Consider the following 68,045-nt stretch of genomic DNA (forward strand, 5'->3'; position numbering starts at 1 on the left):
ATTGGAACAGGTATACATTTTTTAATTTTAGGAGTTATATATGTAGTGAATATAAGAAAATGAAAACTGTGATTTTTGTGATGGTTGCTTTGGATGAGGCTAAAATAATTATTAAATAAAAAAACAATGAGAATGTTTAGAGTCAACGTGGTAGTCCAGTTGTAGGAGGATATGCCTATGCTCGTGGGAGAGATCATGATTGTTGGCACCTCCATGGTTCCCCTCTCCTTCCCGTGCACACCCCAACTCTTCCTTGTGGCCCAAATGTACTTCTTTGAAACTACATCACACCTTGAAATTACACAATTTTTTTTTTTTTTGCGGTACGCGGGCCTCTCACTGCTGTGGCCTCTCCCATTGCGGAGCACAGGCTCCGGACACGCAGGCCCAACGGCCATGGCTCACAGGCCCAACCGCTCCGCGGCATGTGGGATACTCCCGGACCAGGGCACGGACCCGCGTCCCCTGCATCGGCAGGCGGACTCCCAACCACTGCGCCACCAGGGAAGCCTGAAATTACACAATTTTTAAGATTTAATGTCTGTTTGCTCCCCCTCACCCCTAACTCCATGAGAAAGGACCACTGTATTCCTGGAGCTCTTATAGGACTTGGTACATAACAAGTCCTCAATGAGTGGCTGATGGAGCATAAAGGAAGATGGCAGAGGGGCCTGTGTGTGATGCAGGATCCAAATGAGGGGCAGGAGGACCCCTGAGAGACCTGAAAAGGCTTTCAGTGAGGCTGGGCTGGGGGTTGCTGAAGTGGGTATTGGGGGTTTATGTAACAGAAATGGGGTCCCCGAGAGGCAGGGATGAAGGTCTGTGGGAAGAGGAAATGGAGGCTCCTAAAGGGTGGAAATGGGGGGTTACCTAACAGCCAAGAGGAATCTCTGAGATGATGGGGGATTAAGACCAGGCAGAGATGGGAGTCATGTGAGGAGAGGCTGGTGGCTCCCAATAGGGAGAGATGGTGGTCACTGTGGGAGGGGGAATGAGAAGTTTATGACAAGCGATGGGAATCCATGCTGCACAGCTGGGGCAGGAGTCCTGTATCTGCTGGAGATGGCGGTCCTTGCGAACGAGTTGGGTGGTCCAGGTGAGATGGGAATGGGGGTTGGTGTTGCAAAGGCGGGGGTACTGTTGTTACCGAATCCAAGCTCGGTCTGCTCGCCGCACGACAGGCCAATGATCGGGAGACGAGGTGTTGAGGCAAGGAATAGCGACTTTATTCAGAAAGCTGGGTATCCAAGAAGATGGCGGACTAACTGTGGTGCGCTCCAAGGACAAAGAACAAGATAAATTAAAAGGGCCAATAGTGCCAGAACGGAGAGTTACAGGACTCCTATCACTCTGTCACAATGCGACCATTGCAATGTCCCAGAGCTCACCCAAGCCGCATGCCCTGTCCCTTTCCCATCCCATATAAAATGCCTCGTTTTTCTCCCGCTCAGCACACTGAAAGTATACATACTCTGTCCAGTCAGCAGATGACTTGCAGGTTCCCTGGCTATAAAAACAGACAGGCAACCCATGCTCATTGTCGACTTTCCCTGGCTACCAGGAAGTCAGCCCGCTGTTCTTGCAGCGACCCTTCTCTTTAAGAAACTCTACCTTCCTCACATTCTGCCTTGGGTCTGGAAATTCTTTTCCAACCTGCGCTCGGACCATGACATTTTGGTGGCCCATACGGGGATATCTCTTGGGGGGATCTCCTCCTCCACCTCCTCTCCATTTCTTGGGACCCTCTGTGAACAGGCAAGTTGCCAGGGAAGCAACAGGGGAACTCTGGCCAGGGCCACACCCTGGTGTGTTCCGAAGACTCCCTTCACCCCAGTAACTGCCGCCCAGAAGGGGTGAGGGTCCCTCTGTCTTCCTTCTGGCTGAGGACTAGGCCAATTGATATTATGCGGGCGCAGATCAGGCATTTAAAAGCCATTAGGGCGCCTGCCACCTGAAGACTCCCGTGAAAGGATAAGAGGGTCACGGAGCAGATCAGGCTGTTAGAGCATCTGCTCCCAGCAAGACAACTTATGTGCACCGTGAGGCACATACTGGTTCAAGCAAAACACTGAGCTCCCTGCCCTTGGCCGCCACCTTCCCGGCAGAATTCCTCAGACTGTCTTCTCTGTTACTTTCACTTTTTTCTCAGTCCAGGTTGACTTAAAGGAGCCTAGGTGTTGCCTCCAAGGAGTGCCTTTTCACGTTTCAGGGAATCGCCAAACAGTGAGTCACCGGTGGGTCCCGGGAATCTCTCTCTCTCTCTCTTTCTTCCCCTGCCCGAGTCACACGGTGCCTCAGTCACACTGGTTTGTGCCTTAGTCGCATGCTCAGGGATCACCTCTCACGGTCGGACGCGATTGTTCGGACAGTCGGTCCATTTTGTGCATTAGTCGCATGGAGAGATCACTGGGACAAAGGGGACGCCTTTCTGTCAGCCGGTGACTCTCAGTACCCCCTTTCTACGGCATATAGGCTAAGAATGGGTTCTGGTACGTCTCGGGAGCCTCCCTCAGACTCATCCCTCGGCTGTATCCTCAGGAACTGGAAAAAATTTGACCCTGAAAATCTCAAAAAGAAGAGGCTCACTTCCTTTTGTAACATGGCTTGGCCCCAGTATAAACTGGGGGACCAAGAACAATGGCCCCTTAATGGCACACTAAATTATAACACGATCCTCCAACTTGATCTCTTTTGCCGGAAACAAGGAAAGGACTCAGAGGTTCCTTATGTCCAGACCTTTATGGCCCTTAGTCAGAATCCAGATCTGAGGGACTCATGCCGCATGTGTCTTTCTGTTGCCGCCTTATCCCCCCGACCCCCTCTGTCTCCCTCTCCAGCAGATCTCCTAGACGATCCTCTACTCGACCTTTCCTGTCCCCCACCCCATCAACCCCCTTTGCTTCAGCCCCCGCCCCCCACCTCAACCCACAGCTCCCCGACAGCCACCCCCTTATAAGGGCAAAAGCCCCCTCCCCCCTCCCCACACAAGATCAAGGACTGCCCAACGCCAGGAAACAGATTCTGATATGCTTCCCTTGAGGGAAGTAGCAAATGGAGACATGGGCACTATTAGAGTCCATGTTCCCTTTCCCATGTCTGACATTTCCCAAATTCAAAACAAGTTAGGTTCCTTCAGTCAGGATCCCACCACTTTTATTAAGGAATTTCAGGCTCTCACTATAGCCTTTGACCTGACCTGGCAAGACATTCATGTAATTCTGACCGCTTGTTGTACTCATGAAGAGAAAAACAGGATATGGACATTAGCCCAAGCTTGGGCAGACGAGGCAGAATTCTGTTTCCAAAGCCTGGACGGATGGTGACCCATTTTGGGCTGGCTAAATGACTCTCTTTGTAACTACACTCTCAATTTCAATCAGACTAGCCTGGAGTGGAATCCCTGGTCAGACGAAAATAAATATGATGTACATGAAGGTAGTTTCACTTTGTGCTGGGGAAATTCAAGGGAAAATGCGACTAAGAAGTATATTTATGAAGACCATATCCCCATAAACAGCTCAGCCCTGGGAACTAAATATGTGGGGATCGGTGTGACCACCGGACACTTACTTAGTTTAACCTCCCAGCAAGATCCTCCTCTAAAATATAACATAATTCAGCTAACATTCAGAAAGTTGTTATGCCAATCCCCCCGTCACACTCATAATCAGTCAGAGCCCGGATTCTCCCCTTTATGTATAGATGATTACTTCCTCGGAGTTTGGCCTTCCCAGTATAATCCTAGGCCATGGACCCCAGTTTATTTCTAGAGGAAAACTCCCAAAAGGTCTGGCTCTGGGGACCCACAATGGGGGTATCCTTGAAGGGCACCAGATTTTCATTTCTATGAGGTAACAGGGTCTATCTGGATCTTCCCACACTTTGAAGGGGCTCCTGCACAATTATTGCTGCGGTCCCAGAGATGACCATTATGACTATAAAGGATTTAGCTTCCTCAGGAGGTATTCCCAACCTTGGGTACTTCCTCGAGGAGGCCTTAAGACCTGTCCGGGAGAGACAAAAATGAACCACTGATTGGGGGCAACAAGCTTATGATAACCCAATTCTTTTTTTTTTTTTTTTAATTTTTTTTTTTTTTGGCTGCGTTGGGTCTTTGTTGCTGTGCACGGGCTTTCTCTAGTTGCAGCGAACAGGGGTTACTCTTTGTGGTGGTGCGCGGGCTTCTCATTGCAGTGGCTTCTCTTGCTGTGGAGCATGGGCTCGAGGCATGTGGGCTTCAGTAGTTGTGGCATGTGGGCTCAGTAGTTGTGGCTCGTGGGCTCTAGAGCACAGGCTCAGTAGCTGTGGTGCACAGGCTTAGTTGCTCTGCGGCATGTGGGATCTTCCTGGACCAGGGCTCGAACCCGTGTCCCCTGCATTGGCAGGTGGATTCTTAACCACTGCATCACCAGGGAAGTCCCTTTTTTTTTTTTTTTTAGATAACCCAATTCTTGATTGGCTCAAAATAATACATTGTGTCACCATCATGGTCCAGGAATCTTGGAAGGCTACAGTAGCAGCCATTGAGGAAGAGCAGTCAGCCCTAGGCTCTTTGGTTGAGGTGGTTTTACAAAATAGGAGGGCCCTTAATGTTATAACAGCTGAGGCAGGGGGTGTCTGTGCCCTATTAAATGAGACATGCTGCTTCTATATTAATACCTCTGTCCAGGTTGAAGAAGACCTTCAGATTCTAAAGAAAAACATCAAATTCATTGAAGGTTTAAAACAGAGAGCAGGACAGGGCCCCAGCTGGCTTTCCAGCCTCCTCTCCTCTATGGGGATCCAGATATGGACATTGTTGCCCTTGTTGGGACCATTAATCTTGAAGCCTTTGTTTTGTTGCTTGGCCCCTGCATTATTAACACATTATCTAAGTTCATCTCCTGACAGGTTCAAAAGATTCAATTCCAGATGGTGCTACAACAAGTGTACCAGCCAACTGGCACACGGACTACATTGGAACAAGCCGCCTTATCATTCCGTGGGCTCTCATCTCCCTCCGTAAATACACCCTGACAGAGAGCAGGCATCGGGAACCCAGGGCCCCTACAAAGCCCCCACCCAGCAGGAAGTAGCCAGAGAGATCGTCACCCCTTCTCCTTACTAAAAGGGTTCCCGATCGCCTGAGAAGGAGCTAGGCAGGTAGGTAGACATGAGCAGGATATCCAATAGGGCCAAAAAATTGGTCCTATAAATAAAGAGAGGGGGGAATGTGGTGTGCTCCAAGGACCAAGAACAAGATAAACTCAAAGGGCCAATATTGCCGGAACAACGAATTACAGGACTCCTATCACTGTGTCACAATGTGACCATTGCACTGTCCCAGAGCCCTCCCAAACAGCATGTCCCTTTCCCATCCCGTATAAGGAAAGACATTTGCCCCATTTTTCTCCCGCTCAGCACACTGAAGGTACACATACTCTGTCCAGTCAGCAGATGACTTGCAGGTTCCCTGGCTATAAAAACAGACAGGCAACCCATGCTCATTGTCGACTTTCCCTGGCTACCAGGAAGTCAGCCTGCTGTTCTTGTAGCAACCCTTCTCTTTAAGAAACTCTACCTTGCTTACATTCTGCCTTGTGTCTGGAAATTGTTTTCCAACCCGCACTGGGACCACCACACTAACGTCCCAGAATAGCATCTTATTGGGGTCTGTATGCCAGTTTCATTTATAGAACAGAGAGGGGGAGGAGGTGAGGAAGTAAGGTAAAAAGGCCATAAGTCTTGCAAACTATCTCATGGCTTGGCCAGAACTGGAGAGGGGATGTGTTAATTTCTTCTTTTCTGCAGCCATTCACAGATGGGTAGGGTCTGAATGTTTTCCTGTGAGCTGAACAAAGGCACTTTAACATTCAGGCAGAGGGTCAGGGTTCCCTGAGGTAAGCCATTATGTATGCTTACAGCTATAGACAGCATCCTCTCAGTGATGATAGTAACAAAAGCATCCAAAAGCAAAGATTAAAGTAAAAGAAACAGATCCAACGTGGAGTCAGATTTTGCTCTTCCCTGTTACTCTGCGTACAGTGGAAATATTCAGTCCCTGTTGCAGAGTTGGGGGTCTAGGCAATTGGACAGAGGTCTGTATCACAGAGTTGGAGTCAGGTCCAGTGTGGTGGGGCTGGAGGTCCAGAAAACAGGGTTGGGAGGTGCCTGTGTGCAACAGGGATGGGGTCAGTGCACAGAGTTAGGGGTTCAAATTGAGACAAGCTGGGACCTGGGACCCTTTGCTGCAATGCTGCAATGCTTGCACCTGGACACACATCTCCCTGAGCAACAAAATACAAAGAAACTATATGGGACTAAAAATAACTGTGTGCGTGCATGCACGGTTGGGGCAAATTCTGGACCCCAAAGATACAAAAAGACAAAAAAACCCAACTGCCATTTGTGAAGAACCAGGAACAAAAACTGGGTGTTGGGAGCAAAAGCAGGGTACTGCACATGTCCCCTTGCACACAATACCACCTAAGTGGTGGACAAAACACCTAAGCCACCCCTCCACCTAACCCCTGGACACACCCCTACCTTCACCCCATATAAGGAACAAGCTTGCCCTCCTTCAGCAAGCAAGCAAGGGAACCTGTCCTTTGCTCTCCCTCCCCGCTGCTGCAGCAAGGGCCCCAATAAAGCCTTGCCTGAATTTCTTATCTGGCCTCTAGTCAACTTCCATTCATTGGGGAAAGCCAAGAACCCTGGTTGGTATCAAAATGCTGCAGACATAGGGGTCCACGTGTCCAATAACTGGGTTATCCAGGTGGGGCTGGGAGAGCCCCGGGATGCTGGGGGTCCCGCGAGCCATTCCTGGTTTTCCGGGATGGTGGAGGAGCTCCGAGGAGGAAGGAGGGCGCCCCCTGGCGGCCCCGACGCCGCCGCCACCACGGCTCCCACAATGCTCGCGCAGCCCGGCTTCGGGCTCCAGCGGCGGCGGCTCCAAAATGGCGCAGACGATCTTCGAGGCCCTGGAGGGTGAGCGGCGGCGGGGACTGGGGAGGCGGCTGTTCCGCCTTGCGCCTCCTCCCGCCGCGAACTCGCAGCGCGGGGCCCAGGGCGCGTGGCGCCTGCGGGGCGGAGGGCGCCGGGCCGGAACAGCCAGCGGGGCGGGAGGGCCACGGATGGGAACAGCCGCGGGATCGGAGGTCGGCAGGGGTGGGGGAGCAGTGGGGCCTGAACAGAAGCGGAGTTGAGGCTCAGTGGTGGTTGTGGGGGCATCTCGGGACCGGAACAGCCGCGGGAGCCTAGGCCCGGCGGCGGCTGCGGCGGCGGGTGGGTGGGGGGGGTAGGGTGGTGCGTTCAACCGGACAAGCACAGCGGGAGAGAGAAGGCCCTGGGAGAGAGCACCGAGAGCGGAACAGCCGTAGACGGCTGGCGCAGCGGGAGGGGAGCCTCGGACCAGAACAGCTGCCGCCGCTAGGGCCCGGGCGGCGCGCGGTTGGGGCTGGGGGGCAGTTTCCTGGAGGGAACAGCCGGGGGATAGTGTGCAAGCCAGGACGGGAAACGCGAGGCGAGCATGGCTGCACCGCGGACGCGAGGGCTGGGGAGGGCTGCATCCAGGGGGACCGTGGTGCAGCAGCGGCTGCGGGGGGAGAGGGGCTGAGTGAGGGGTCCTGACCATTAAGAACTTGTATTGAGCGCCAACTGTGTGCCTCGCGCTCTGACATAGTGTCTTCAATTCAGACCAGGAAAGGATCGGCGCCACCTGTGTGCAAGGCCAGGCCTTGGACCGAAACCAGCAAAGACGGGGTGACTACTTTGTGCACCATTATGGGGTGCAGAGTATTATAAACCCAGACCAAGAAAGGATGGGTGCCAACGGTGTAGTTGGCCGGGACGCCAAGTTACCAGACCCAAACCAGCAAACACCGCACCGACTGGTTGTCCCATGCTCTGCGAGATCCTAGGATGTGAATGGTCCTCAGGCTCTGGGAATTGTGAGCTTTGGAGACAGGCAAACACTGAGAGCCTCCATGTGCACTTGCTAGGAGTTGGAAAGGAAGCCTCAGAGAATTCAGGGCCATGGCACAGAGTTGATGCTAGGGGGATACAGACCCAAGAATGCTCTTGGAGGGATGAGATGAGTATACACATAATTAGAGTGCAAACTGAAAGTAGGCTGGACTAGTGGTATGTGGCCGAGGCTTTGAGTCCTGCAACTCCCCAGGAGGTGTCAGCTGTGTCTCTTAACATCTTGGAGGATCAGCTCTCTCACCACGAAATGTGTAATCCTCCCCACATCTGGGAAGGTTAAGTTTCAGGAATACTCGTTGGTAAGGGATGTAGAAATTATAGAATTATAGAAAAGGTAAACAGTAAAGATAACCTCAGCTGGTGTTCAGTGCTGTGATGGGTGATGGATGTGGAAGGCCAGGGTCATTGGTGGCTCCCTCTGGGAGGCCAACAGGATGGTGTGAGGCCTGCTTTCTCTCTAGGTTCATGGACTTCCTCAGTGTTTGAGTTTTCACTACAAGAATGTGTTCCTGTATTGAGTGATGAAGAAGGTAAAGGAAAAATCAGTTCCCGGGACTGTGTGATGCGTGCTGGGCTAGGAGAAGGGCAGCAGAACTGTGGGGATCCAGAGGTGACCCAGGCAGTGGGGACTGCATTTGCAAAGCCCTGGTGGGGAGAGAGGTCTAGGATTCACAGAAGTTCATGTGAGCAGCTAGAGATGAGGCTTCTGAACTTTGTCTTGGCATCAGTGTGGAACTAAGAAAGGGTTTCCAGCAGGGGAGCTGCACAAGCTAACGTATGTTTATTATAAAGTTCACCCTGGCTGCTCTGAGAACAGACAGGAGGGGTCAGAGTGGCCGAGGGGAGGTGAGACCACTGCGGCTGTCCTGCGGGGAACTGATGGTGGCCTGGGCTCTGGGGACAGCTGTGGGGACGGAGGAAAAGTGGATCTGAGAGATATTTGGGAGACAGAGTAGGCTAGACTTGCTGAAGGACCGGAAATCAGGGTGTGAAGGGAGATAGGTTAAGGGAAGAATCCCTTAAGGTTAAGGGGTGCCCCAGGGGCTTTAGCTGGGTGGACAGTGGTGCCCTGTTCTTATTGATGAGGATTACTAGGAGAGGAACAAACTTAGGGGTGGGGAATGACACATTTGGTTTGAGTTTTACGTAGACAGTATTTTTTTCAAAGACAATTTCTTTAGAGCAGTTTTAGGTTTGCACAGTTGAGAGGAAGGTACAGAGACTTTCTGTATGCCTTTGATCCTACACATTCATGACCTCCCCTTTAATCAACATAACTCATCAGAGTGGTACATTTGTTACCAAGGATGAACCTGCATTGACACATCATAACCACCCGAAGTCCATAATTTATCTTGTTTCACTCTTGGTGGTGTACATTCTATGGGACAGTTGTATAATGACATATATCCATCATTGTAATATTATTGTACAGAGTATTTTCACTGCCCTAAAAATCCTCTGTGCTCTGCCTATTCATCCCTCCCCCCACCCCTGGCAACCACTAATCTTTTTATTGTCTCCATAGTTTTGACAGGCAGTATTTTTTATTTTATTAAAAGAAAAATAGTCATTGATTTATTTTGGCTGCACTGGGTTTTAGTTGCAGCATGCAGCATCTTAGTTGCAGCATGCATGTGGGATTTAGCTGCCCCGACCAGGGATTGAACCCGGGCCCCCCGCATTGGGAGCGTGGAGTCCTACCCAGGCTGGACCACCAGGGAAGTCCCAATATATTTTTTAAAATAAATTTATTTATTTTATTTATTTATTTTTGGCTGTGTTGGGTCTTCATTGCTGTGTGGGCTTTTTCTCCAGTTGCGGGGAGCGGGGGCTACTCTTCGTTGCGGTGCGCAGGCTTCTCATTGCGGTGGCTTCTCTTGTGGAGCATGAGCTCTAGGCACGCGGGCTTCAGTAGTTGGGGCTCGTGGGCTCTAGAGCGCAGGCTCAGTAGTCGTGGTGCACGGGCTTAGTCGCTCCGCAGCATGTGGGATCTTCTCGGACCAGGGCTCGAACCCGTGTCCCATGCATTGGCAGACGGATTCTTAACCACTGCGCCACCAGGGAAGCCCCCAATATTTTTTTTAAATTAAACTTTTTATTTTGAAATACTTTTTTTTCTGTAGATTCACGTGCAGTTGTAGAAATAATACAGAGAGATTCCATTTATCCTTTACTTAGTTTCCCACAATGTAACATCTTGTAAAACTATCCTATAGTCTTATAACCAGTCGACATACAGAACAGTTCTGTCACTACAAGATGTTGCCCTTTTATGGCCCCACCCACCTCCTTCTCCTGCTCCCCATCCCTGATGTCCGCCAACCACACTAATCTGTTCTCCATTTCTAAAATATTATCATTTCAAGAATGTCATGTAGGGCTTCCCTGGTGGCACAGTGGCTGAGAGTCTGCCTGCCAATGCAGGGGACACGGGTTCGAGCCCTGGTCTGGGAAGATCCCACATTAAACGGAGCAACTAGGCCCGTGAGCCACAACTACTGCGCCTGCGCGTCTGGAGCCTGTGCTCCGCAACAAGAGAGGCCGCGACAGTGAGAGGCCCCCGCTCGCCGCAACTAGAGAAAGCCCTCGCACAGAAACGAAGACCCAACACAGCCGAAAATAAATAAATAAATTCATAAAAAAGAATGTCATGTAATTGGAATCATAAAGTATGTAACCTTAGAGACTGGCTTTTTTCACTCATTGTAATTCCCTGGAGATCCGTCCAAGTTGTTGCTTGTATCAACAGGTTGCTCCTTTTTATTGCTGAGCAGCGCTCCGTGGTATGGATGCACTGCAGTTTGTTTAACTGTTCACCCACTGAAGGACATCTGACTTGTTTCCAGTTTTTTACTATTATGAATAAAACTGCTATGAACATTCATGTACAGATTTGCACACAAATGCTGACATACAGTTTTGCATTAGATGATAGAAGATTTACTGAAGCTCCTTCTGGAGGAGCATGAACCCCAGGTTTGAAACTCCAGATATTAGGGAGAACTAAATGAGGGCAAGTGAGGATTCTCAGGGAGAGTGTAAGAGGGAGAGGAGAGAGAGCCAGATGGAAGGAAGCCTTCAAAAATAGAAACATTTAGGGGATGGACAGGAGAAGAGAGTAAAGAAGGCTGGGAAAGAGCGAGCAGAGAGGTAGGGGAAGACCCAGGAAGGGTGGCGCCCTGGAGCCCGAGAAGGGAGTGTTTCAAGAAAGAATGTCTGATGCTGCCAGGTGGTCTTTGGTGATTCTGGTGGAATGATGGGGGCTTAAGCCCCACTGGAGTGGCTGAAGGAGGACTGGGAGGTGGGCAGAGGAGATGGAGGATGTAGCCAACTCTCATTGGATGCTTGATGTTGAAGGGAGGAGAGATGAGAACATGAGTTCGAGGGAGGCCATTCTAGAGAAACCTGAGTGTGTGTAGCCGCTGCTGGGAAAGAGTTGTGGGCACAGTGTGAGATGGGCCAGCTAGCGGAGAACGGCTTCTGAAGGAGCTGGAGGAGGTGGAGAGAAGGGCTGGCCTCAGGAGGCACACAACCTGCACTGTGACCAGGGAAAGTATGCATTCAGTTTGGCTGCAGGAGCTAATGGTTCTAGTTACCTTTCAGTTAGAAGCTGGGGCAGGTGTCCAGGTGAGAGGTTGGCTGTGAGGACAGAGAGAAGGAGGCGCCCTCTGGGTTATTGGGGAGGGAGGCAGTGTGCCTTGGTGGCCACTTAGATGTGAGGAGGCCTGTCTTCCAGCTGGTGACACGGCTGGACAGTGTACTACTGAGAACCTCCACAGTGACAACTGGTTGGAAAACGTGGACGTAGGCAGCTTCTCAAGAGTCCCCCCGACCACAATCCAGATTACGCTGTTTATTGAGGAACTGAAAAAACAAGCACACATTGGAAAACAAGAGAAGCCCAAGTGCAAACAGATATGTGGGATTTGTGGGGTGTGGATGGGGAAGACTTAGTAACATGATTTCCAGAGGGCTTGTTGCATTTCGGATTAGATTCAGCCATGAGTAAGAGAGAAGCCCAACCCAGCAGTGGCTTAAACAGGCTAGAAGTTTATTTCTCTCATGTGGGAGTCCAGAAAGAGGCAGTCTAGAGCTGTGACAGTGGCTGTGTTCTACAAGGTGCTCAGAGACCCAGAATCTTTCCAGTCTTTTGCCCTGTAGTGCCCTTGTCCTCATGATCTGGGATGGTGGCTAGAGTTCCCACCATCATCTTCTTGTTCTAGGAAGCAGGATGGAGGATCGGACAGAGAAGGGGGGTCACGTGCCAGGCAGCTTTTAAGAAAACTTCCCCAGAGCTCCCGTTGACCAGAACTTAGACATTCCTAGCTGCAACAGTGGCTGGGAGGTGTAATCTTTATTCTGGGGCCATGTTCCCAGCCAAAAATCTTGGGATCTATTGCAATAGAAGTTGGAGAGAAAGCATTTCAGTGCACAGACAGACATTTTTGCCGTGGGGGCCTTGCAATGGGTCTGGCTTGTAAGGCTGAAGTCAGGGCGGGATGCTGGGCCCACCTTCCAGAAAGCCTGCTTTTCTTTCTTCAGGAATGGACAATCAGACTGTCCTAGCTGTCCAGTCACTGTTGGATGGCCAAGGAGCAGTTTCTGATCCAACAGGCCAGAGCGTCAATGCACCCCCTGCTATCCAGCCACTGGGTGAGTATCTGCTCAGGTTCACCAGTGGGAAGGGTAAGTAGCTTCCTGTGAAAACAGGTGGGGCTGATGAGGGGGTGTGGGAGTGAACTGCCCACTGTGGTTCCCAGGTTGTCCTCTCACGTCTGAAGCCTCTCCCCTTCCTCCCAGCCTGGATCTTCAGGCTCAGACTTTTCTCTGCTTAGCTCTGAGGACAGTCTTTTTCAGTCACTTAGTGAATGTGGGGATCATGACAGAGAATGACTAGGAGCCCCGATGCTTAGCAATGCTTGTCCCTTTGACCCAAAGTCATTTCTCAGCTTCCCCTCTATGAGGCTAAGCATGAATCTGTCCAATTTACAGCCCAGGCCCTTGCGACACACAGAGGGCAACGAACTTCCTTTAGAGCCTGTGTGAGTCTAGGTGTTCATCCATTCATTCTACAAAGATTTTTGAGTACTTGGGAACCATGCTGGGGACAGAGAGACACACACCTGAGTTTGAATCCTTGTTCACATAGTTTGGCTCTGTGACCTTGGGCAAGTGAGTTAACCTCTCTGTGCCCTCAGTTTCCACATCTGTAAAATGGGGATAATAGTCCTACCTCATAGGAATCTTGTGAGGGTGCTTGGGATTCGGTTTTAGCTGTTATAAATAAGAAATGCAAGTTTCTTGTAGTTTGTACAAGATTAAAGTTTATTTCTTTGTTGCGTAAGTCCTGATGACTCAGACCCCTTCTTTCATATGGCTCTGCTGCTCTCATCATGCGGTCCAAGATGGCTGCTCCAACCTCCCACTTTCACTTCCACACTCCAGCCAACAGGAAGGGAAGAAAGAAGGAAGTAGAAGTCATACCCCTTCCTTTTAGGAGGAAGTTGTGTAGACAGTATACTTCTCTTCTCCTATTGGTCAGAATTCAGTCACATGACATGTCTAGCTGCAAAAAAGTCTGGGAAATATGGTCTTTAACTAGATGGCCGTGTTTCTCACTAAAATTTGTATTACATTTTAAGAAGGAAGAGTGAATATTGAATGACAATTAGACATTTCTGCCACAACATATCAAGAGCTTGGCACAGTGCATGACCTGTGGTGGGCCTTCAATAATGGATGGTGTTAACTGTAGCTGATCATTGATTTAGTTTCTCATGCATTCAGCAGACATCCACTGAAGGCCTCCTATGTGCCCAGAAAATATTTTAGTTATGGTGATAAATAAGAGATATTTCCTTCCCTTAGGAAATATGGTGGTGATGGGAAAAATGTGATAAGAGAGGCTTGCCCAGAGGAAGGAACTGTGAACACTGCTTGAGGAGGGCTTCCTGGAGGAAGTGACATCTGAGCTGAACCTTGCAGAATGAGTTGTTCTGAGAGAGGCAGCTTGGCAGGGAGGACAGGGGATGCAAGGGCACTGAGGAGTGTGATCATGCAGCCCATTTGGGGACTGGTGAATAAATTCAGGCAGGATAAAGATTCTGAATGTCTCAACTTTTGAAGCGAACCCACCTTACGATTTCCTGATTTCTAATTTTTTGATTCCTGGGCGAACCTGGCTGGATATTCCTTCAGGTGCCAGCATGGTTTGAAAGCTCGTAGGAAGCACAGAGTTGATGCTTGACCCTCATGCGTTGAGTCATGGAATGCCGTTACTTTGCCTTTCTCATGGTCCAGCCACGGGCCTCCCGTTTCTCTCTGTGATGCCCCCTCCTTTTTTCTTGCTTTTTTTCGTTATTTCCCTCCCTCTGCTGCTCTGTGGGCATGACCCCTAGATGATGAGGATGTCTTTCTCTGCGGGAAGTGTAAGAAGCAGTTCAACTCACTGCCGGCGTTTATGACCCACAAGCGGGAACAGTGCCAGGGGAGTGCCCCACCCCTGGCCACAGTCTCCCTGGCTACCAACAGCATCTACACACCTTCGGCAGCACCCACAGCAGTCCAGCAGGCCCCGCCTCCTGCCAATCGCCAGGTATTTATCCATTCGTTTGTTCATTTATCTAGTCAAGTCTTTTTTGAGCACCCACTGTGTGTCAGGCACTGTGTGGGCACTGGGGGTACAGGGGTGGACAAACAGACCAGGTCACTGCCTTCATGGCATTGAGTGAGATAGATAGTACCCAAACAGATGTGTAGAGATGTACTTTTCCCAGGATAAGTGCAGAGAGATAAGGGATGTCAAGACAGGGATGGGAGCTTTTGCCCTTTTGTATGTGGGGCTCTGGGACGAGCTCTGTGAAGAGGTGACATTTGTGCAGAGACCTAGGGAGGTGAGAAATAGTCATGAAGCTACTTTGGGGAAGAGTATTCCAGGGGGCCGGATCAGCAAGTGCAAAGGTCCTGAGGCGGAAGCGTGCTGGCTTTATTCCAGGAACAGCAAGGAGGTGAGAGTGGCTAGAGCTGAATGAGTGAGTGAGGAGGGTGAGAGGTGATAAGGTCAGAGAGGCAATAGGGGGATCCTGGCAAATCGTGTCGGTCTGTGGGCTTTTACTCTGCATGAGATGGGAACCATTGGAGGGTTTTGAGCAGAAGAGGGATATAGTCTGATTTACACTTTAACTAGGTCACTGTAGCTGCTGTAGGCAGTAGATTTTGATGGGAGTCAAGAGAGAAATCCAGGAGCCTGATTAGGGTGCTACTGTACAAATCCAGGCAGTGGGTAGTGGTGGCTTGACCAGGATAGTGGCAGTGGAGGTGGAGAGAAGGGGTGAGATTTTCAAAATATTTAGAAGGTGGAGCTGACAGAGCTTGTGGATGGATTGGATGTAGGGTGTGAGCTTAAGAGGAGTCAAGGATGACTAGAGTTGGAGTTGCCATTAACCGAAGTGGGGAAAACAACAAGGAGAAGGTTTGTGTGTGTGGGGGGGTATCAGGAGTTCAGCTGCTCATGTTGAATTTGAGATGCCCATTGGACCTTTAAGTGGAGGCAGTGAAGATGCAGACAGATACACAAGTCTGGAGGTCACAGGGCAGGCTGTGGGTATCTGGAGAAGCTTGCAGAGTTCTCAGTCAGGAACACAGTTCTGGAGCAAAGACACTGTGGGTGGGAGCTCAGAGGGATTAAAGACTCCTCTAGGGAGGGTGGGAGGGAGGGAGATGCAAGAGGGAAGAGATATGGGAACATATGTATATGTATAACTGATTCACTTTGTTATAAAGCAGAAACTAACACATCATTGTAAAGCAATTATACCCCAATAAAGATGTTTTTAAAAAAAAAAAATAGGGGGCTGGGCATGTCCCAGGATGCCAGGTCACGGGGTCAGGTTTCCCTCTGGCTTCCTCTTGTCTCCTTATTCCTCTAAAACATTATCTTCACCCATTGTATAGACATAATTCCTGCCATCAAGATAAAAGTGTTCACCTCCAGATCCATAGGACATGTACATTTTCAAGTTACCATAGACATCTTCTAACACAGAACAGTCGTTTTCTCACTCCTTGATTATGAGTTTTGTTAGTAGAAAATGTTCCTTCTCCCCCCACTCCCTTTTTTTTTTTTTTTTTTTTCAGTAGGAGAGAGGAAAATTCTTCCAGTCCTGGGCAAGGAAAAAACTTTAGAACACAATCCGTTGTTAATGGGCAGACACGAATCCCTCTGCCTAAGTGAGTTGGATGGACGTGAAAATGATTTCCCATTTTTTTTTTTTTTTTTTTGTGGTACGCGGGCCTCTCACCGTTGTGGCCTCTCCCGTTGCGGAGCACAGGCTCCGGAAGCGCAGGCTCAGCGGCCATGGCTCACGGGCCCAGCCGCTCCGCGGCATGTGGGATCTTCCCGGACCGGGGCACGAATCCGTGTCCCCTGCATCGGCAGGCGGACTCTCAACCACTGCGCCACCAGGGAAGCCCTGATTTCCCATTTTTTGTCTCAGCCTAATGCATGTGACATTGTAAAAATACATGTCACTGCCTTTCCTGGCCATGACATGGGGTGTGTCCCTAAACTGCCTGGGTTGTCCTTGCTTGGTTGAGGGCAAGGACATCCTGTTTGAGCAGGGACTCTGGGTTCAGGGGCCCAGTTGCTGCTGTCCCCAGGGATCCTCCAGACAGATGACTTAGGAAGATGCCAGGAAAGAAAGGCAACAAATAAACAAAGCAAAACACGCTTTACATCTGCTGACAGGAATAGTCACTGCATGTTTGACACCCTCTTGTAAGGTCTGCCTTTCATCCTTGCTGTTAACCTGAGAGCATATAATTATACTTTCACATACTTACTTAAGTACGCACAGGAATTACATAGTAGTATCGTTTTAGATTTTTAAAGATGAGGATATATAATGTACATGTTATTGTATAATTTGATTTTCCATGCAATACCTCTTACCTGCTCTCTGTAGTATTCTATCCATGACTATATTGTATTTTTTGATCTATTCTCCTACTGATGGACATCAAGGTTATTTCCAGTTTTTCACTATTAGAAACAAGGCTGTGCAGAGTACTCTTTTTCTGTGGACTCCCTGTGGACAGGTGTGAGTGTTTCTCTAGGACAGAGGCCCAGAAGGATTGTTGCTGGGTCACAGGGTATATGCCTTACATGGAGGTGTGACTTATTCTCCTCGTTTGATAGACGAGGGAATGGAGGTTGAGAGAGGTGGAGTGACTTTCCCAGGGTCACATGGCAGGGAGCAGTAGCAGAAGTGGAAATAGAATCCAGGTCTGTGGGACTCCAGAACCCAGATCTTTTGCATCATGCCATCTGCTTCCTTCCACAGTCTCAGGCGTGTTCTTTCTCTCCCTTCCTCTCCCTTCCTCTCTGTCTCTCTCTCTCTCTCTCTCTCACTGTCCAGATCTCCACGTACATTACCGTGCCCCCATCCCCACTGATCCAGACCCTGGTGCAGGGGAACATCTTGGTAAGCGATGACGTGCTCATGTCTGCCATGTCGGCCTTCACGTCCCTGGACCAGCCCATGCCCCAGGGCCCCCCGCCTGTGCAGGTAAGAAGGTGGCCAGTTTCTCACGGGATCTTGATTCTAGGCCTGCATGTTGACTCCTGCAGATTCAGAATCTTGTAGAGAGAAGGGGGCTTGGCCCCAACTCTCCCTCAAGCTAAGGAGGCCTGTCAGCTTCCCCTTGGCCAGCCCTGCTGTGGGTGGGGAAGCTGCCGCATTCAGCTGGGACCCAGAACATGACTTTGGGGTTTCATAGCCACACTCCAGTTGTTTTGACTCCTATTTTTATTCTTAACAGAAGTGTTCCATGTGCATTAGAAAAACACTAGAAAGTACACAATAGAAAAGTAAAAAAAAAAATTTTTTTTTTTTTAAATTATTCTCAACTGGAAAGTAGAGAGACATGGCAACTGACTGAATTTACAATTCTTGGCTGGATCCTGTATTGGGTGAGGTGTGGGGGAAGCGGTAAAGGCCTTATTGGGACACTTGGGGAGATTAGAATTTGGAGGAATCTGAATATTTTATTTTATTTATTAAAAAAATATTTATTTGGTTGTGCTGGGTCTTTAGTTGCGGCAGGTGGGCTCCTTAGTTGAGGCTCACCAGCTCCTTAGTTGAAGCTCATGGGCTCCTAAGTTGTGGCAGGAGGGCACCTTAGTTGTGGCATGTGAACTCTTAGTTGTGGCATGCATGTGGGATCTAGTTCCCTGACCAGGGATTGAACCCAGGCATCCTGCCCTGGGAGCACAGAGTCTTAACCACTGCGCCACCAGGGAAGTCCCGGAATCTGAATATTTTAGATAATAGTATTATATCAATATTCAATTTCCCGTGTATGATCATTGAATTGTGGTTATATAGGAGAATGCCCTTGTTCTTAGGAGATGCATCTGAGTACAGTTTTAAGGAATAAAGTGTCGTGATGTCTGTAACTAACTTTCAAGTGGCTTGACAAAGCACAAATATGTGTATGTGTGTGTACACACACACACACACAGACATTGCAGCTGTAGCAAAATGGTAGCAACTGATGAATTAGATGAAGTATAAAGACTGTTCATTGTATTCTTTTTGCAACCTTTCTGTAGGTTTGAAACTTTACAGAATTAAAATTGGGAAATCAGGGAATTCCTTGGTGGTCCAGTGGTTAGGACTCCACGTTTCTACTGCCAAGGGCCCGGGTTCAATCCCTGGTTGGGGAACTAAAGTCCCACAAGCCAGACGGTGCTGCCAAAAAAAAAAAAGAAAAAATTGGGAAATCAGTCAATCAGTCAATCACCCTTACTCTCTCTACCCAAAGAAAACACTGCCAAAATTTTGGTGTCTGGCTTTCCTGACCTTCGAATGCACATAGAGGGACTTCACTGGCGTTCCAGTGGATAAGACTCCACGCTCCCAATGTAGGGGGCCCAGGTTTGATTCCTGGTCAGGGAACTAGATCCCACATGCATGCTGCAACTAAGAGTTCGCATGTCGGGATTCTCTGGTGGTGCAGTGGTTAAGAATCCGCCTGCCAATGCAGGGGACGGGGGTATGAGCCCTGGTCTGGGAAGATCCCACATGCCTCGGAGCAACTAAGCCTGTGCACCACAACTCCTGAATCCCGTGCGCCCTAGAGCCAGTGCTCTGCAACAAGAGAAGCCACCCCAATGAGAAGCCTGTGCACCACAACGAAGAGTGACCCCCACTCGCCGCAACTAGAGAAAGCCCGCGTGCAGCAGTGAAGACCCAATGCAGTCAAGAATAAACAAACAAACAAATAAATAAATAAAAGTGTTCGCGTGCCACAGCTAAGGAGCCCATGTGCTGCAACTAAGGAGCTGGCAACCCACAACTAAGAAGCCCTCGAGCTGCAACTAAGAAACTTGCCTGCTGCAACTAAGGAGCCCGCCTGCCACAACTAAGACAGTGCAACCAAATAAATAAATATTTAAAAGAAAAGAAAAGAAAAGACTCAGATGTGTATGTTTTAAATATATTTATTTAAAAAGCTATTTCTGGGACTTCCCTGGTAGTGCAGGGGTTAAGAATCCGCCTGACAATGCAGGGGACATGGGTTCGAGCCCTGGTCCGGGAAGATCCCACATGCTGTGGAGCAACTAAACCCGTATGCCACAGCTACTGAGCCTGCTCTCTAGAGCCTGCAAGCTACAACTACTGAGCCCGTGTGCCACAACTACTGAAGCCTGTGCGCCTAGAGCCCATGCTCTGCAGCAAGAGAAGCCACTGCAATGAGAAGCCCGCGCACCACAATGAAGAGTAGCCCCTGCTCACCACAACTAGAGAAAGCCTGCGCGCAGCAACAAAGACCCAATGCAGCCAGAAAAAAAAAAAAAAGCTATTTCTGGGCTTCCCTGGTGGCGCAGTGGTTAAGGATCTGCCTAGCCAATGCAGGGGACACAGGTTTGAGCCCTGGTCCGGGAAGATTCCACATGCTGTGGATCAACTAAGCCCATGCGCCACAACTGCAGAGCCTGCGCCCTAGAGCCTGTGAGCCACAACTACTGAGCCCGTGTGCCACAGCTACTGAGCCCACGCACCTAGAGCCCATGCTCCACAACAAGAGAAGCCACTGCAATGAGAAGCCCGTGCACTGCAACGAAAAGCGGCCCCCACTTGCCGCAACTAGAGAAAGCCCGTGCACAGCAACAAAAGACCCAAACGAGGCCAAAAATAAAAATTAAATTTAAAAAAATACGTACATATCTATATATATACACACATCTATATAAATGGGTCAGGCTATATGCACTGTTGTGGAACTTGCTTTTCTTACTTTGCCTTTTGTATAACATCATTCTCTTTCTGTGCCTACAACCCTACATCAGTATTCCCAAAGTGTTCCTTAGAACAGTGGCTCCTTGGGATTTTCCAATAGAAAAAGGATCCCTGGTCAAAGCAGGCTGTGAGGGCGGCATTCTGCCTCTTCCCTTGCACTGTCCCTGGGTTCTTCCTGCAGTAAAGGAATACTTTTGATTTTGTCACCCCCAATTTTTCTCTAGACATATATGACTATGGAACCCAAGGAACAGCAATTAAGAGAGACACCCTTTAATGAAATATTGATCAGCACCATCACTTTTTTTTATTTTTATTTCTGTGGTATGCAGGCCTCTCACTGTTGTGGCCTCTCCCGTTGCAGAGCACAGGCTCCGGACGCGCAGGCTCAGTGGCCATGGCTCACGGGTGCAGCCGCTCTGCGGCATGTGGTATCCTCCCGGACCGGGGCACGAACCCATGTCCCCTGCATCGGTAGGCGGACTCTCAACCACTGCGCCACCAGGGAAGCCCAGCACCATCACTTTAACAACCACAAAGGATTCTGTTCCATTCCATGTGGATGGACCATCCTCTGTTTAGCCAGGCTTCCATGGAAGGACATTTAGGTCGTTGCCATTTTTTGCTGTTATAAAAACTACTGGAATACCATCCACGTATGGTTATCTTTGCCCACCTGCTTGGTTATTTTTGTAGAAAAAATAATTATTTTTGTAGAATCAATTTCTAGAAGTCATTGGCTGTGTTTCGGGGATCCATGCCACCAGCACATTTGGTGACTCTCTAGAAAGACTCCCAGAACTCAGGATGGTTGTGCTCATGGCTGTGGTTTATTAGGTAAAAGGATACACAGCAGGATCAGCAAGGGAAAAAGACCCAGCAGCTGAAGTCTGGAGAAAATTAACATTCTTCCAAGTCTCCAAAGTGTTCTCTCTCAGGGAAGTGGCGGGGCTGCATACAGCATGCATCTTCCTTCAGCAGAAAAGAGCAGCAACACGTGCACAGTGTTTCTGCCAGGGAAGCACACCTGCGACTCTAAGGCCAGGGCTTTCATTGGGGATCGGTCACGCAGGCACCCAGCCACAAACAAAAATTCCAGACCCCCATGTGGGAAGGAGGGGTTCATCATCAATCACACTGTTTGTGCGAACAGTCTAGCTGGGTTGTTGTAGGGTCAGTGCCCAGGTGGGCAAAATAGCCTTATCAACATAGGAAACCTTCTGCAAGGCACGTTCTCAAATGCCAGTTCAGAGTCAGTCTCTCAAGCAAGCCCTTCTAAAGACAACAACATTAGGCCTGCTCTGTGAGCTCATTTCTGCACAAGCTGGGCCATTTTTGCTGACTGTCATGGAGAAAAGGGATAGCAACGCCAGACTGATGGCTCCTCGAACTCTCCCATGACGTTGTTTCCATGCCCTCTCTCAGCCCCGTCCTCTGAGCTGCCTATGAGTGGCTGTTCTTTCCACATGGCTGGCTGAGGCAAATGTCCTTCCCCACTGATAAATCAGACAGCTGGTATCAAGAGGCTGTGACACTTTAATTTTCTCTTCTGATTTCAGAGTAGCCTGAACATGCATTCCGCGCCGAGCTACCTCACCCAGCCTCCACCTCCTCCTCCACCCCCTCCACCACTGCCTCCACCTCCACCCCCCCAGCCTCCACCACCCCCATCCCAGAGCCTGGGTCCCCCCGGGCGTCCCAACCCCGGCGGGAATGGCGTGGTGGAGGTGTATAGTGCCACAGCACCCCTGACTGGGAGTGGAACGGTGGAGATCCAGGCATTGGGAATGCAGCCCTACCCACCCTTGGAGGTGAGCAGACGCTGGGGCTTGGGGTGAAGGGGGAGAAACTGGTCATGGTCATCATGGGTAACCTGAACCTTTTCTGAACACCAGCTGTGTGCCAGACACTGCTAGAGATACCATGGAGGGCAAAACCAGATCGAGCCATTACACGTGTAAATGTAAAATGCAAACCACGAGAAACTGGAATGAAGTAGAGGTTGTAGCAGAAATACAAGCTGCCCTCAGGGAATGCTCAGGACAGTCAAGAGAATACCTGCCTTTTGGGGAAAGGATTCCAAAAAATTACATATGTGAGTGTCTCATATTTTTTAACAAGCTAGGTATATTGGTTAGCTATAGCCTTGTAAGAAATAGCCACCAAACCTCAGTGGTATATAGGAAAAAGTGTTTATTCTTCTCACGTCTGCGGTGCTCAGCTTGGCAACTGCTGATCTTGGCTGGGTTCTCCCACATGTCTGGAGTTTGGCTGGCATCCGCTGCTCTAGAACGGCCCGGTGTGGGATAAGTCTGGTGGGGTGACCCGGCTCTGCTGCATGCGTCTTTCATTCTCCAGCAGTTTAGCCAGGCCTGTCCTCGCCACAGTGGTGGACGTGCAGTAATGCAAGCAGAAATGCTCAAGACTTCTTGAGGATTAGGCTTGTAGGTGATACAGTGTCACTTACGTTGGTCAAAGCAGGTCACAAGGCCAGCTTAGATTTAAGAAGTAGGGAAATAGGTGCCACCTCTTGATGGGAAAAGCTGCAAGTCACACTGTAAAGGGCCTGGCTACTAGAAGAGGTAAAGAATTGAGGCCATTCAGTCAGTGTACAGGCATACCTTGTTTTATTGCACTTTGTAGATATTGTGCTTTTTTTTTTTACAAATTGAAGATCTGTGGCAACCCTGTGTCAAGCAAGTCTATCAGCGCCATTTTTCCAACAGCATTTGCTCACTCCATGTCTCTGTGTCACATTTTGGTAATCCTTGCAATATTTCAACCTTTTTCATTATTATTATATTTGTCATGGTGATCTGTGATCTTTGATGTTATTACTATGACTCGCTGAAGGCACGGGTGATGGTTAGCATTTTTTAGCAATAAAGTCAAAAAATTTTTTAAATTAAGGTATATATATATATATTTTTAGATATAATGCTGTTGCATACTTAACAGGTCACAGGATAGTGTAAGCATAACTTTTATATGCACTGGGAAATCAAAATTTTTGTGTGACTCGCTTTATTGCGATATTCGCTTTATTGCAGTGGTCTGGAACTGAACCCACGATGACTCCGAGGTGTGCCTGTTCCATATGTACCGTATTAATTCCCGGGTAAAGAGCTCTGAGCTGCAAGCAGTCTACTCTCAAGGCACTAAGAGCTCAGAACCATGCCAGACACCAGTGCTGGGGGGCATGGTTATGATAGGAAGAGACTATCTGCACTTGAGGTCACATTGTCTCAGACTCACTCTAGAATCCAGCCATATAGACATTCCATGTAAGGTAACATTTATATGGAAAGAGAACTAGACCAGTGGGGAAATTCCTCCACCAGCCATGTGATGTTGAGCCTGCAGGGGGATTTTCCCTAGCCTGGGAGAATAACGCAAAAGGACCTTGTTCAATTAAAAAAAAAAAATTAAGTCAGTGAGATGCTGAGAGGACGGTGGTGGTCTCATAGGCAGAGGGGGCCAGCATAGGGGTAGCTGCCATTGTTTATTTTCCATGTAGACGAGGGTGCTCTTTGAGGACAGAGCCTGAGTCTTTTTTTTTTTTTTTTTTGCGGTACGCGGGCCTCTCACTGTTGTGGCCTCTCCCGTTGCGGAGCACAGGCTCCGGACGCGCAGGCTCAGCAGCCATGGCTCACAGGCCCAGCCGCTCCACGGCATGTGGGATCTTCCTGGACCGGGGCACGAACCCGTGTCCCCCGCATCGGCAGGTGGACTGTCAACCACTGCGCCACCAGGGAAACCCCCTGAGTCATCTTTGATTTTGCATCCTTAGCACCTGGCAGAGTGCCTGGCCTGTGGTACCTACAGTAGGTATCTGAAATAGGGTCCTCTGACCTCAGTTTCCTTTCCTCTAGAATGGGAACTCCCCTTGCAGAGCTGCTAGGATAATGAGAACTAACCCAGTGGCAGTCATGTAATTGCTCAGTAATGACTTGAACGATGAGTGAATTCATTCACTGACAAATATTTATTGAGTTGCATATTGGTCAGGAAAATTGAAACCACTCTAGGTATTTCTGGCAAAGGGATTTAATACAGGAAATTGGGTGCTTACAAAGCTGATGAAGGGCTGGAGGAGCAAAAGTCAGGGTTGTTGAGCACCACTCATTTTCAGGGTCGCTGGTGTTCCTTGGCCCTTAGAACCAGGACACTGCTGCTGTACCCAGAGGTGAGGAAACTGTAGGATTCTGTTGCTGAGGTTCCAGCTGCGCTGCTGCCCTTGGGGCTAGTGGTCAGGAGGGGAATGTAGGATTCAGCCAGCCACTCCAAAACTCATGACTGCAAACCCACCTATCTCCCAGCACAGCTGCCGGAGGAGAATGGTTTCTACCTCCCTTCTGCCTTCCAAATCTCATGCAGATGCTTCTCATGGGCAGAACTTAATCTGTGTTCAGAACTGTGCTGGCAAGGATGCTTGGGAATGTGGTTCCCAGCTTCCCACCTTTACATTTCAGGAGAGAGCATGGGCAGGTGTAGGAATGGTTCCAAGGCCCGACAGACAAGACCCGGCAGAAGCACCTACTGGTGCCATGTTAGATGCCCAGTACGTACGTAAATGAATTCATTCATTCAACAAATATTTATTGAGTCCCCACCCTGTGCCAAGCATTTCTCTAGGCCTGGGAATAGAGGAAGAAACAAAAGCAAAGCAAAAGTCCCTGCTTTCACGAAACTAGGCAGACAATAGACAAGATAAGTAAGTAAAATGTACAATTTATTAGATAATGATATGTCTAAGGAGAAGAATAAAGCAGAGAAGGATAGGAAATGGAATTTTGGATAGGCTAGCCCAGGAAGACCAATGAATGCTGAATAGATGAGTGAGTAAATGAATTCTTCACACCCCAGTGTCATGATGTAAGCTTAGTGGTCACTGAGTTTGGGTGGCTCAGAATTCATTTGGTAATTTTCTTGTGGCTTCAGTGTCAATTCTTGGCCGAGGGATGTGTGCTGGTGTGGCATCAGGTGGAGTCGGTTAAGAAGTGGAGTTGCTGGTGAGGGCATAGACCCTTCTGACTTCCTAGTTCTCCTGTGCAAGCAAACTACTACTACTAATAATAATGGCAATCACAACAGCTAATGTTGATTGGGTGCTTACTATATGCCAGGCACTGTTTTAAGCTGTTTACTTGTTAACTCATTTAATCCTCAAAACCCCGTGAGAGGGGTGCTATGATTAGCCCCATTTTACAGATGTGGAAGCTGAGACAGAAGTTTAAAAGACTTGCCCAAGGTCAGTTAAATGTTAAGTGGCAGAGTCAGGATTTGAACCCAGGCAGCCTGGTTCCAAAGCTCCTTGTAGCCTGCTGGCATCATGAAGTTCTAAGGGGTCTTGGGAGTGACTGGGGTGACTGAGCAAGGTGGAAGATTTAGGATGGTGATGTAGATTGGGGGTGGCTAAGATAAGCCAGGGACACAGTGAGGGTCCCACTGGCTGGGGCAGGTCTTCCCCTCCCTTCCCAGGGCACTCTCCCTGACTGTTCTGTACTTATAGGTGCCAAACCAGTGTGTGGAGGCTCCAGTATACCCCACCCCCCAGGTGTACAGCCCCGGCAAACAAGGATTCAAACCGAAAGGACCAAACCCTGCTGCCCCCATGACCAGCGCCACCAGGGGCGCAGTGGCCACCTTTGACTCCCCACCATCGCTGAAGACCCGACGGACCAAAGGTTCCAGTGGACTCCCAGAAGGTGGGCCCACAGCCTGCCATGGCATCTTTCCTCAGCGTGGGCCTATCCACAGGCTGCTTAGTTCCAGTCTTCCCTTTTGTGATAGTTAGGATTAAGTTTGGTTGCATGTAATGGAAAATCCAAAATAAGAGTGACTTCAAAATGATACAATTTTGTTGTTCTGTGCGAACTAAGTCCAGAGGCAGGCAATCTGGAGATCGTGTGCCTATATAATTACCATGTACCCACATTTCTTCTATCTTTCTGCTCTGCCATCCCTAGAACAGGGTTTTGTTCTCAGGGTGCCTCATCATGTAAAATGGCTGCTGGAGATCCAGTCATCAATTTCATATTCCAGGAAGTAAGAAGGATAAAAGAGGCATCTCCCACTCCCAGACGTTCTGCATGATGCTTTTGCTTACATCTCATTGGTCAACACTTAGTCACTTGACCATATCTAGTTGCAAAGGAAGCTGGGAAATGTCTCTTTTGCTAGGAACATTGATGTTCCCATTATGTAGGGGATTTATGAAGAAAGAAGAAGGGGTGAGTGGTTAATAGGCAGACAAGCAGTGATGTCTGCCACCCCTTTGGAGATGGTAAGCATGGGGTTAGGGGCAATGTCAAAAAGTGGTGGTAGTGGGGAAAGGCAGAGGAATTCAGAATTTTTCAGGGGGTTTCAATCAACCTTCCTTCCTTTCACAAACGTGTTGAGCATCTGTGTGCTAGGCTTGGTGTCAAAAACTGGAAATCTAGGGACTTGCCTGGTGGTCCCGTGGCTAAGACTCCACACTCCCAATGCAGGGGGACTGGGTTCCACCCCTGCTCAGGGAACTAGATCCCACATGTCACAACTACGAGTTCGCATTCTGCACCTAAAGATCCCAAATGCCACAAAGAAGATCCCGCATGCCACACCTAAGACCTGGTGCAGCCAAGTAAATAAATAAATATTAAAACAAACAAACTGGAAATCTAGCATCTTGGGTCATGATTTCCTTACCCTTAATTATTCACAGTTTAATGGGAGAGACAGGGAATAAATAAATATTTATGGGTCACCCTAGGAAGGAGATTAACAGAGTACTATGAGAGTACTGGGGAGAGGCTGGAAAATGATGCTGCCTATATGTCTGGGATGAGAAGGAAACAGTCTTATGACTATCTGAGGGACAAGCATTTTAGGGAAGGGGGAACAGCAGGTGCAAAGGCCCTGAGGTGGGACCATGTTTAAAGTCTTTCAAGGTTAGCAAGGAGTCCGCTGCAGCTGGATGGTAAGAATGATGAGGTTGGAAGGAAGTAGAGGATGCAGAGCCCCATAGGCCACAGCAGAGAGGTTGAATTTTATCCTAGGGCAGAAGGGAGCCTTTGAGGGGTTTGCGCTACTCTCCCAGCCAGAGCGTGTCCTGGGCTTTTCTCCCCCAGGCACTGTGAGAGACTCACCTGTGCTTCTTCCCCTGCCTGTCCATGGGTGTAGACCTCCCAGGGTCTGAGCTGTCTGGCCCCAAGTCCAGGGGGTAGAGTGGCTGGAAGCTGCCCTTGGCACCTTCAGTTCTGTCCTCAGGCTCACCATCCCCTTCTTCCCTCTTTGTCTTTTTTTTTTTTGTCAGCTGCAGGGAAGCCAAAGGCTCAGAAACTCAAGTGCTCGTATTGTGACAAGTCATTCACCAAAAACTTCGACCTGCAGCAGCACATCCGAAGGTACCCAGGCACGGTGTGGCAGGCGTTTCCTGGGGGGAGATAGGCTGAGGGATTCACATGGAAGCGATGCTCCTTTCTCAGCCCCTTGGTCTGGGTGGTGACCAAGACCCCATCTGGTCTGTCATGGTTCTCAGACCTTCAGTCCAGCTCAGGATGATTTTTCCCTTTTCTTTCTCAGGAGCAGTGGGAAGGATCTGTGGGGCCTTCCTGCTGTGATGGGGAAGGTCCAAGTGGGCTGAGGTGGGGGAGGAATTTACTTGAATGGACAGGGGCTTTGTGGGTGGGAGGCGTGCCTCAGTCTCACTTCTGCAGAAAGGGCTGACCTCGAGGACAGCCATGCTGTGTGAATATGCCTCTACAAGCTCTCTGCTCACTAACCTTGACACCCCTTGTCCCAAGAACCTGCAAGGAGCCCCTCTGGGCCTCAGGTCTTCCATTGTGAAGTGGAGGGGTGGACTTGTTCAGTGTTTCCCACAGAGTGGCACATTGGGACATGAGATGATTTTAGGTGGTTTATGGATATTGGTGTTGAAAAGACTTGAAAGACATAGTGAGAAAATTATTTTTTCAATTTCTTTCAGGCAAAGGAGAAAGCCTCAGTTTGGTGTAGTCTGTCTTTAATGCCTCTCACGTACTTGTTCATCTTTTATAACAGAGAGAGAGAGAGAGAGCCTGAGATTCCAACCACGGCATGCAGCAGCTTCTCTCTAGACCAGGGTCTACCAGCCTACTGAGATGTTTTAGATCCCATCATGCTTTTCTCTGGGGGCTGCCTGGGGCTTGGTAGAATGTTTAGCAGCATCCCTGACCTCTAGCCATTAGATGCCAGTAGCACCCCTCACTCCTCAGCTGTGACAACCAAAAATGTCTCCAAACATTGCCAAATGTCCCCGGGAGAGCAAAGTCAATCTCTCTTGAAAACCACTGGTCTACACTAGTGTGTGTCAATAGAACTTTCTACAAAGAAGGAAAGGCCCCAATAACCACTGTCCATAGGGTAGCCAGTAAGCATATGGCTACTGAGTACTTGAAATGTAGCTAGTATGACTGAGAAACTGAGTTTTTAACTTTATTTTATTTTAATAAGTTTAAATAGTGCCGTGTGGTTTGTGTCTATCTTACTGGATGGTGCACCTATAGATCTTAATAATATTGTTTTATAAATAATTGCATTTTTTTGTTACTTTGTATTTATAAGTGGTTTTCCATATATAATAACAACAGGAAACTTCATTTTAAATTATTAAGTTTTTAAAAAGTACATTGATTTGAAGGAAAATGTTAAATAATGGTACAAGTGCTGTGCTGTGACAGCTAGGATGTCTTCTCCTTCAAAAACCAGAAATCCCTATTTAAACAATTAGGAAATGTTTTATCTCACAATGTGAGATGGCCACAGAGAAGGTCAGCTCCAGGGCTGGTTGATTCAGCAGCTCAGTAATGTCACCAAGAGCCCAGGGTCTGTCTGTCTCTCGTCTGCCTGCCTCAGCAAGAGGACTTGTCCTCATGGTGTCAGGATGGTGGCCAGCAGCACCTGGACGCTCTGCCTGGGCCTTCCTGGTGGCTGTGAGCTCCCGGGCTGAGGCCACAGTCCCGTTCCGACACGCGGGTGCTGACAAGCCTTGTGTCTGCAGCCACACTGGTGAGAAGCCCTTCCAGTGCATTGCATGTGGCCGTGCCTTTGCCCAGAAGTCTAATGTCAAGAAACACATGCAGACCCACAAGGTGTGGCCTCCAGGACGCAGCGGTGGCACCGTTTCTCGCAACTCTGTGACGGTACAGGTCATGGCCCTGAACCCCAGCAGGCAGGAGGATGAGGATAGCACAGGTGGGTAGAAGTGGCCATTGGGCTGTGTCTGGCTGGAGCCTCCCTATGCAGCCCTGGGGGTGGGCAGCGCCAGCCACAGGCAGCTAATGTGCAAGCAACATATGCCCACTTTTACGTGACCTGCCAGTTGGAACTACCCTACTGTGTTGTTTAGCCATTCTGTGTGTGCCCTCTGAGTTCTTGTGAGCTCTAGAGAAGAAACCATTTCTTTCAAAACTCCTACAGTGCCTGGCACCAGAGGGGCTACCATTGAGCAAACATTTGGAGGGAGGCCTACTGTGTGCCAGGCCACTGGGCCTACGGACATGAGGTCAGAGGCCCCCGTCCTCAGGGAGAGTGAGGGAAGGACAACTAAACAAATGCTTGTAATTGGAACAAGGAGCTGGGAGGCATTGTGAGTACAGCTGGGGGTGGCAGTCAGTGTTGTTAACAACCACGGAGAGGTCTAGAGTGTCCAAGGGGAAGGCCTGCGAGGGGAGACTTGAGGCATAGCTCTTCTGGAATGTAAGTATTCAGTACGTTGGCCCCTGGAATGGCTGTGTCTGTGTGCACTAGCTGCGTGTGAGTGCAGGGCCTCGGGTACAGCATCCAACCCCGAGCTCGTGGTAGGTGGCGGGGTGAATGCAGGGGAGCCCGCAGGAGGTGCCCTGGGAGTCCTTCCCGAGGGGCGTGGCTCTGTCCTGCCTCTCCCTCTGCCTTTCTCAGTGACTTCCCTCCCTGGCTTTCTCCGTAGGGTTGGGCCAGACCCTGTCGAGTGCCCCGCAGCCCCAGGCCTTGCCCACAGCAGGCGAGGAGGAGGGGGACAAGCTGGAGGCCAAGCAGGTGGTCCTCATCGATAGCTCCTACCTGTGCCAGTTCTGCCCCAGCAAGTTCAGTACCTACTTCCAGCTCAAGTCCCACATGACCCAGCATAAGAATGAGCAGGTAAGTGGGTGGCGGGGAGCAGGGGTCGGGGTGGGCGGGCAACACCGACTCTAGTCGTGAGCCTTGACTGGTGCTGCCTAGAAAGGGACAGGAGTGGGCCTCGGCTGCTCTGAGCTGCCATGTGACCATGATGGACCAAGCTTCCTCGTCCGTTCTGCCTGGGTGGGGCCAGCTTACTGGGCGGTTATGGTGCTTGCCCAGGGGAGGAAGCCCACCTCTCAAGGGTCGTATAATGAAGGGACCAGACACAGGAAGCATCCTTACTCCTCTGAGAAGATCTAGGGTCTAAAAACCTACCTATGGGGATTTAAGACTACAGCCTTTTTTTTTTTCCATTGAGGCATAATTCATACACCATAAAATTCACCCTTTTAAAGTGTACACTTTAATAGTTTTTAATCTATTCATAATGTTACGCAGCCATCACCACACTAATTCTAGAACATTTTTATCACCCTGGAAACTTTATACCTGCTAGTAGTCACACCCCCCTACTCCCAGCCCCAGGCAACCACTGATCCGTTTTCTGACTCTATGGATTTACCTGTTCTGGACATTTAATAATGGAATCATATAGTACGTGGTCTTTTGAGATAGTGTTTTCGTTTGTGTTGTAACATGTATCAGTACTTCATTCCTTTTTATTGCCGAATAATATTCTGTTGTATGGATATAGCGCATTTTGAATATCCTTTTATCAGTTGATAGACATTTAGGTTGTTTCTACTTTTTGGCTTTTATGACTAATACTTTTGTGGACATTTGTGTACAAGTTTTTGTATGAACATATGTTTTCAATTCTCTTGGGTATAAACCTAGGAGTGGAATTGCTGGGTTATATGGTAACTCTATTCCAGTCTTTATTTTTTTTAAATAATCTTTATTAGTTATTTTTCTCCTTATAAAAGTATCATATACCCAATGTAAGATTAGAAAATTCAGAAAAGTCTGAAGAATGTTTAGGTTAATATTTACTATTTATTATATGCTGGGTATTCTGCTAAGTGCCTTACATTCAATACTTTATTTACTTCTCATAACAACCTTAGAGATAGGCATTTTCAGTATATCCAGGTGAAGAAACTGAAGCACAGAGAGGTGAAGTGACCCATCCTAAGTCACACTGCCAGTAAGTGACGGAGTCAGGCTTTAAAGCCAGGTTGATTTGACTCCAAACCCCATGTCATTAACCACCTTGCAATGTGTCCTCCCATGAATGCAGCCCAAAATGCAGTATGTTTTGTAGATTTTCTTTTTTTTTTAAATTATAATTGGGATCTGTACACATATATAATTTTGAAGTATGCTTTTTTTCTGAGATAGCTTTTTAAAAGACTTTTTAAAGAATTGTAGGTTCTCAGGAAGTTGCAAAGATGGTATAGAGAGGTCCCTCATACCCTTCAGTCAGTTCCCCTCAATGGTTACTTCTTACATAACCAGAGCACAGTATCACACAAATAGGAAACTGACTTTGATATAAAGTGTATGTATAGTTCTATGTCATTTTATCACCTGTGTAGATTTGAGTAGTCACCACTGCAATCACGATACAGAAGGATTCCATCACCACAGAGACTCCCTTGTGCTGGGTTTTTGTAGTCACACCCACGCTCCTCATCAACATCCCTGGCCTCTGGAAACCACTAAAATTAATCTGTTCTCTGTCCTTATAAGTTCGGCATTTTGAGAATGTTGTATATGTGGAATCGTCAAGTATGTGGCCTTCTGAGACTGACTTTTTTCACTCGGTGTAAATTTTCTTGTGCTTTTTGTTTTTGAATCTAATTTTATATTCTGAGCATTTACTCGTGTCACTATTTTTAAAAAATATTTATTTATTTAATTAATTTTTGGCTGTGTCAGGTCTTAGTGGCGGCGCGTGGCTTCTCTCTAGTGGGCTTTTCTCTGTGGTGTGCGGGTTTTCTCTCTCTAGTTGTGGCGCTTGGGCTCCAGAGTGCGTGGGCTCTGTAGTTGCAGCACACAGGCTCTCTAGCTGTGGCTTGCATGCTCAGTAGTTGTAGTGCGCGGGCTTAGTTGCCCCGCCACGTGTGGGATGTTAGTTCCCTGACCAGGGATCAAACCTGTGTCCCCTGCATTGGAAGGCAGATTCTTAACCACTGGACCACCAGGGAAATCTCCATGTCACTATTTAAAAAAACAAAACAAAACATAATTTTTAACAGCTACATTTTTTTTTTTTTTGGCCATGCCATGTGGCACGAGGGATCTTAGTTCCCTGACCAAGGATCGAACCTGTACCCGCTGCAGTGGAAGCAGTGGAGTCCCAACCACTGGACCACCAGGGAATTCCCAATGGCTACATTTTTTAAAATTCCCTATTGTTGAACATTTAGGTTACTTCCTGAGTTTTGCTATTATAAACAAAACTGTTGTGAACATTGTTGTAATCAAATCTTTGTCCACATCTCTGACTTCTTCCTTATGATAGATTCTTTTTTTTTTTTTTCTTTTGGCTGCGTTGGGTCTTCGCTGCTGATCATGGGCTTTCTCTAGTTGCAGCGAGCAGGGGTTACTCTTCGTTGCGGTGCGTGGGCTTCTCACTGCGGTGGCTTCTCTTGTTGCGGAGCATGGGCTCTAGGGAGCGCAGGCTTCAGTAGTTGTGGTGCGCAGGCTCAGTAGTTGTGGCGCACAGGCTTAGTTGCTCTGTGGCATGTGGGATCTTCCCAGACCAGGGATCGAACCCGTGTCCCCTGCATTGGCAGGAGGATTCTTAACCACTGCATCACCAGGGAAGTCCCCTTATGATAGATTCTTAGCAGGGAGATTGATGGAGTTAAGTTAGGATATCTTTGGGGGAAAATCACAGAAAACTTTGACTCAAACTAGCTTAAACAATTAGGAAGTTTGTTGTCTCACATAACAAGGAAACCCAAGATAGGGCAGCTCTGGGCCTGAGACAGTCAGTTGACTCAACCCAGCATCAAGGACCCTGTGTCTTTCTAGCTCTTGTCTCCACTATCTCAGGGTGTGGCCTTGTCCCCTGCTGGTGGTTTGCCTGTGGTCCTGTGATGGTAGTCACTCTTCCTAGGCAGAAGATCAAACACAGTATTATCCGTGAGCATAAAGGGGTTGTATTTTCTGTGTCTTCTTTAGGAGCAAGGAAACCTTTCCCAGAAGCCTTCTGTAGACCTCTCATTGGTCAGAGCCAGTGCATATGCTCTGTCATTTAGGAGTGCATTGTCATGCTGCAAATAATAGATAACTGGCTTACTGGTTAGGGTTTTTTTCCTCTCACATCACAAGAGGTCCATAAGTAGGTAGAATTGGGCTTATATAGCAGGGTTCTCTTGGCTTTCTGCTCTGCCATCTTTAGCATGTGGCTTTCATCCTCAAGGTAGCAGGATGGCTGCTATACCTCCAGTCATCACATCTATATTCCAGTCAGGACAAATGCAAAAAACAGAGGGGACTTCTCCTAGGAAGCTTTTGCCTTTTTGTTCTGGGAGTGATTCCTTCCCCAAAGACTACTGCCTACTTATCATTGGCAAGAAAGGGGTCACATGGCTGACACTCGATGTAAGGGAGCCAGGGGATCAAATGTTTTAACTTGATTTGGCATCTTGCCACTCTGAACAAATCAGGGTTCACTTTGTTAGGAAGAAAGGGCATGTGGAATTGTATCTGAGTGTGTCATGCAGCCCTATGAGGAGTGTGTACTACTTGTCAAAGTATAATTTTCAAAATGTTAAGAAACATCATTCTCATACAAATAACATACTGAACATGAGTCAGAATTTTACTTAACTCATTAATGAGGGAACTGGGAGGATGACAAAGCCAGTCAAAAGAGGATATGAAACACTGATATCTATACCCTTATATAACTATGTCAGTGAAAAAAAGGAATCCTGAAATAAGATTACTAAGTTAGATACAAATCTGGTTAATGTCTTCAGGGCACCGAAACCTTTGGAGTTATCTTTTCTACATGAGAAAAATCATTTACATTGGATCAGTTTTCTACAAGTTGACATTTAACTTTAGAGTCTGGGTCCTAATCAGTAGTAAACAGTCAAAACAAGTCACATCACCCAGAGGGTGAGATGACCCTCAGTGGCTTAACTGCCTTTACCTAACTGCCTGCCAGACAGCAGTTCTCAAACTGAGGTCCCTGGCCCAGCAGCTTCAGCATCACCTGGGCACTTGGTAGGAATGCACATATTCAGGCCACCCAGACCTGCTGAATCGATTCGCTGGGAGTAGCATAATCTGTTATCGTGATGCAGGCTCAAGTTGGAGAGCCACTATTCTAGCATGACATTGGAAGGACGTCATGTCATCTTTTCACATCTTTTCAAGATGTTATCATTCCAGGTTTTGGATATTTTTTCTTAAGCATACCCAGACCACACAGAGCCTGCAGGGAGGGTAATGGGGCCATTGTGACTGGCTGAGAGGAGGGAACCCTCTAATCAAAATAAGACCAAGGCTGCAGCAGCAGGGGAGCAGGGAAACAGCGGTTGGGTCTTCCACAAGCAGTGTTCGAGGTGGATGCCACAGGGCAGGGGGCGGCAGTGGAGCAGCTCTCCTGCCTTTCCTCACTGACCCTGCCTCTTCCCTCAAGGTGTACAAGTGTGTGGTCAAAAGCTGCGCGCAGACATTCCCAAAGCTCGACACTTTTCTGGAGCACATCAAGAGCCACCAGGAGGAGCTGAGCTACCGTTGCCACCTCTGTGGCAAGGACTTCCCCTCGCTGTACGACCTGGGTGTGCATCAGTACTCACACAGCCTCCTGCCCCAGCACAGCCCCAAGAAGGACAGTGCCGTCTACAAGTACGTGCCCTCCCTTTTCCCTCTCCCTGCAGGGAGCCCAGGGGTCTGGTCCTTTGGTGGTTCTGACTGCTCAGGACCAGTGGGACATCTCAAAGGGGAATCTGAGGCTCCAGGGTCCAGCCTGGCAGAGAGGGTTCTGTGTCTTGGCACTGAAGGGGGCAAGAGATGCTGACCTGCCTTATATCATTCTTCAACTTGGCAGACAGTTATCCTAAAAAAAAAAAAAGAAAAAAAATCTTAAAAAAGGGAAGCCAATGTTCTTTCCTTGTTCATAATGGAAAAAAGATTTGTTTTTTTCCTAAAGTAAAATATTATGAAAATAGTATTCTGTCTGATAGTCTATACAATTTAGGTTACAGTTGGAATGGTACCCTGATTCTTAAATGAAAAAATGAACAAGTCTGAAAGCAAAATCTGAAAGCAAAAATCATAAAAATAAGATTCATTTGTTTTATAATCTGTAAAATTTAGGTTAAAGTTGAAGCTATATGCTGATTCTTAGAATGGACAAGGAATGAATCAAATGTAGATTTCATTGGGGGTAGTTTTCTGACAACCCTTTACATTGTTGTAGTTTTCTGTTTCAGTCATAAAGAAGGTCCCTTTGGCAGAAATGATGAAGGGCTCCCTCCGTTTTGCCTCATGCTTTTAGTCCTTAGATCTTCAGATCATCCTCTTTGGAGCCATTGATCCTGTGATCATCCTTGTAGAGTTTCTCTTCCTCCATTGCTTTCTGGTCCCTCTTCTAGACTCTCATATGCCGATGGTGTCATCCAGCATCACTTTCATGACTTGGTGGAACCCCTCATTTTTGCTCTGCATTCATTTCGCCGCGCATTTCCCTTATGTCTCTTGGGAGCCGCTGCCTCACAAAACCCAGCACATAGTGCGTGGGATAGTGAAAAAAAAATCGGAGTGTTTGTCTAGGGACTTCTTCTAGTCCACTAGTGAATATTTTCATGTTAGAATGGCTTTTGCTTCTCTGTACAAACTTGTATCTGCACAGACTTAGCTGATGACCTCTGTTAATGGGGCCCCCCTCTAACTCCTGGGTGAGGCTTCTGGGGTTCAAAAATAAGTAAATACAGACCTTGAGTTTAGAATGCATGGGCTGCTTAGGGAGACAGGAGTGTATATATTCTTAGGATATACTGTGATAAAATGCTATCATAGACATATTACGCAAAGTGGGAGGTAGGGCAGCAAAGGTGTCCCAGGAACAATGATATCTGAACTGGGTTTTGAAGGATGGGTAGGAGTTTGCCAGGTAGACAGTGGGTAGTGGGAAGTGCATTCCTAGCAGGAGGAACAGCAGGTGTAGCGATATAAAATAAAATAGCATGTGGTTTAGAATGACTGTTCTGTAGAATGGAAGGGGGAGGAGATGTTTAGATGGGGCCTGGGAGAGAAAGTGGGGCCAGGGCATGAGGACCTTTTAGAAGTCACAAGAGCTTTGAGAAGTTGGCAGGGGGACTGGGGCTTGAGAAATGGGATGTAGGGCAACTGACCCTGAGGGAGATTAGGAAATGGGGCCAAAGAGGCAGGAAAACCAGGTGAAGCTCTGACCAGCTAAGGGGTAGAGATTTCTGGATAATGATGAGTAATTCTCATTTGTTCCCAGAGGGCATTTTCTTTTGCTTTTGCCATTCCAATCTGTGGATATTCTGTAAGTCCCTGTAGCTGTGTGTCTCTCTAGAGTGAGATGCCAAGTAAAAGGAAGGGAGCAACTACTAGGTGCCTTGGCCTGACTTAGGGACATTGATCCCCGCAATCCTGGGAGGTAGGTTGTATCAGTCAGCTGAGGTGGCTATAACAAAATATTATAGACACATGAGAGAGAGAGGGCATCCTTTCTGTCTGGTCTTTTCTTATAAGGGCACTAACCTTACCTGGAGGATCCCACACTCATGATCTCATCTAAACCTAATCACTACCCAAAGGCTCCATCTGCAAATACCATTACATTGAGGGTCAGGACTTCAACATGCAGATTTTGGAGGGACACCGTTCAGTCCATAGCTGTGGTGTTCTCCCCATTTTGAAGATGAGGACATTGAGGCTCAGAGAGGAGAAGTGACCTGCCCACCAGAGTAACAACATCAGTACAGAGCTGGGATTCAAACTCTTGTCTTGGACTGTGGAAGCCTCATAGCTCTGGTTTTGGAGTTCACAGGCTGAGAATTGAGCCCCATGATGGCCCTGTGCCTGCAGTAGATCACTTCTCCCAGGTTCTCTTGCCAAGCTTAGAGTGTCAGAGGCCCTTTGTAGCCATTGGAGCTTCTGGCCCCAAAGTAAGGTGCGGGGAGGCAGGACACCACCTGGATGGCCCAAGGGTGGAATGCTGTAGTGGGTAATGATAAGAGCTCTGGAGCCACCTCCCTGTGCTCAAATCTGAGCTCAGCTGCAAACCTGATGGATGACCTCAACAAGATATTCAGCCACTCTGAACTTCAGTCTCCTCACATGTGAAATGGCGATACGATAGTGCCTACCCTATTGGTTTATTTACAAGGATCAAGTAAGATGAGTACGAAGCAGTTAGACATGGTGCCTGGAACATAATAGGTACTCAATAAATATTATTGCTGCAATGTTTATTAATTATATAATTTAAATCTAGGTTTGGTTGCTTGTAACAGGGACCCAAAATAACAGTGGCTTTAACAAGGTGAGAGTTTATTTCTCTCTCATGGTGGCATTTAAGTGGGTGTGGTGGTTTCATTCCATTTTCACGCGGGCAGGTCCTGTCAGTCCGGCTGCTCTGCCTGCTTTGGGCCACATTGCCTTGGCCTGCCTGTGGAGCCTCCCCAACTCCCTCAAGTGAATTTCATACATGTCACTATATATATGCTGTATGTTTACTTTTTCCTTTTAAAAATAAGATGTATTTTTTTTTTCTAGTTACAAAAGTCATCCATGTTCAATGCACAGAAATGGATTTTTAGAAAAACCCACAAGAAGACAAAAAACAAAACCCTGTTAACCTCTTGGTACATGTCCTTTGGTATATATCTGTAATAAGCATATTTATAGCTATAAATATCACAGGCTATATTTGAGTTAGGTTATCCCAAACACAGTTATTGAATCGGGTGAAAATTCATCACACCATCTTCCTGTTGCACAACTTCCGACAAACAGTCTAAAATTTAATAGGATCATTCCGTGTACTTGGCGTTACCACTTAAAACTGTAATGTTTATATCTTTGCACCTCAGCACAAACAGACCTGCCTCAGTTTTTTAAACAGCTACTTAGTATTCCATTGTATGTGGATGGGCTGTAATTTATTTAACTCATTCCTTATTGCAGGTTAATTGGGTTATTTCCAGTTTGTCATTATTATAAACAACACTACAGGAACAACTTTGGACATATATCTTTGCTCATTTGTAAATAAGTTCCTAGAAGTGATTTTGCAGGTCAAAGATCACAGAGGGGTTTAAAAAAGATTAATTACCTACTTGAAAAAAATAATTGCTATGTGCCTACAATGCAATATTTAAAAACTACAGGATGGCATAGAGTGAAAAGGAATTCCCTATCCACCCTGACCCGCTCCCTCATCCCGTAGGCAATCTGTTTCAGGAAGTGTTCTTTTTAAACTTATTTTGACATAATTTTAGACTTCTAGAAAAGTTAAAGGAATAGTACAGAGAATTCCCACATACACCCTTCATCCAGATTTCCCCGATATTACAATCCTTACACACTTACTTTATCACATTCTGAGCTTTTTGGGAATAATTTGCAGACATGATGCTCCTTTACCCTTTCTCTTTAGTGTGTATTTTCTAAAAATGAGGATAACCTCTTACATAAGCACAGTGTATTTATCAAGATCAGGAAGTTAAATCAATACAGTTCTGTTACCTAATGTACCCTATTCAAAAATTTCTAATTGTTCCAATAACATCCTTTACAGACAAAGAAAAAAACATGTTTTTTCTGGCTCAGGATCCAATCCAGGATCCCAGATTGTATTTGGTTGTTGTGTCTCTTTAGTCCCCTTTAAGCTGGAACAGTTCTCATTCTGTCTTTGTCTTTCATGACCTTAATATTTTGGAAGAGTATAAGCCAGTAATTTTGTAAAATGCCCTCAGTTTGGGTTTGTCTGATTTGACCTCAGGGTGGAGCCAGGATTGGCACTTTTGGCAGGAGTATCACAAAGCGACGCTGTGTCTTTCTCAGCGTGCTGTATCAGGAGACACATGACTCTGGTTTGGCCTGGTGCTGGGGATGTTACTTTGGGTGACATAGTTAGGGTGGCGTTTCTGGCAGGGAGTTTTCATTTAATGGTGCTGCGAAACTGCATCCTTGCTGCCGGAGCCTGTGCGATTCCTGTCTTCTTCCTCCCACTAGCTCACCAGGTCTCTGCCCTCCTCGTAGCTCTGCTCTCACCTCTCCTGCTCCTTCTTTCTTGCCATCTGGAGGCATTTAGCTTGTGGTTTTCAGGGTGTGGCCTGAAGGGGCGTCCCCGGGGCCCACCACAGGTGCAGCCTGACTGCGGGTTTCCCATGTGCCCTGGTGTACAGATGGCAGGGTCCATGGTTCTGTTTTTAACATGAATTGCCCACCTGCCTCTGGCATTCCTCAGTGGTACTGTATTGTAAACGGGCCCATTTGCTGGTGAATGTTCTGTGGTGGGGGGACGGTGGGACCTTTTCCTTAGAGCGGCTTGAGGCCTGAAACTGCTCTTTTGTGGACATGTTAGCGAGTGATGTTTAGAGTAAAGACCATGTCTATGTGCTTTGCAGTTTATGAGCTGTTTGGCACCAGTGTGTCCTTTGACTCTTGTTATGATCTTAAGAAAAACTGAGAGGCAGGTCCACTTGGAATTCCTACCTCATTTTATGGATAAGGAAACTGAGGGTCAGAGATGGGAAGGAGCCAGACCTGGATCCTTGTCTGTCTGACTTTTTTTTTTTTTTTAAATTTTTATTGGAGTATAGTTGATTTACAATGTTGTGTTAGTTTCAGGTGTACAGCAAAGTGAATCAGTTATACATCTATCCACTCCTTTTTAGATTCTTTTCCCATATAGGCCATTACAGAGTACTGAGTAGAGTTCCTTGTGCTCTACAGTGGGTCCTTGTCTGACTGTTTCATGTAAGAGATTGTCCCTGGTGCTCAGAGCAGGTTATGAAAAAGCCAAACAAGACAGATGTGGTCCTGGCCTCCAGAGCCCACTTGCTGGTGGAGGAGACAGAGAAGTAAGCAAATAAATGATTCCAGATAATAATTGCTAAGAAGAAAATACAACTGGAGAGCATAGTAGGAAGTGGCTGGGGGTGGGCTCTGGGGGGCACCTTGAGACGGGGTGGTCGGGGAGGGACTCTCTGAGGAGGTGCCATTTGAGCTGAGATGTGAAGGCTGAGCAGGTGCTGCCAAGGGGAGGACTGGGGGGAAGAGTGTTCCAGGTCATAAGAACAGCAAGTACAAAGAACCTGAGGTGGGGTCGAGTTTGGTGTGCTCTGGGTGCATTCAGGAGACCGGGGGGCCTGGAACAGAGGGTGTGAGATGGGCAATGGGGAAAGGTGAGAGCTGGGAGTGAGTCAGGCCAGTAGGGCCTTGTAAGCCAAGGTAGGGATTTTTAAGCAAGGGTGTGACATAGTCTGATTTTGATTTTTTTTTTTAATAAAATAAGTAAATTTATTTAAAAAAAAGGTTTTGTCGTAAACACATAATTTTATTTTTTTATTTTTATTAACATCTTTATTGGAGTATAATTGCTTTACAATGGTGTGCTAGTTTCTGCTTTATAACAAAGTGAATCAGTTATACATATACATATGTTGCTATATCTCTTCCCTCTTGCGTCTGCCTCCCTCCCACCCTCCCTATCCCACCCCTCTAGGTGGTCACAAAGCACCAGGCTGATCTCCCTGTGCTATGCGGCTGCTTCCCACTAGCTATCTACCTTACGTTTGGTAGTGTATATATGTCCATGCCACTCTCACTTTGTGGCACATATATACAATGGACTATTACTCAGCCATAAAAAGAAACAATATTGCGTTATTTGTAGTGAGGTGGATGGACCTAGAATCTGTCATACAGAGTGAAGTAAGTCAGAAAGAGAAAAACAAATACTGTATGCTAACACATATATATGGACTCTAAGAAAGAAAAAAAAAGGTCATGAAGAACCTAGGGGCAAGATGTGAATAAAGACACAGACCTACTAGAGAATGGACTTGAGGATATGGAGAGGGGGAAGGGTAAACTGTGATTTTGATTTTTAAAGGCTCCTGCTGGCTCCCCTGTGGAGAATGAATTAGGGCAGGGAGGCGGCTACTGCACACGTTCGAGCAAGATGGTTTGGTTTAGGATGGAGGTGGTGGCAAGCTCGAGAATGAATCAGATGTGGGATTTTGCCTCCTGGTGTTGGGGGCAGGGAGTGGCCGGTTCCCACGCCTGCTGGGGCATCCATCCCCAAACACAGCTCTCTCACTTCTCTGCTCCTCCCCATGTAGGTGTGTCAAATGCGTCAACAAGTACTCCACCCCGGAGGCACTGGAGCACCACCTGCAGACCGCCACTCACAACTTCCCCTGCCCGCACTGCCAAAAGGTGGGGAACCCTGCCCTTGCTGGCTGGGCGAAAATAGGGGCGAGAGGTGATGGAGTGAAGACCCCACCGTCTCCTTCTCCCCTCCTGCCTCAACACACGTGCAGGCCAAGCTTGGGGTTGTCTCCGCAGACGACTTTGCCTTTGAAGAGCGAGAGCTCTGCCTGGCCCGTCTCACCCGTTGGACACCACCCGTGGCCATCCCAGTGCTACTGCTGGGCCAGGCGGGCCAGGCCGGGCTGACGTGGAGTGAGGCCTCTCCTGGGCCCAGGCCCAGCATCTGAACAGCGGCCTCCAGCTTCCTGATGTCTTATCATCCTTATTATTACTGGTTCTTCTTTTCAGTGGATCTGGAAGCCCTCACTAAAGCCTGGCCCTTCATATCATCAAATATCCAGGCAGTGTTCCATTTTCCACTTTTCCCAAAAACATAATTTTTGTAAAGTTTGTTTGAATCAGGTCGATATATTGTGATTGGTTGATACGACCAAAGTTTCTGTTAATCTACAGATTCCCCCCATCGATGCTCCTTTCTTTTTTCTTTTAATGTATTTGTTGAAGAAACTGGGCCATCGGTCCTGTGGAGTTTCCTGAAGTCTGGATTTTGCAGATTGCATCCCCCTGGTGTGTTTAACTGGTTTCTTTGTTCTACTCATTTTCTTACAACCTTATGAGGCAGATTTTCCAGGACAGACAGCCCTGGTTTCACTTCGGCCTCATTGTAGATGTTTCTAATTATATAGCCTAATTTAGGGGGTTGGAATTTGTGGTCTGAATAAAAGGTATCGTGAATTAGCAAGAACCATGTGCCAGATGCTATTCTGAGCATTTTGTCCGAACGGACTCATTTAACCCTAGGAGGTGGGCAAATTATTACTGTCTCCATTTTATAGACAGGGAAACCGAGGCACAGAAAGGTCATCCAGCTGGGAAATAATGGGGCTAGTAAGTTGATGGGTCTGTGTCCTTGACCACTTCTCTGTATCAGATGAATGAAAAAACGAACGAATGCTTTTCCTATGCCTGGGGAGGAAAGAGATTTTGGCTTCTGTGTTTTCTGGCTTTTTATTACCTTTCCATTTATTTCTTCAGTTATTTGTTCATTTTTCATTCATTCCTTTGCTTGTCAGTCATTTGATTCAGGCCCTGTGCTGAGGAATGAAAGCCCCTCTCTGCCCTCTTGGAGATCCCGTACAAGCAAAGGGCTGTGTTTCAATAAGTTAGATGCTGACTTTAAAAATATGGGTGGACATTCAAGGGCGGAATTTGCTTTGCCTGGTGTGGCATTGAGGAGTCAGGGAGGGCTTCACAGAAGCAGTGACCTGAGTTGGGTCTTAAAGGATGAGTAGGAGTTTGTCAGGCTAAGAGAAAGGCTCCCTGGGTAGAAACAACAGCCTGGGCAGAAGCTCAGGGTACGCGTGTCTTGACTGGGCTTATGGGTGAGTAGTGGGAGCCATGAGGTTCTAATGGCTGAACTTGACACTGTGGGCCTTGACCCCCAGTGGGCAGAAAGGAAGATGTTTCTGTAAGGGCTGGTAACGAGGGACCCCTTGAGCTCATAACGTGACGAGGGCTGGTGAGTCAGACCTGACGCTGACTCCTCTGTTCTGCCAGGTGTTTCCTTGTGAACGCTACCTGCGGCGTCACCTGCCCACCCATGGCAGCGGGGGCAGGTTCAAGTGCCAGGTGTGCAAGAAGTTCTTCCGCCGGGAGCACTACCTCAAACTGCATGCTCACATCCACTCAGGTGGGTACCCTGTCCCCCACCAACTCCTGCTCAGTCCCCCTTCCCCTCCCCCCAGGCACCCTCTCTGTTCCCCTTCCCATCCCCCTCTGGCCTTCCTCCCCATCTCCTTCAGCCTTCTTCTTGAGCCCCCTCCTGCCCATCCCCTCCCTCTCTTCATCCCCGCTTCCCATCCCCTTCCTGGCCCCTGCCTGCTCCCTCAAGTGAACAAGGGGTTCCCACCAACACTAGAGTGGAGATGAGCCTCGGGAGGCGGGTGGGGGGACTCTTGGCTCTGCCCCTGAGGTCATTCTGAGCCCCTGGGGGTGGGGGCGTTGTGCTCGATGCAAAATTCCCTCCCAAACCTGGATAGAACCCTCTCTCCTTAGTTCCCCAGCTGAGATACATTGACACTTTATTTTCTTTTAAGCTTTAAAATGTTTTTTATTAGTTAAAAAATTCTGTTCTGCTTTATACTGAAAACAGTCTAAAGATTGAGAAAACCTGAGGAAAAAATCCTTGATAATACAAAAGCATCTCTCCTCAGATGGACAATCCTTTTTTTTTTTTTTTTTTTTTTTTTTTACTATGGCCTATGGTAAAAAATACATTTTATATGCAACCCGGGAAACACATACTTACACACAGAATATACTGCAACAGAAGTTTCACAAAACAATATTTTCTATCTGTACAGTTTTAGTTGTTAAAATAACCACCATCAGTTTGTGACTTGGAGTTTGCAGTTTGCAGAGTGATCCTAATTCCCCTCCCCAAAGGTGACCACTGTTAGTGGTCTCATCTGGGACATTCTAGTTTCATTTTACATCTATACAAAACATGTGCTTACTTTTACACAAACAGGCACATGTTATAACTCTATTATGTGCCATTTTCTTCACTTATCAAGGTACCTTGAAGATGTTCCTAATGGCTCCTTCTTTTTCTCAGCTGCACAGTATTCTCCTGCATTTACCATCTTTGATTTAACCAGTCCCCTGTGGATGGACACTTAAATTATTTTTTCAGCTGTTAGTTTGTATACACAATGCTGTGTGGGTCTCTTGACAAGCTTTTGGGAATACATCTGTAGTGTACATTCCTAGCAGTGGAAAAAATGCTAGGTTAAAATGTATATGCAGTACCGAGTTTTAGTTTGGGATGATGAAAAAGTTCTGGGGATGGATAGTGGTGATGGTAGCACGACAGTAAGAATGTAGTTAATGCCCCTGAAGTGTACACTTAAAGATGGTTAAAATGGTAAATTTTCTGTTACATATATTTCATATTTATGATAAAAGAAGAAAACAAAACTAACTTCATTGGCAATTTTGATAGATATTACCAAATTGCTTTCTTTATGGTTTTAAAAGTAATTATTATTATTCAAAAGTAATACATACTTTTTGTAAGAATGGAAGCAGTATGGAAGTACCTAAAGTAAAATGTTAAATTCCCCCTTCAGATCTTAATTGCTACTGACAGTTTGGTGTGTACCCTCCCCTACCTTTCTCCCTGCATATTCTGTGTCGATACAAACCCATATGGCCAGGGCTTTTTTGGAGTATGGGGATTGTATTTTTTTCTAACAAAAATGAGACTGTATTAAGCTTGTCCTACACTTTTCTTTTCCCCCTAGCAATATCGCCAGGAGATCTTTCCAGATCAGGAAACACAGATCGACCTTAATCTTTTTAATGACTGCAGAACATTCCATTGTAAGGACCAGAATTTCCTCAATCATTGGGTCGGCATTTTTCAAAAGTACTTTATTTATCCCAGAGAGGAGAACAGAGAGGAAATAATGGCAGGAAGTAAAGCAACCCAGTAATAGCCCTTTTCCAAAGGGCAGTTTCTGACCCCTGACCCCTGTTAGGTGAGAGCTGCTCTCCATGCCACCCCTCAGCCCCAGCCCCACGCATGGGTTCTGCAGCAGACGATCTGGGGCAACTCAGGTGGACTCTGGGTCACACTGCTGGGCTGGAATCTTACTTCCCCCAAACACTATGTGTAGACCGGGAACCTAAGTTTTCTCGTCTAGGACTTACCTTATGGTTTGTTGCAAGGATTCAACCAGATAAGGTGTAATTCCCCCCTCCCCTTTGGTGGACCCCACTTCAGTAAATGTCACGGCCACCCAGCCCACGCCTTAGATTCTCTCACGCCGCACAGCCAGTCCGTTAGCAAGGGCTGCCGATTCTGCTTTCTGAACATCACCTGTACCTGGCCACTTCCCATTTCTTGTACCAGCCTCCTTCCTGCCTCCACCCTCACGCCCTCAATCTGTTCTCTACACCCAGCCAGCCAGAGGGAGCCTGTGAGACTCTCGAGTCAGATCCTGTCCCTCCTCTGCTCAGCCCCTCTGGTGGCTTCTCATCTGGCTCAGAGTAAACACCTTGGCCTCCCAAGCCCTCCCTTTTGGGCCTGGCTGCCTTGCCCACCTCCTCTTCTGCCTCATTCTCCCTCCCCTGCTCCAACCCGGCCACATGGGCCTCCCCATTGTTCCTCAGACACATGCAGTGCCCCACCTCTCCTCCTGCCTGGGACCCTCACTTCCACATTCCTGCATGGCTCGCTCCCTCACCACCTCAGGTGTTGCCTCGTCAGAGAGGCCCTTCCTGCCCATCCTAACTGAAACAGGCTCCTCTTCTCCTTGGCAAAGCAAAGTCCGAGGAAAGGGAGAGGCAATATTCCCCCAGGCCACCTCCCTAGAGGAGTTGCTGTCCTCTAATGGAGACCCCTGCGCCCATATTCAGACTCCCTCTCACGGCACCCTTGGTCCCCCATCTGTGTTTCCTCCTGCAGGTGAGAAGCCCTACAAGTGCTCAGTGTGTGAGTCCGCGTTCAACCGCAAGGACAAACTGAAGAGACACATGTTGATCCATGAGCCATTCAAGAAATACAAATGCCCCTTCTCGTGAGTAGAGACGGTGGGTGGGAGGGGGCAGGTTTACCCAGCTGTGGGATAGAAGGGGGTCAGGGCCGAGGGCTGCAGGCCCTCTCTCCTTTTGTCCTGCCCTGGGTCCTGCCTGGCTGCTTCACCCCCCATGCTGCTTCCCTGCCCAGCCCTTGGGGTGGATGAGCGAGTCCATCCTGCCCAGGGCTAGCAGGGGGGCCAGCAAGAGAGTCCTGTGCTTAGTGAGCTCCTCTGACCAGCGTTTTGGATCCTAGGACACACACGGGCTGCAGTAAGGAGTTCAACCGGCCAGACAAGCTGAAGGCCCATATCCTTTCCCACTCCGGTAAGTGGCTCCTGGACGTGCCAGGAGGGTCTGGTTCAGCTCAAGCCCCCTGGGCAGGAGCCCCAGAAAGAGCAGACACATCCTGTGAGGCTTATTTTCCCTGCCTGGTACCTTCCAGCCAATAGACTTTTGCTCCTGTGAGCCATGAGCCTGGCCTGTGTTTGGGTCCTCAGGGTGTACGGAGGTGAGTCAGCCACAGTCCCCCAGGCTGAGGAGGAAGCTGACTCAGGAGGAGATGACTGTATACCAGAGAGGCACCCAGTGTGACAGAGGTGGGGTCAGGTGTGGAGGGAGATCCAGTTCTGAGCGGGTCCAGGATAAGGCCAGGGAGGTTCCTTGGCCCACTCGGCAGAGCGAGGAAGCTGGGGTGTGGAGTAGGGGGTCTCCACACCACTCAGTTTCCCGGTGGCTCCGCAGAGCTTCTCCTGGGGCTGCTGCTTCCCCAGAGCAGCTTGGCTGGCTTTCCACATACCACTTGGTCTATAGAACAAGGTTTCTCAATATCGGCACTGTTGATATTTTGGGCTGGATAATTCTTTGTTGTGGGCAGCTGCCCTGTGCACTGTACGATGTTCAGCAGCATCCCTGGCCTCTACCCCATGGTTATGACAACCAAATACGTCTCCGGGGACAAGCCAAAAGATCCTTGGGGAATAAAGTCACCCCGATTAACAACCACTGGTTTATAAACAGGATCTAGTGGCTAAAGAATGTGTGAAAACTAAGAGTAGATTGAGGACTTGGAGACAGAGGGCCTGGGCTTGATTCTTGGCACTACCACTGTCCTGCTGGGTGGCCTCGGGCAAGTCACTGCCCCCTCTCTGAGCTGTCATCCCAGGGAGGCTGAGGGGGCCATGGCACAATCTGTGTGTGGGACGGAGTTGACTTCATGGTGGATATGGAGGCACTAGTGATTCATCCAGTGAGTGACTATAGCGAGAATACCATGTGTCAGGCACTGGGGGTGCCATGGGGGAATCAGGCAGAAGCCCACCCTGCCCTCCTGGGGAAGCTTAGCATTTAGTGGCAGAGATCGAAAATGAACAGCAAACAAGTAAGTATGTTACAGTAAAATATGCTGAGGGCAAAGATGGAAATAAGTAGAGTGAGCGGGCAGAGAAAGAAGAGAAGTGGGTATCAGGGCGGGCTTCCCGGAGGAGGTGACACGAAAGCTGAGTCTGAGGGAGGAGAAGAGCCGGAAATGGCTTCCAGAGTGAGGGAGCAGCAAGTGTGAAGCCTTCAGGCAGGGAAGAGACTGGCGGGTGTTTGAGACAAGGAAAGGCGGGCGGGAGGCCTGGAGCTCAGAGAACAAGAGAGGGGAGAGGAAGGGGATGTGTCTGAGAGGTGAAGGGGGTGGCCAGCTGTAGGCAGCTCTGTGGGAAATTTGGGGAATCACTGGAGGGTTTGGAGCAGGGAGTGTCATGGAGAGGTTTTACCAAGACCTCTCTAGCTGCCCTGTGGGGAATGGTCTGAGGCGGCCAGGGTGAGGCAGGCAGACCAGAGAGGAGAGAGATGATGGTGACCTGGTAAAGTTAGTCAAGGTTAGGGGCTGAGCTTGCTGTTCCAGGCAGAGGGGAAACAGCACAAGCAAAGGCCCAGAGGCAGGAGGCTGGCACAGGGTAAGTGGCTGGGAGAAGGTGGGAGATGAGAGTGGAGGGAGCAGGGCCCAGATCACACCCATGCTCGCAGGGCAAGCTGAGGAACTGGGCTTTGTTCCAAGTGCCAGGGCAGCATTGCAGGGTGAAGGGTCTGGGTGCCTCTCACTGCCTTCCCCTCGCTCCCCAGGCATGAAGCTCCACAAGTGCGCCCTGTGCAGCAAGTCCTTCAGTCGCCGTGCCCACCTCGCCGAGCACCAGCGCGCCCACACAGGCAACTACAAGTTCCGCTGTGCCGGCTGCGCCAAGGGCTTTTCCCGCCACAAGTACCTCAAGGACCACCGCTGCCGCCTCGGCCCCCAAAAGGACAAGGACCTGCAAGCCCGGCGGCCCCCCCGGAGGAGGGCAGCCCCCCGCAGCGGCAGCACTGGTGGCCGCAAGGTGGTGACCCCCCTGCCTGACCCACTGGGGCTGGAGGAGCTGAAGGACACAGGGCCTGGGCCAGTGCCCGAGGCCGCCCCAGGCAAGCCACCCTTCTCGGAGCCAGATGCCGTGCTGTCCATCGTAGTGGGTGGGACAGTGGGGGGTGAACCTGAGCTGGTGGTGCCCGGGCATGCCGAGGGCCTGGGCTCCAACCTGGCCCTGGCGGAGCTGCAGGCAGGGGCCGAGGGCCCGTGTGCCATGCTTGCTGTGCCTGTCTACATCCAGGCCTCGGAGTGATGGACCCATTGTGTTTGCTCCCGCATCCTGCCTGATGCTCACCTTTGGGTCCGGGGCCTCTAGGAGCAGACTAGAGATCCTTCCCAGTGGAAGTGAGCCATTGGTCAAAATCCTTTTGGAACATGCTCTGTAAACCCTGGCCCAAGGTCGCCTCGCTGGGCCCCCTGTCCTGCTGGGAAGCCCTGCAGCATTCTGGGATCTGAGGCAGCTGAGCCTGAATGGCCCAGGGTCTGGCTGGTCCAGGCTGGTGGTCAGGCTGCCTGAGAGAGAAGACAGGGGAGTCCCACCCACCCCTCCTCCAGGCTGCCTAGGGGCAGTCTCTAGTTAAGCTGCTCTTCAGGGACCTGATATGGTTGGAGCCCTTACCTGTTAAACCTTTTCACATGCAGTTCTCCCAGCATCCCCAGACGACTCTGATGTAGGCATATAGGAGGCACTCGAGTGTTGTGGTTAGAGTTCAGCTGTGAGCCAGATCTGGATTCAGATCCAAGCGCTGACACTTACTTGCTGTGTGACCTTGGGTAAGTCACTTCACCTCTTTGAGCCCCACATTCCTCATCTGTACAATGGGGCTTATGACAGTACTACCTCATAGGGCTGTCATTGGGATACAGTATGATGAAATGTACAAAGAGTTTGGCATAGAGTTTGGCATAGTGCCCGGCACTCAAAAAGTGCTCAATAAATGTTTTTATCAACATGGCTCAGGCCCTAGCTTTGGCAGTTTCCTTCTTAGCCCCTAGGTGGCAGCATCCCCCCCACCAAAGCTTGTGCGGGCTGAGGAGTCACTTGGCTCCTCACACAGCTACGCTGCCCCGATTGCCATAGGGAGGTTTGGTGCATCCAGAACAGTTATTTCAGAATATGTCCCATGGAAACCCCTGGAGGAAGGGGTTTATAACTCACTTTTGAAAATGCAGGGTCCTGGGCCTTGCCGTAAAACCCTTGGGAATCAGAAACTCTAACCAGAGTCAGAGGACCATTTTGAGCAGCCTTCTGGATGGCCATAGGTGCCCCCACATCCAGCATTCCCTTCCGCATCTCCAGCTAGTCCAGGGGGGAAGCAAACTAGGCTGCCTGGGAGACAAGGAGGGAGAGAAGGGGCCTTCACCTGTGCTTTCTTATTTGTCTTCACCACCACCCTGCTGGGCCACATTGCCTCAGTTACAGGAGAGGACTCTGAGGCTGAGATGGAACAGGGCAGGATGTGGGAGGACTGTCAGACTCAATTTGATCACTGAGTTTCCCTGAAGGCTGATATCCCTCAGACATCTGTGTGTGAGCCTGTGGCTGGAGCTCAGAGCAAGGTTGAGTTCCCCACATCCTCAGGAAGGGTGTGATGCAGTGGGAGGGATGAGTGAGGCAGCAGTGCACAGCTGAGGGGGTAAGGGTGGTAAGCGTACCCAGCCCTCAGAAGGGCCAGGGAAGGGACTGATGGGGACAGCAAGTCTCAGAGGGGGAGGTAACACTTGATCTAGGCCTTGACACAGAGTGTTTGATGGACAGAAGAAGGCATGCCGGGGGATTGTATCAAGATGACGAGTAGAAGGACGTGCGATCACTCCCTCTTGTGAGAGCACCGGAATCACAACTAACTGCTGAACAGTCATCGACAGGAAGACACTGGAACTCACCAAAAAATATACCCCACATCTAAAGACAAAGGAGAAGCCACGATGAGACGGTAGGAGGGACACAATCACAATAAAATCAAATCCCATAACTGCTGGGTGGATGACTCACAAACTGGAAAACACTTATACCACAGAAGTCCACCCACTGGAGTGAAGGTTCTGAGCCCCACGTCAGGCTTCCCAACCTGGGGGGTCTGGCAACGGGAGGAGGAATTCCTAGAGGATCAGACTTTGAAGGCTAGCGGGACCTGACTGCAGGACTTCGACAGGACTGGGGGAAACAGAGACTCCACTCTTGGAGGGCACACACAAAGTAGTGTGTGCATCAGGACCCAGGAGGGAAGGAGCAGTGACCCCACAGAAGACTGAACCAGACCTACCTGCTAGTGTTGAAGGGTCTCCTGCAGAGGTGGGGGGTGGTGGTGTCTCACCATGAGGACAAGGACACTGGCAGCAGAAGTTCTGGGAAGTACTTGGCGTGAGCCCCCCCAGAGTCCGCCATTAGCCCCACCAAAGAGCTGGGTAGCCTCCAGTGTTGGGTCACCTCAGGCCAAACAACCAACAGGGAGGGAACCCAGCCCCACCCATCAGCAGACAAAGTGGATTAAAGTTTTACTGAGCTCTGCCCACCAGAGCAACACCCAGCTCTACCCACCACCATTCCCTCCCATCAGGAAACTTGCACAAGCCTCTTAGATAGCCTCATCCACCAGAGGGCAGATAGCAGAAGCAAGAAGAACTACAATCCTGCAGCCTGTGGAACAAAAACCACAATCACAGAAAGATAGACAAGATGAAAAGGCAGAGGGCTATGTACCAGATGAAGGAACAAGATTACACCCCAGAAAAACAACTAAATGAAGTGGAGATAGGAAACATTCCAGAAAAAGAATTCAGAATAATGATAGTGAAGATGATCCAGGCTCTTGGAAAAAGAATGGAGACAAAGATAGAGAAGATGCAAGAAATGTTTAACAAAGACCTAGAAGAATGAAAGAACAAACACCTAGAAGAATTAAAGAACAAACAAACAGAGATGAACAATACAATAACTGAAATGAAAACTACAATAGAAGGAATCAATAGCAGAGTAACTGAGGCAGAAAAACGGATAAGTGACCTGGAAGACAGAATGGTGTAATTCACTGCCACGGAACAGAATAAAGAAAAAAGAATGAAAAGAAATGAAGACAGCCTAAGAGACCTCTGAGGCAACATTAAATGCAACAACATTTGCATTATAGGGGTCCCAGAAGAAGAGAGAGAGAAGACCCGAGAAAATATTTGAAGAGATTATAGTCGAAAAGTTCCCTAACATGGGAAAGGAAATAGCCACCCAAGTCCAGGAAGTGCAGAGAGTCCCAGGCAGGATAAACCCAAGGAGAAACATGTCGAGACACATAGTAATCAAACTGACAAAAATTAGGGCTTCCCTGGTGGCACAGTGGTTGAGAGTCCACCTGCTGATGCAGGGGACATGGGTTCGTGCTCCAGTTCGGGAAGATCCCACATGCCGCGGAGCGGCTGGGCCCGTGAGCCATGGCCGCTGAGCCTGCACGTCTGGAGCCTGTGCTCCGCAACAGGAGAGGCCACAGCAGTGAAAGGCCCGCGTACCGCGAAAAAAAAATTGACAAAAATTAAAGACAAAGAAAAATTATTGCAAGCAACAAGGGAAAAACGACAAATAACATACAAGAGAACTCCCATAAGGTTAACAGCTGATTTCTCAGCAGAAACTCTACAAGCCAGAGGGAGTGGCATGATATATTTAAAGTGATGAAAGGGAAGAACCTACAACCAAGATTACCCGGCAAGGATCTCATTCAGATTCGATGGAGAAATCAAAAGCTTCACAGACAAGCAAAAGCTAAGAGAATTCAGCACCACCAAACCAGTTCTACAACAAATGCTAAAGGGACTTCTCTAAGTGGGAAACACAAGAGAAGAAAAGGACCTACAAAAACAAACCCATAACAATTAAGAAAATGGTAATAGGAACATACATATCGATAATTACCTTAAACGTGAATGGATTAAATGCTCCAAAAGACACAGGCTCGCTGAATAGATACAAAAACAAGACCCATATATATGCTGTCTGCAAGAGACCCACTTCAGACCTAGGGACGCACATACAGACTGAAAGTGAGAGGATGGAAAAAGATATTCCATGCAAATGGAAATCAAAGACAGCTGGAGTAGCAATACTCATATCAGATAAAATAGACTTTAAAATAAAGAATGTTACAAGAGACAAGGAAGGACACTACGTAATGATCAAGGGATCAATCGAAGAAGAATATATAACAATTATAAATACATATGCACCCAACATAGGAGCACCTCAATATATAAGGCAACTGCTAACAGCTATAAAAGAGGAAATCAACAGTAACACAGTAATAGTAGAGGACTTTAACACCTCACTTACACCAATGGACAGATCAGCCAAACAGAAAATTAATAAGGAAACACAAGCTTTAAATGACACAGTAGACCAGAGAGATTTAATTGATATTTATAGGACATTCCATCCAAAAACAGCAGATTACACTTTCTTCTCAAGTGCGCACGGAACGTTCTCCAGGATAGATCACATCTTGGGTCACAAAAAAAGCCTCAGTACATTTAAGAAAATTGAAATCATATCCAGCGTCTTTTCTGACCACAACGCTATGAGATTAGAAATCAATTACAGGGAGAAAAACGTAAAAAACACAAACACATGGAGGCTAAACAATACGTTACTAAATAACCAAGAGATCACTGAAGAAATCAAAGAGGAAATCAAAAGATACCTAGAGACAAATGACAACGAAAACATGACAATCCAAAACCTATGGGATGCAGCAAAAGCAGTTCTAAGAGGGAAGTTTATAGCAATACAAGCCTACCGCAAGCAACAAGAAAAATCTCAAATAAACAATCTAGCCTTACACCTAAAGGAGCTAGAGAAAGGAAGAACTAACAAAACCCAAAGTTAGTAGAAGGAAAGAAATCATAAAGATCAGAGCAGAAACCAATAAAACTAAAAGCTGGTTCTTTGACAAGATAAACAAAATTGATAAACCATTAGCCAGACTCATCAAGAAAAAGAGGAAGAGGACTCAAATCAATCAAATTAGAAATGATAAAGAGAAGTTACAACAGACACCGCAGAAATACAAAGCATCTTAAGAGACTACTACAAGCAACTCTATGCCAATAAAATGGACAACCTGGAAGAAAGGGACAAATTCTTAGAAAGGTATAACCTTCCAAGACTGAACCAGGAAGAAACAGAAAACATGAACAGACCAATCACAAGTTATGAAACTGAAACTGTGAATAAAAATCTTCCAACAAACAAAAGTCCAGGACCAGATGGCTTCACATGTGAATTCTATCAAACATTTAGAGAAGAGCTAACATCCTTCTCAAACTCTTCCAAAAAATTGCAGAAGAAGGAACACTCCCAAACTCATTCTACAAGGCCACCATCACCCTAATACCAAAACCAGACAAAGATACTACACAAAAAGAAAATTACAGACCAATATCACTGATTAATGTAGATGCAAAAATCCCCAATAAAATACTAGCAAACAGAATCTAACAACACATTAAAAGGATCATATACCATGATCAAGTGGGATTTGTCCCAGGGATGCAAGGATTCTTCAATATACACAATCAATGTGATACACCATATTAACAAATTGAAGAAGAAAAACCATATGATCATCTCGATAGATGCAGAAAAAGCTTTTGACAAAATTCAACACTGATTTATGGTAAAAAAAAAAAAAAACTCCAGAAAGTGGGCATAGAGGGAACCTACCTCAACATAATAAAGGCCATATATGACAAACCCACAGCAAACATCATTCTCAATGGTGAAAAACTGAAAGCATTTCCTCTAAAATCAGGAAAAAGACAAGGATGTCCACTCTCGCCACAATTATTCAACATAGTTTTGGAAGTCCTAGCCACAGCAATCAGAGAAGAAAAAGAAAAGGAATACAAATTGGAAAAGAAGAGTTAAAACTGTCAATGTTTCAGATGAAATGATACTATACGTAGACAATCCTAAAGATGCCACTAGAAAACTACTAGAGCTAATAAAATGAATTTGGTAAAGCCGCAGGATACAAAATTAATGCACAGAAACCTCTTGCATTCCTATACACTAACAACGAAAGATCAAAAAGAGAAATTAAGGTAACAATCCCATTCACCGTTGCAACAAAAAGAATAAAATACCTAGGAATAAACCTACCTAGGGAGACAAAAGAGCTGGATGCAGAAAACTATAAGACACAGATGAAAGAAATTAAAGATGATTTAAACAGATGGAGAGATATACCATGTTCTTGGATTGGGAGAATCAATATTGTGAAAATGACTATACTACTCAAAGCAATCTACAGATTCAATGCAATCCCTATCAAATTACCAATGGCATTTTTTACAGAACTAGAACAAAAAATCTTAAAATTTGTATGGAGACCCTAAAGACCCCGAATAGCCAAAGCAGTCTTGAGGGAAAAAAACTCCCTGAGGGAGTTGAGGGAATCAGACTCCCTGACTTCAGACTATACTACAAAGCTACAGTAAGCAAGACAATATGGTACTGACACAAAAACAGAAATATAGATCAATGGAACAGGATAGAAAGCCCAGAGATAAACCCACACACCTACGGTCAACTAATCTATGACAAAGGAGGTAAGGATATACAATGGAGAAAAGACAGTCTCTTCAATAAGTGGTGCTGGGAAAACTGGACTGCTACATGTAAAAGAATGAAATTATAAGACTCCCTAACACCATACACAAAAATAAACTCAAAATGGAATAGATACCTAAATGTAAGACCAGACACTATAAAACTCTTAGAGGAAAACATAGGAAGAACACTCTGACATAAATCACAGCAAGATCTTTTTTGATCCATCTCCTAGAGCAATGGAAATAAAAACAAAAATAAACAAATGGGACCTAATGAAACTTAAAAGCTTTTGCAAAGCAAAGGAAACTACAAACAAGATGAAAAGACAACCCTTAGAATGGGAGAAAATATTTGCAAATGAATCAACGGACAAAAGATTAATCTCCAAAATATACAAGCAGCTCATGCAGCTCCATATCAAAAAAACAAACAACCCAATCAGAAAATGGGCAGAAGAACTAAGTAGACATTTCTCCAAAGAAGATACACAGATGGCCAACAAACACATGAAATGATGCTCAACATCACTAATCATTACAGAAATGCAAATGGCCGTCATCAAAAAATCTACAAACAACAAATGCTGGAGAGGGTGTGGAGAAAAGGGAACCCTCTTGCACTGTTGGTGGGAATGTAAATTGATACAGCCACTATGGAGAACAGTATGGAGATTCCTTAAACAACTAAAAATAGAATTACCATATGACCCAGCAATCCCACTACTGGGCTTATACCCTGAGAAAACCACGATTCGAAAAGCCACATGCACCCCTACGTCCACTGCAGCACTATTTACAATAGCCAGGTCATGGAAGCAACCTAAATGCCCATCGACAGACGAATGGATAAAGAAGATGTGGTACATATGTGCAGTGGAATATTAGCCATAAAAAGGAACAAAATTGGATCATTTGTAGAGACACGGATGGATCTAGAGACTGTCATACAGAGTGAAGTAAGTCAGAAAGAGAAAAACAAATATGGCATATTAACGCATATATGTGGAACCTAGAAAAATGGTACGGATGAACCGGTTTGCAGGGCAGAAATAGAGACACAGATGTAGAGAACAAACGTATGGACACCAAGGGGGGAAGTGGCGGTGTGGTGGTGGTGGTGGTATGAATTGGGAGATTGGGATTGACCTATATACACTAATATGTATAAAATGGATAAGTAATAAGAACCTGCTGTATAAAAAAATAAATAAAATTCAAAAATTTTTTTAAAAATGAAGAAGAAGAAGGCATGCCAAATAGAGCAGGGCATGAGCAAAGACCTCGAGGTATACAGTGCTCAAGGTGTGTCATGTCTTGGGGCTGGTGAATGGTCCAGGGTGACAGAGATTTGGGGGAAGTGGGTAGATCCTGGTAATCACTAATATGCATCGAGCCTCCATGTGATCGACGCTGTGCTATAAGCCTTTTATGTCGTATCACCTCAGCCCCATCAGGTGAGAATTGTCACTTTCCTTATTTTACAGATGAGGAAATGTAGGTACAGAGAGGTAAAGTTTCTTGCCCAAACTCACACAGCTAATAAGTCAGAGAGTTGTGATTCAGGCTGGGTGGCCTGCCTCCACGTGGCCTTAGCCACTCTGCTCTACTGAAATATGGGTTGATGTCTAATCAGAGAGAGCCTTGGATGTTGGGTTAAGGAATTTTATTCTCTACAATGAATATATTCTCTATAATGGAAGAGTCATGGGTGGCATTAAACATTTTTTAAAAAATTGTAACAGTGGGTTTCCCTGGTGGCGCAGTGGGTTTCCCTGGTGGCGCAGTGGTTGAGAGTCCGCCTGCTGATGCAGGGGACGCGGGTTCGTACCCCAGTCCAGGAAGATCCCACATGCCGCGGAGCGGCTGGGCCCGTGGGCCATGGCTGCTGAGCCTGCGCGTCCGGAGCCTGTGCTCCGCAACGGGAGGGGTCACACAGTGAGAGGCCCGCGTACCGCAAAAAAAAAAAAAAAATTGTAACAGTGATAGTAAAAAATGTTAAAAATCACATCTCCATCCTAATACAACTATTTAAATTATATTTCTCTTTTCTTCCTGCCAATGTACACATGCATGCACTTACCAATAATCCTGAGGACTAAAGTTTACTAGGCACTTATATCATGCCTGGTGTGTCCTAAGCACTTTAAGGTAGGTGCTACTTTTAATCATATTTTACAGCTGAGATGAGGCAAGGTTAAGCAGCCCCAAGTCACACAGCAGTAAGTGACAGAGCCAGGCCCCCAAACAAGGGCCATATCAAGATCAGGTCAAATACTTAACAGATGTGCAGTTGGACTGCGGGGGAGGAGGCTGGGGCACTATTGGGGTTCTCATAGCTGAACGTGTCCCAGGTTGGCAGATGAGAGACTGAGGCCCAGAGAGCGGAAGGCCCATAGTCAAGGGTCACTCAAAGTTGATGACAGAGCTTCTCCAGGACCCCACAGCCCCTAGATGCAGGACAGGGTGTAGTATAAAGAGGAACTGAGCTGGGCATCCAGGATCCCACAGATTTGGGCATCAGGCAGAGCTGGGTTTGAATCCTGGCTCTGCCTCTTCCCAGCTGTGTAACTGTGGCAAGTCACTTCACCTCTCTGAACCTTGGGGTCCTCATATGTCAAATGGGGAGAATAATAGTACCTACCCAATGAGACTGTTGTTGCAGCTGAGGGAGAGAATTCTGGTAAAGCAGAGATCACAAATTGGCAGCCCACAGGTTGATAGACTTTGGCATTCACAATGTTTGAAAAATGAGCCAACATTTAAAAGTAATGAAATTAGAGACCTGCAATCATGAAAAGTAAGATTCATTCCTTCTGTGTCAGGAACAAGACCATGGTGCCTGCTATCATGACTTCAACATTATGTTGGAGGTCTAGCCAAAGGAACAAGGCAAGAAAAATAAATGATGTAAGGATTGGAAAGGAGGAAATAATAGCAAGGATGCTGAAATAATAGTAAGACAAATATATAAAAATTTGCTGTGTTCCTATACGCTACAAGTAATTAGAAAATGTAATTTAAAGTTGGGAGATTTCACATAAAAATCTGGGTTTCTGACTTCTATTGAAAAATGGGGGGAATTCCCTGGTTGTCCAGTGGTTAGGACTCTGGCCCTTCACTGTTGAGGGCGTGGGTTCAATCCCCGGTTGGGGAACTAAGATCCCTCAGGTGTGTGGTGTGGCCACACACACACAAAAAAGATAAGAAAAATGGGGTATCTGGTACCATGGGGCAGTAGTCAGGTGGAGCTGGGCTAGCCAGCCCTTTAGGTGAGCACATATATTACATGTGTCTGAAAAGTGGAAAAGCAAGATGGCCAGGCAGGGCCACATTATTTTTCATGTCCCTGGCCCACTTTATTCATTCATCTTATTTATAGACTCTGTGGGTATATGACTTTGAGGAACCCTGTAAATTCTGCTTCCTTTTCGTCCAGTCCTCTGTCTGCCTCTAAGCCAGAGCTGCCCTCAGTTTCTCTATCAATAAATGTGGGGAGTTGAGTCATGGCTTTATTGACTGTATACTAAGCACCATGCCCTGTGCTCTGTGCCTTATTTATATGTTACTGAGTCCTCAAGACACCCCTTGGAAGCAAGCTCTCTTATCATGTCCATTTTACAGGTGGGGAAACCAAGGCTCAGAGAAGTATAACAACTTGCCCAAGGACTCACAGCTGGAATGTGTGGAGCTGGGCCTCTAGTCCAGGACTGACAGACTCCAGAACTCCTGCCTACTCTTAGGATTTCTAAAGCTCTCACCAGCTCTGATGAGATGGTTATTTTTGGAAACACTTCTCTGAGGCTCCAGCCACAGCTCATCTCCTTGGCCACACTACCCTGTCCAGGACATCAGGCTCTCCTGCATGGATGACCGTATCATCAGCCTTCTCTTTTTTAAAAAAATTAATTTATTGTATTTTATTTATTTTTGGCTGCACTGGGTCTTTGTTGCTGAGCGTGGGCTTTCTCTAGTTGTGGTGAGCGGGGGCTACTCTTCATTGCGGTGCGTGGGCTTCTCATTGTGGTGGCTTCTCTTGTTGCAGAGCACGGGCTCTAGGCGCGCGGGCTCAGTAGTTATGGCACAAGGGCTTAGTTGCTCTGTGGCATGTGGGATCGTCCTGGACCAGGGCTTGAACCTGTGTCCCCTGCATTGGCAGACGTATTCTTAACCACTGCGCCATGAGGGAAGCCCATCAGCCTTCTCTTTGGTCTCCCTGCTTTCTCTCTTCCACCACCATGATCCATTCTCTTGACAGCAGCCCAAAGGATCTCTCTAGAGCCTGTTCAGATTATGCCACTTTCTTGTTTAAAACCCTCCAGTGGCTTCCAATCCCTCCCAGAGTGAAATCTAAAGTTTTCCCTATAGATTTCAAGGTTCTTTACCATGCAGCCGTCGTCTCCTACCACTCTTTACTTTTTTCTTTAAATTTATTTATTTTGTTTATTTATTTTTATTTTTTGGCTGCGTTGGGTCTTCGTTGCCGCGCTCAGGCTTTCTCTAGTGGTGGCGAGCAGGGGCAGCTCTTCGTTGCAGTGTGTGGGCTTCTCATTGCGGTGGCTTCTCTTGTTGCGGAGCACGGGCTCTAGGCACGCGGGCTTCAGTAGTTGTGGCATGTAGGCTCAGTAGTTGTGGTGCATGGGCTTAGTTGCTCCGTGGCATATGGGATCTTCCTGGACCAGGGCTCGAACCTGTGTCCCATGCCTTGGCTGGCGGATTCTTTAACCACTGTGCCACCAGGGAAGCCCTCCTACCACTCTTTTCTTATTTCACTCCACTCCAGCCACACCTGCCCCCTAGCTGTTCTTCCATCATATAAACTAGTTCCTGCCTCGGGGCCTTTGCACTTGCTATTCCCTCTGTCTAGAATGCTCTTCTCCCAGATTTTTTATGGCTGGCTCCCTCCTTCTATTCACCTTTGTCCAAAAGTCATTTCCTCAGAGAGGCCTTCCCTGGCCAATCTGTCTAAAATAACCCCCACCCACTCCCATCATTTTCTAGTCCCTTACCCTGCTTCATTTTTATTCATCACCCTTGACATTATATTAGACGTTTCTTTATTGTCTGTTCCCCTCATTAGAAACCCACAAGGACAAGGACTTTTTTCTGTTTTGTTCACTGGTATATCTACAGCGCCTAAAACTTCCCAGGAATTGCTCGATTAATATTTCTTGAGACATTTTGAACGAACAAGGTCCCCTCCACACATCCCCTCCTCCCACCTCACAGGGGCCAAGGGTAAGTTTCCCCCAGTAAAAATCCGCCACATAGGCTGAGAGAGAGTTGGGCGGTAACGTCTAGTATAAAGGACTCTTTCCTTTGTCTTAAAAGGGAGCTGAGAATATCTGGGACAAAGGACAAAGGCGGTGGCTTGGAAGTCTCAGTTGACAGAGCAGGTATCCTGCCTGGCCCAGGAGAACCGGTTGCACCAATTTTATCACCCCTGGGGAGGAAGGAGTGGAGGTGGCAGCTGCAGATACTCCTAACCCCCAAGGCTGCCAGCAAGTGCCCCAAGGATTCTCAGGACCTGAAGGGTGGTGGTGTCAGGGAGTTTAGTAGATCTACCTCAGGGTTGGGGGTGACCCCCTACTGGCCAAGGGTGGCTGGTGTATGGTCAGGCACAGAACCTGAGGCAGGAGGCCAAGGCCCAACTTCTCTATATAGAATCACAGAGAGTAAACTGAAGCCCAGAAAGCGAAAGGGTCTTGTCATGGCAACCTGAGTTCAGATCCAGCTCTCCTGACCCCCAGGTCACAGCTACCTCAGTCCATTCATTTATTCACTCAACAAATATTTAATGAGCACCTACTATATGCCAGGCATAGTTCTAGGCAGTGGCGGTACACCGTGAACCGTTCCCCTGTAAAGGAAGCAGAAGATAAATAACAAAGTAAATAAGCAAATTATATAATATGTTAGGAGGTGATAAATTACTGTAGAAAAGAGAAAAAATAGAGGCAAATAGAGGTTTGGGGAGTATGGGGTGTGGGGCAGGTTGCAGCATTATTTGGGGGCGGCCTGGAAAGCCTCACTAGGAAGGAAACATTTAGGAAGAGACTCAAGGAAAAGGAAATGAGCCACATGGTTATCTGGGAAACAGCATGTCAGGGAGAGGGCACAGCCCTTGCAAAGCAATGCCCTAAGGCTGGAGGGCCCTGCTGTATTTGAAGAACAGTAGAGAGGCCAGTGTGGCTGGAGCGAGGAGTTGGAAAGGCAGTGAGGTGATGGGAGGATCATGACACATCATGTAGGGACTTGAGGGACATTGAAAGGCCTTTGGCTTTTACTCTGAAGTATGTGGGGAGCCATCGGGGGGAGCTGTGAGCAGTGGATCTGACATGTATTTTTTAAAGGACCCCTCAGGCTGCCATTTAGAGAATGTGCTGGAGCGGGTAAGGGTGGAGACAGGAAGGCCAGTGAGGAAGTGTATTAGTTTCCTATTGCTGCTGTAACAAATTACTACAAACTCTGTGGTTTAAAACAACTCAAGTTTATTATCTTTCACTGTTGGAGGTCAGGGGTCTGGTACGTTCTTAATGGGCTGAGATCGAGTTACTGGCAGGGCTGTGTTCCTTTTGGAGGCTCTTGGGGAGAATCCATTCCCATGCCTTTTCCAGTTTCTAGAAGCCAACTGCATTCCTTGGCTTGTGATGCCTTTCTGGCTTCAAAGCCAGAAAGGTAGTATCTTCCATTCTCTCTCTGACTCTGACCCTCCTGCTTTCTTCTTGTGATTGCATTGGGCCCACCAGGATAATCTCCCCATCTCAATATCCTTAATTTAATTCTTCTGCAAAGCCCTTTTTGCCACTAGATGACATTCTATAGAATGTGGACATCTTTGGAAGGCCAATATTCTGCCTACCACTGGAGGCTACTGCAAAAATCCAGGAAAGAAATGATGGTGAAATGAGTCAGAGTGACAGCAGTGAAGATGATGAGAAGAGGTGGGGTTCTGGATATATTTTGAGGGTAGAGCCAACAGGATATTTTGAGATTGGATGTGGACCTTTCTTTTTCAGTGGAGGGGGACTTCTGGTCTACCTCTGTGTTGGGCTTGGACCTGGGTGAGGATGTGGATTTCTCTGGCATGAGGACCAAGGAGTCATCAATCCATTACTGGAAATTACGTGGCTCCCTAGGGCCTGGTGCCTGTCACATGGCCTGCATGTGCTCAGTTGACGGGGTATGAAGTACGTCTTGTAACCCACCATTAGCTCAAGTGCAGGGGCCCCTCCAGGGCACAATCTCCCCCGACTCCCCACTGTCCAGGTTCTGCTGGGCCTGACCTACCCCTATTCCTAACTTTAGCCTGTTCCCCAGGAAGGTCACACTTGCTCCCATGTCCATCACACTTTATTTATGTGTTTATGTGTGAAACCGAGTCTCCCTAAAACCGAGTTCCTATACTGAGTTTATGATTAATCTCTCTATCCAAAACTTTATTCCCCTGCTTGTCTCCTCTGACCTCAATCCCTTTTTTGTCCCCTCTGGCCTCAATCCTGTGCTAACTGAACACTAATCAACCAGGGTCAGCTATTGTTGATAACATCATCAATGTACTAAAATTGCTACTATGTCATCATTAACTTACAAACTCAGGTTGTTTCTCTAGGGCAAGATGAGCCCACAGATCCTCAAGCCATGGACCGCCTGGACAGAGAATTATAAGAAGGAGACCTCCTGATTCCTGAAACCATGATTAAGAAATGTCACAAGATGATAATTAATCGTAGTTCCTTTGTTCTTCCCCCTTAAAACATCCCTAACTCAAAGACCAAGATGAAGTGGATCTGAGACTTGTCTCCCACTCCTTTGCTTGATGCCCTGCAAATAAATCCTTACTTTGCTGCAAATGCCCACTGTCAGAGTTTGGCTTTCTGCATCACGGGCACACGAGCTCTTGCTTGGTTTCATGTGTATCTCTCTGTCCACTTATTCGTTTGGATGTAGGCAGTATAAGCATAGTGGCTAAGCAGGTTGTATTTACAGTAAGAATCCCAGCTCTGCCCCTACAAGCTGTGTGACCTTGGGCAAGCTATTCAACTTCTCTGTTTCTCCAGTATCTAATGTACAAAATGGGGACGATAATAGTGCTCATTTCATGCAGTTGTGTGGGCTAAATGAGCTATTTCTTGTAAAATGCTCAGTTTGGTGTCTTGCTTAGAACAAAGTGCTCAATAAAGATTTTCTATTACTTGCTGGGGTATCAGATGCCAGCCACACTACTTAATAATGGTGTGACCTTGGGCGAGTCATTCAAACCTCTCGAAGCTTCTATTTCCTCAGCTGTAATCTGTACCTACCTCATCGAGCTATAGTTGGGATGATTAAATGAAGTATTCTATGTAAGCCATCTGATTCAGCATGAGGGCTCAATAGATGTTATTGACTATTATTCCTGTCATTATTGTTTATTTATTGTGTAAATATATATTGGATGCATATTCTGTGCCAGGCCCTTACCTGTATTCTCAATGAATCCTCAGAATGTGGCCTGGTATGGAAGTTAGTGTCTCTTTCACAGATGGGGAAACTGAGGCAGATGACACACCTTGCCATATGGCTGAATGGAAGAGCCCCAGTTCTAAACTAGGTTTGTGTGGTAGGCACCAAAACATGTTTTCTTTTTGTTGATGTACAGTATTACATAATTTACAGGTGTACAATATAGTGATTCACAATTTTAAAGGTTATACTCCATTTATAGTTATAAAATATTGGCTATATTCCCCATGTTGTACAATATATCCTTTAGCTTATTTTATACATAATAGTTTGTACCTCTTAATCCCCTACCCCCAAACATATTTTCTTTTCATTACTTCAACACACTTTTTTTTGAGTTAAAATTCACCATTTTAACTATTTAAAGTGTACAATTCAGTGCTTTTTAATTAGGTTGTTTGTGTTTTTTGTTTTTGAGTTGTAATAGCTTTTTTTTTAAGATAATTTTATTTAGTTTTTAAAAAATATTTATTTATTTATTTATTTTTGGCTGCGTTGGGTCTTGGTTGCACGGGGTCTTTGTTGTGGCATTCAGGATCTTTCGTTTCGGTGCGTGGGCTCTTCTTTGGGGCACACAGGCTTCTCTCTAGTTGTGGCTTGTGTGCTCAGTAGTTGCAGCGCATGGGCTTAGTTTCTCTGCGGCATGTGGGATCTTAGTTCCCCGACCAGGGATCGAACCCGCGTTCCCTGCACTGGAAGGCAGATTCTTAACCACTGGACTACCAGGGAAGTCCCTTTTTAAAAAACGTATTCTGGGGCTTCCCTGGTGACACAGTGGCTAAGAATCTGCCTGCCAATGCAGGGGATACAGGTTTGAGCCCTGGTCCAGGAAGATCCCACATGCCGCGGAGCAACTAGGCCCACGCACCACAACTACTGAGCCTGCTCTCTAGAGCCCTCGAGCCACAACTACTGAGCTCACACACCACAACTACTGAAACCCACACGCGTAGAGCCCGTGCTCCGCAACAAGAGAAGCCACCGCAATAGAAGCCCGCGCACCGCAACTAAGAGTAGCCCCTGCTCGCCGCCACTAGAGAAAAGCCCACACGCAGCAACAAAGACACAACACAGCCAAAAATAAAATAAATTAATTTTAAAAAAATTAAAGACAAATGTATTCTGAATATTAACTCCTTGTCAGGTATGGAATTTGCCAGTATTTTCTCTCATTTTGTGAGTTGTCCTTTCACTTTCTTGATAATGGACTTCGGTGCACAAAAGTTTTTAATGTTGGTGAAGTCCAATGTATCTATTTTCTTCTTTTGTTGCTTGTGCTTTTTATGTCATATTTAAGAAACTGTTGCCTAATTGAAGGTCACAAAGATTTATACCTATGTTTCCTTCTAAGAGTTTTATAGTTTTAGTTCTTACATTTAGGTCTTTGATCCATTTTGAGTCCTTTTTTGTATATGGTGAGAGGTAGGGATATAAATTCATTCTTTTGCATCTGAATATCCAGTTGTCCCAACACCGTTTGTTGAAAGACTGTTCTTTCCCTATTGAATGGTCTTGGTACTCTTGTTGAAAATCAATTGACCATAGATGTATGGGTTTATTTCTGGACTCTCAGTTCTATTCCATTGATCTATATATCTATCTTTATGTCAGGGCCACACTATTTTTGTTTTGTTTTGTCTGGGTTTCGTTGTTGTTTTACTGAGAACTTTTTTTTAATTGAGGTATAGTTGATTTAAAATATTGTGTTAGTTTCAGGTGTACAGCATAGTGATTCGATTATATATTTTTTTCTGATTATATTCCATCATAGGTTATTACAAGATGTTGAATATAATTCCCTGTGCTGTACAGTAAATCCTTGTTGCTTATCTATTTTATGTATAGTAGTTTGTATCTGTTAATGGGGGTGGGCTTTTTTGCATTTTTAAATTGAGATATAATTGACATATAACATTATAGTTATCTCTTGCTATCCTCAGGGGATTCGTTCCAGAATCCCCCTCAGATACCAAAATTTGAGGGTGCTCAAGTCCCTTATCATAAAATGGTGTAGTATTTGCATATAACATCCTCCAGTATACTTTAAATCATCTCTAGGTTACTTACAATACCTAATACAATGTAAATGCTATATAAATAGTTGCTGGTGCACAGCAAATTCAAGTTTTGTTTTTTCGAACTTCCCGGATTTTTTTTTTTTTGTTGCTATTTTCAAACCTCAGTTGGTTGAATGCATGGATACAGATCCTGCAGATATGGAGGGCTGACTGTATATTAGTTTCAGGTTTACAACATAATGACTCAATATTTGTGTATATTGTGAAATGATCACCACAATAAGTCTGGTTAACATGCGTCACCATATGTAGCTACAAATTCGTTTTTTTGTGTGTGCTGAAGATATTTTTAAGGAGCAATCCCAGATACCCTCCCTCCCCTGCAAAAAAACCCTCACCTAAATCCGATTCCCCCACATTGCTCTTCATGGGCGCCTAGTCCATCTGAACCACCTGAAACCAAGCCGGTGGCTCACTTTTAAGGTCGCTCAGCTTCCGCTCTGAATTGAGGAATGTGTACTTGAACTTTAAAACAGATTCTCTCCTGGAAGGAGAGTCACAGGGCAGCATGCTAGGCAGAGTAACTGCCAGGGCATTGTTCGGGGTAAATAATAACGACCAGATAGCTGCCGCTGGTTATGGGATGTTCATGAGCTTTGGGAGGAGGCTGGAACATTGAGGGCCAGTGCAGGTCTCCCCGTGAACAGGCATATAGAACATGGGACTGAGAGGTGGGCTCCCAGGCTGAACATGGAGACCCTCAGGGAGATGGTCTCACCAGCACGAGGCGTGGAGATGTGTGTCCCTCTGGTCCGTGAGATCCAGGTGGTCGTGCACCAGATACACAGTGTCACAGTAGGTCAGAGATTCCAACAAGGGAGCCCAGCGAAAGGCATGGCAGGAGGTTGTCCCTACCACTGGGGGCCATCTTGAGAAGGCCAAGTGTGGGTTTTGATGCAGAACCAAAGGTCTGTGTTCCCTGCCAGAATGATGCCTACAAGGTACCATCTGGGTTTTGCCTTTTCCTGAAAGTTCCTGCCACCAAGTGTGCATTTGCTTGTCAAGGAGCAAAACTGTCACCCTGAGCAAGTGGCTAACCCAATCTTACCCTCGCCCTCATCTCCAGGGCCAGGCCGTGACTTGGCTTCTCTGCTTGAGCTCCTGGACCACAGAGAGCTTCTCTCTGCTGTGATGAGAGACCCACGGGTGACTCCTGGGCCCGGTTACTCTGAGATCCCCCAGTTACCTCCTCCCCCAGTTACCTCCTTCCCCAGTTCTGCCAGCTGTGTTGCAGGAAAAAAAATAAATGGGGTGCAAGAGGATGGTCACATTCCAGGTCTCAGGCGAGTGCCTGGGACGGGCCGCCAAGTAAGGGTCCTTGGCTTCGCTCAGGAAGGAACTCAAGAGTGAGCCCAAGTAGAGGGAAAGCAGATTTCTTTAGAAATATACACATTCCATTGATAGAATGCAGTCCATCTCAGAAAGTGAGAGTGACCAGGACTACATCGTTTTGATTATTGCAGATTTGCAATAAGTTTTGAAATTGGGAAGTGTGAGTCCTCCAATTTTGTTTTGACTATTCAAGGCCCTTTAAAATTCTATATGAATTTTAAAATGCAGCTTATCTGTTTCTGCAAAAAAAGGCAGCTCATATTTTTATAGGGGTTGTATTGAATCTGTAGATAAATGTGGGGAGTTTTGTGACCCAACAATAATAAGTCTTCCAATCCATGAATATGGGATGTCTTTCAACTTATTTAGATGTTTAATTTCTTTCAACAAAGTTTTGTACTTCTCAGTGTACAAGACTTGACTTTATTAGGTTGAACACTTCTGTTCCTAGTTTGTTGAGTGTTTTTATCAGGAAAGGGTGTTGGATATACTCTGCTTGGTTTTTACAGCTAAAAATTAGCAAAGTCCTCTGTATTTGACTTGGTATAATTATGTGAGACCAAATCATAATAATTTTTATGATTCATATTCAAAACCCATTCTTCATAATAGGCTTTATTAACTAAGTTTTTCTTGACTTTTTTTTTTTTTTTTTTGGCTGCATCACACGGCTGCCAGGATCTTAGCTCCCTGACCAGGGATCGAACCCGGCCCCCTGGCAGTGGAAGTGAAGAG

The 68,045-nt window shown here is 47.2% G+C and overlaps 1 protein-coding gene across 15 annotated transcripts; it reads left to right on the forward strand.

The window, feature by feature from the left end:
- Window positions 1–6,856: 6,856 nt before the first annotated feature.
- Window positions 6,857–49,757, forward strand: ZNF341 (zinc finger protein 341). 15 transcript variants are annotated; one of them, XM_073792880.1, is made up of 17 exons: window positions 6,861–6,966; window positions 12,511–12,621; window positions 14,367–14,563; window positions 17,310–17,534; window positions 21,830–22,081; window positions 24,743–24,835; window positions 25,783–25,978; window positions 27,568–27,658; window positions 29,293–29,486; window positions 30,220–30,410; window positions 34,996–35,204; window positions 41,681–41,777; window positions 43,389–43,521; window positions 46,303–46,414; window positions 46,669–46,739; window positions 48,525–48,857; window positions 49,444–49,757. In XM_073792880.1, exons 1-17 carry the CDS (start codon window positions 6,936–6,938, stop codon window positions 49,482–49,484), a joined length of 2,577 nt encoding a protein of 858 aa, XP_073648981.1. In that variant the 5' UTR covers window positions 6,861–6,935; the 3' UTR covers window positions 49,485–49,757. The 15 variants fall into 15 exon arrangements, 13 of the variants coding, with proteins under 13 accessions (XP_073648984.1, XP_073648981.1, XP_073648974.1 ...); XM_073792876.1 differs by adding an exon at window positions 8,427–8,495 and having other exon boundaries at window positions 6,905–6,966; window positions 11,705–12,621; window positions 48,525–49,757; XM_073792873.1 differs by having other exon boundaries at window positions 27,574–27,658; window positions 48,525–49,757.
- The last annotated feature ends 18,288 nt before the right edge of the window (window positions 49,758–68,045 follow it).

The sequence above is a fragment of the Tursiops truncatus genome, chromosome 15 (genome assembly GCF_011762595.2).
Source record: "Tursiops truncatus isolate mTurTru1 chromosome 15, mTurTru1.mat.Y, whole genome shotgun sequence".
NCBI classification, from domain to species: Eukaryota; Metazoa; Chordata; class Mammalia; order Artiodactyla; family Delphinidae; genus Tursiops; species Tursiops truncatus.

Coding starts and splice junctions, on each gene's coding strand:
- ZNF341 (XM_073792879.1), top strand. CDS start 12,468: ATGCTGGGCCCACCTTCCAGAAAGCCTGCTTTTCTTTCTTCAGGAATG. Junction 22,082..24,742: donor AGCCCTACCCACCCTTGGAG/GTGAGCAGACGC, acceptor TTTACATTTCAG/GAGAGAGCATGGGCAGGTGT. Junction 46,415..46,668: donor AAATACAAATGCCCCTTCTC/GTGAGTAGAGAC, acceptor TTTGGATCCTAG/GACACACACGGGCTGCAGTA.